At 39.7% G+C, this 72089-nt stretch overlaps 2 protein-coding genes and 1 non-coding gene across 3 annotated transcripts; all 3 read left to right on the top strand.

Annotated features, from left to right (window-relative positions):
• Positions 1 to 29705: 29705 nt before the first annotated feature.
• On the top strand, positions 29706 to 44733 carry NT5C1B (5'-nucleotidase, cytosolic IB). Its single transcript, XM_060116920.1, is given in 11 exon segments — positions 29706 to 29735; positions 31495 to 31587; positions 31915 to 32058; positions 32060 to 32140; positions 32699 to 32836; positions 34127 to 34606; positions 34908 to 35075; positions 36194 to 36323; positions 38752 to 38874; positions 39275 to 39459; positions 44401 to 44733. Coding segments are annotated over 11 exon segments (1905 nt in total).
• LOC132502250 (U6 spliceosomal RNA) lies at positions 35731 to 35837 on the top strand. Its single transcript, XR_009534444.1, has one exon. It is a non-coding gene; the product is annotated as a U6 spliceosomal RNA (small nuclear RNA).
• A 2940-nt stretch (positions 44734 to 47673) lies between the features above and the next one.
• RDH14 (retinol dehydrogenase 14) lies at positions 47674 to 53008 on the top strand. The gene is made up of 2 exons (XM_060117621.1): positions 47674 to 48164; positions 51482 to 53008. Exons 1-2 carry the CDS (start codon positions 47772 to 47774, stop codon positions 52097 to 52099), a joined length of 1011 nt encoding a protein of 336 aa, XP_059973604.1. The 5' UTR covers positions 47674 to 47771; the 3' UTR covers positions 52100 to 53008.
• The last annotated feature ends 19081 nt before the right edge of the window (positions 53009 to 72089 follow it).

Here is a 72089-nt window from a genome sequence, read left to right as displayed (position 1 = left end):
GTGAGTGGGGACAGTCCAAATGTGGGTGGTCAGAGAAGGCTGCTCTGATTGGTGACAACTGAGCAGAGACCTGAAGTAAGTGTGAGAATGAGTCAGCAGCACTATCCCTGGGCAAAGGGAAAGACACCAGAGCCCCGGGGTATCTGGTAGATACAAGTGATCTGTGTGGCTGGAGAGCTGGAGGAAGGAGACTAGGGAGAGTGACAGAAAAGAGGTCAAAATCTAGTCAAGGCAGATCAGACCTACGTGGTATTACGCTAAATGAAGTAAGTCAGAGAATGACAAAAAACGTGTGATTTTACTTATATGTGAAATCCATAAAACAAAACAAATGAACATTCGTAACAAAACAGAAACAAACTCATTGATACAGAAAAGAATCTGGTGGTCTCCAGAAGGGATAAGTGTGGTGAGATGAGTGAAATAGTTGAGGGGAATTAAGAGGCACAAACCTCCAGTTACAAAATAACTGAGTCACAGGGATGAAGTGTACAGCATGGGGAATATAGTCAATAATACTGTAATAACTTTGCATGGTAACAGATGGTAACTAGACTTACCGTGGTAATCACTGTGTAATGTATAGAAATATCCAATCAGTATTTTGTGCAGCAGGAACTAATACAGTGTTGAGGGTCAATTATATTTCAATAAAAACAAATAGGGGGCTTCCCTGGTGGCGCAGTGGTTGAGAGTCCGCCTGCTGATGCAGGGGACGCGTGTTCGTGCCCCGGTCCGGGAAGATCCCACATGCCGCAGAGCGGCTGGGCCCGTGAGCCATGGCCGCTTAGCCTGCGCGTCCGCCCGCGTATATATATATATATATATATATATATATATATATATATATATATATAAATCTTATTTCCATGAAGTATAATTCAGGTATCAATGAAGCCTATTCTGTGACTGGCATTAAGGAAATCTCCTAGAAAAACCCTAGTATACATTGATTGTTATTGCCTAAAATAGATTATCATTAATATTGATAGTCTATTTATATTTAAGCAATTCTGCATTCAAATGTTAATCCTGCTGAGGGTCTGATCGCTGTCTCATTGTGTAGTCATAAGAACTGAAAGAGATAATAATTTTGTACATCATAGAGGAAATCTCACTCTGCAAGCAGAACACCTGAATTCAAATCCCACCTCTGTGACCTCCTTGCTTCATATTCTTAGGTAAGCTTCACATTCTTTCTCCTTTAGTTGTGTTATCTGTAGAAAGGGAATACTAATAATAGCACTGGGTGACTTGGAAGGTTTAATAAGCCTGGATCATAGTAGGCATTACATACATGTCTGGTATCATTAATTTTTATAATAATATATGATTGTATATTGAATTCTAAAAGTAGTATTTTATAAAAATTAAAAATAATGTAGTCATTTATTTTCAAATTGAAACTAATTCCATTTTACCTACTTCTAAATTTCCTAACCCCAAAACTAAATACAATCATCATCTTCTCTAGGAGACTGTTTCTCTACCCATAAATGAATAGTTTGAATGAATAAAATCTAAGTACTCTTAAGTCAACAATTTTATAATTTCAGTGACCAATCAAGATATCCCTATCCCCTTTATTCATATGATTTGGGGGATTGAGGGAGTCTGTGGAGAGTTTAGGCTATTCCTGTATGTCCACGTGCCCCATGTATCTTTGAGGAGGAGAATAAGGGAAGGGCTGAGTTTTGTGGTCTTAAAAGATCCAGCACAGTTTGAAAATGAGACAGTTTACAAAATTTGAGATCCCATGGTTACCCTTGTTCCTACAGATTTTCAAACTCATAGAAAGCTCAATAGCAGATTATGTTATAAAAATACAGTTTGAAAGTTAATTTTAATCCATTTTCTATTTCTTCCTTACATAGTGACCCCAGTAGATGTTGGATCAAGGACACAGACAATCTCTTCTGCTAAGACTTTTTGAACCTGTGCAGGAGACATTGAGGGCACCTCTCAAAAGTCTAGCACTGACAACCTTACTCTGTTCCCAGAGTCCCAGAACTGAGGCATAGTCAGAATTCACCTTAAAGCTAATGAATACCACTGCCTACTTGAAATTTTGTAAAATAATAATATAAATGACCCTCAACAGATTAGCATTTAGTAGTATGTTTGGCCTCAGAATCTTGTTGAGACACACAATTTATAAGTGAGAATTTATAAATTCATTGTCTTTTGTTGATTACCAACCGTGTTTTCAACACTGAAGAAAACATAGTTACAGAAAACAGAGAACAAGTAGACAATATTTCTGCATATGTAACTCAACAAGCAGTCATCAAGCTCCTACTCATTATCATGCACTGAAAGACACAGCACTCATTTCCACAGGTGATTAGAGAAAGGTTATCTGCATTATCTTGCTTTTTTTGTTTTCTTTTGATTTGCCTATATTGCCCACTAGAATAAAACCACCACAAGATCAAAGGCCATGCTTAATCCATAACAGGCAGGAGTAGGAGTGATAAAGTTATGAAGTAATAAATTTGTATCAGAACACAAGAAAACCTATTTGTTTATGAATTCTTTTTGGCTGTTTTCACTCCGCAACAACTGAGTTTAGTAGTTGCAATGAACACCATATAGCCCACAGATAGTAAGTAAAATACTTACTGTCTGGCCCTTTGCAAACAGTTTTTCAATCTTATGCCTAGCAAGAGATAGGTGCTTAAGAACTTTGTTGGATGGATGAATGAATGACTTTATTTAATCTTCATGACATCTCAATTCCATATAATTTTTAAGTTGTAGAGCTTAGATCTGAACTGAGTTTAACAACTCCAAATCCATGCCCATTCCACTCTACCATATTTCTTTTCTAAAATAACTCCCATAAGTTTAACACTTTACCATTTATAAGATGTTGTTATTCTATTCTTACTTGGACTTACTGACAACTTTCTAAGAGGTTTTGTTTGTTTGTTTATTTATTTGGATGAGAGGAGTTTTTAAGTTTTGCCATTGTCATCCCCAATTTTTAGCTGAGGAAAAAAGGCTCTGAAAGGCATAGTACTTTTTGTCCAGCATCACTCAGCTGGAGTCTGGACAGAGAAGTGGTCTGGACTGGCCCCCCAGGGCTGCCCTTTGCCTTTACCATGTTTAGAACCCTGTTTATCTTCATTTATCATCTGTGCTCCTGAAGGGTGTGAATTTTTATCTTATTTATATTTATATCCTCAATGCCTAACATAGTTTGTGACTCATGGTAGACATCCCATAAATGGTTGGTGAATGAATGTAATTCATCTTCCTCCTTCACAGAAGATATCTGAATCATGCAACATTAACTTGTGCAAGATTGATGTAAGGGCAATCAGTATAAGGCTCAAAACCTGGCTGTATTCTAGTTCAGATTCCAACCTACACAGACTCTTATCCTTAATTCCACGCTTATTATTTATGTAAGACAAGGCACATATCTAAGTAGATTATTTTCTGGTCCCAAAATACTCAAATCTTATATAGATCTCCCTAGTAATGTCAAATGATTTCCCTTTGAGTTTCACATGCAACTTCTACTTCCTTTCTAAAAACTACCCAGTAATAGATCTACATTGTTCTTAAATTATGTCACACCTTCCCTGAAGAAGCATGAGACATTCTTTAAAAATTAAGATGATATTAATGGATAAAATGTTTGTATAATTTTCCTTTTTTGACACCTACCATAGAGCTTGCAGGAAACATGATTAATAGCATAAAAATTACTTCTATCTTTGGCTAACTGGTATCCAGTAATGAATCAACTCATCACAACTAAAGATAATGTGTACTCTTAGCATGTTCAAATTTCTTAAAGATGACATGATTGCAAGTGGCAATATTCCAAATCATGCAATATTTACACAGCAATGAAAACAGTTAAGACACAACAGGCAAGTAGGGACAGCACTGCTCTGGACAGAAAAACAGACATGAGAAATGTGTGCTCAAAGATGAACAGATATATGGGTCCTTCATAAGAGCCTAAGACATCAAATCTTCTATAGCAGTGACTGATTTAGAGCCCTTTCCTATTTCTGCGATGCAGCTATCAAATGATATTTCCACTCAGTTTTGGATTATAGGATAAAAGCTCAAGTGAGAAATAGCTGCTCTGGACATTGGCCAAGTTTCACTGAATGCATTTCTCTTTCTCTCTCCCTCCCTCCTTTCCTGCATCCTCCTCTTCCCCCCTCCTCCTCTTCTCCTCTACCTTCTTCTTCCTCTCTCTCTCTTTCATTATCTCTACCTCTATCTCTCTTCTACTTTCTCTCCATCTGTCTGCCTCTTTAGATTTTTCCTGAACTTGTAGCTTTCATGATTCAAGGATGAAAAATTGTATTATTAGCATATATTCAGGGATTCCTTTAAAATACTGTCAAGCATAGCAGTAATAAATAGTCAAATCCATGCCCATGTCTACATAACCATTATTATATTTGAACAATGCATTGTTGCAGTGTCTAATCAATTTAGACTCTAGGAACTGGTTCCAAGGTTCCACATCGAATTAATTTACAAAATTTGCACTGACTCAACTTCCTCTTCCTGCTAGATTCCATTATCACTGGACTAAAGTAATCAAACTACTATTTTGTAATAATAATCCTAATTTCTTACCAACACAGTTAATATAAGTAAACAGAAAGGGAACATTTGCAAACAGATGTCAGGAGGCTGTTATTTGTATAAAATCTAGCCCAGAAGATACTGGATTTTCTTTGGTATAAGATGAACTGTGGAATTTATTATTTTAAAAACGCTTCCAGGGCTTCCCTGGTGGCGCAGTGGTTGAGAGTCCGCCTGCCGATGCAGGGGACACGGGTTCGTGCCCCGATCCCGGAAGATCCCACATGCCGCGGAGCGGCTGGGCCCGCGAGCCATGGCCGCGGAGCCTGTGTGTCCGGAGCCTGTGCTCTACAACGGGAGAGGCCACAGCAGTGAGAGGCCCGCGTACAGCAAAAAAATAAAAATAAAAATAAATAAAAACGCTTCCAACTTGAAATAGCATAGCCTACATTTCTAGGATGCCAGGTATCAATTGCCTTGAATTCAATAAAAATGGATTATTTAATATTTCTCCCACAGTTTGATGATTTAAGAAATAATTAATAAGAGAAAAAATGTACTTCTGCATTTTATTATTCAAGCAAAAGATAGAAAAATAAGAGAGCATTTCTTTTAATGGTGTTTATCATTCCACAAAACCAGCTCATTCAGCCATACTCTTTCTTAAAAACAATGGACACTCTTGCATATATATTCTCCTATCTCCATTAGTCAGAGTTTCACAGTTGACCCCTTTCAAACAGGAATTGTATCTAGTTTTAGGTTTATTTAAACATTTAGAGAATTGCTATTACTGACATCTATCTCTTCCTGGAAGTCTCCAGTGTCCATAACTAACTGTATAATGTATTTACTCATATTTACTTACCCAAAGGCAAGGGAAATATAAATGGCTTTTTCATGACAGTAAGCAGCTCTTCTCAGTAAAAGCTCATGCACTAGAACTTTATGGACTTGTTCACTACTAAGCACCATGTCGGTGCTTCAGGAGAATTCCCTAAATCAGTCAGTGGTGTGAGCAGCCTGTGGTCAAGGGACATCTTGGCTAACTATTTGGTCCTGACATTTATTGATTTTCACTAGAAATCAGGCATATTTGGTTCCACTGGCAATTCACCCATGGATGGTGCAGTTGTAGTGGTAACTGAAGTTGTGCCCGTTGACTCTGTGGGCATGTTGTTCTCATTAAGTGTTACCATTTATGAAATGATGACTCCACTAAGCACCTCACATGTACTATCTCACTTAATCCTTCCAACCACTAGAAAATTATAATCATTATCCCCATTTTACTGATAAGGAAACAGAGTTTTAAGCTTCAAGGTCAAATACCTAATAAGTAACAGAGCTGCATCTTAAATCCACGTCTATTGAATTCTACAGTCTAAATTTCCCCCTCGTTCTTTACTGTAAATAAGATTTACTACATAAACAATTATTAACACAGAAATAAAAATAAATTGGATATAACAGTTTCTTTTCATAATATAATTAAAATAGTTTTCCCTCTAACCCCATCCTTCATCTTGAATTTATTAGAATTCTGCAGCAAAAACACTGCGCCTGGAATCAGATGAAATAAGTTCTGGCTTTGAAATTACCACCAACTTAGTGTGTGATTTGGGGAAACCCATTTAACCTCTTTGGGGTTCAGTGTTGAGATCTACAAAATAACGGAATTGGATTATATCATCTTTAAGGTCACTTACTATTTTGAGTTTCTATAGCTGTCCATTGGTTGTTAAAGCCTTGTCTTTGTGAAAAGATACACTTTATCTCAACTGCAATGACCATGTTTTTTCTAATTAATGGGATCTTAAGAAGTGAGTTTCATCCTAAAAAATTGTTACTGCTGAGAAAATTAACCATCTGAACAGTCCAGCTATAAAGATGTGAAACTCTAGATGCTGTGCTCAATGCTTTCACAAATGCCATATCAACTCTGAGATATGTCACTTTATTCTTATTTTACAGAAAAAGAAAACTGAGGCCCTGAAAGGTAATGTTTCTTGTCTCAGGTTATGTAATTAGTAAGGGTTACAACAGTGACTCAGACCCAGATCCCTCTCTGGAATCACAGACTGACAGGAGTTAAAGGGGTTTTGGAGGTCACACAGCCTAATGTTCTGTCTAAAATTAAGTTAACATTGGGCTGCTGATTCCTGTGAAGTAATTTAGCTGATTCCTGTGAAGTAATTTAGGATCTTTTTAACTCGACATAGGTTTGAAAGGTACACTAAGTCTCCCATGGTTTGGATGAAAAGAGAGAAGGGAATAAAACACACTAGAAGTTAAAAAAAGAAAGAAAAGAAAAGAAAACAGGTAAGATCCACCACAGTGAAGGAAAACCCAAGTTTAACAGTTTAACACAGTGATTAGGAGCTCAAGCCTTGAAAACTGACAGGCCTGGGTTCAATCCTGACACTGACACGTAATGGATATATGACAAGGCAAGGTACTTGAAACTCAATAAGCCTCAGTCTCCACATCCATGAATTAGGAATACAGTATCTACCTCATCATGGTACTATAAAGATGAAATGGGATAATCCATGTTAAACTGCTTAGCACAGTACCAGACACATATATTAAAGTGGGCTATTATTCTTATTTCTCAATGAACTATAGGGAAGAACATAAAACTACAGCCATTACTTAACTCTGATCTTCAAAGCTCCCAGCCTTTCTTCCCCACCCCCACTGCCATTGTAAAGAACTTGCATTTCACTAAAGACAAATTGTGTGCCTGGTTCAAAACCAGCCATTCTTGGTCTGAGTATCATTTGCCTTAACAACAAAATCTTTAAGAAAAGACCAGCAAATATACTAGGACCAAGCCCCTATTGTAGAGCTTCAGTATTCAATATAAATCTGGGCCTGACCAACGACATCATCACAGACCAGGTAGTAACCTATGCAACCTCTAATCAAAAATAAATATTTGGCAAGAACTGGAAATGTCAGAAAATCAGGAGGGAAGGAAGAGCATGAGGTAAGAAAAGTGCTTCAGCCTCAAATATGATCAAGATGGATGGTTAGCGATAGGGTTGTGCCAGAAACTAGTAGCATGGATGATTTGTCTTGGAAGAGCTTGTCTAAAACAATAATTCTTGTTTATGTGCAATTTTTACAGTACTTTCCTTGGAAAACAGGAAGGTTCTCAGCACAGTACCTCAAGTTCTTCCAAGGAACAATTATAATAAATACCTGTAAGGCTCCCACAAGTTTGGTGAGAAGGGGAACAATCAGAGAACAAGGACAAAGTGCGGCAAAGGGAGAATCACGGGAACAACAAACGCAGAGGTGTGGAGGCAGAACCAGGAAGAGAAACCAGTCCGGGGGTACTGACGTTTCCTCTCATTCCAGAAAGGGCCTGGTTATTTCCACATTCTCCCTTCCAACCTTCTCCCTGTCACCTTTCCTTTTATACCTCAAATTATAAGTGTCTGGAGGGTGGGGAACACCTGTCTAACCACAGAAACTCAGTAAACTCTTGTTCCATGAATGATTGAAATCTGAGCAATCTCTGAAGTGTAGAAGTACCTATATCTACAACTCTATAGTTTCTTCCTCCTTAAACTTCATAATTATCATGTTCTACACGTTAACATGGCTAAGGTTTATTGTTTTTTTTTTTTCCCCCTAGGGGTGTAAACAACTAAACAATGTGGTCATGAATCTTCTCCACTTGTGCAGGGTGGGAGGCTGTAGAACCAAGTTCTGTGCTGCTAATGGTCTCAGTGCCCTTGGGCTCAATATTTAATCCTTCTTATCATCACTACAAAGCAACCTGATTAAAGTTTGACAGGGAATACATGATCTTATGCCCCTTTCAGTCTAAAGATTCTGCTAAGCCCTTTGCATTATTTGGTTGACTATTTTTTACCTGTGAAATTTGCATAAAACTATACCTAAGACACTTTTTTAGAAAGTAATCCAGCCCAGAGTCTAAAATGAAAACAAATACTACAGGCAAGATGTTGCAAAAGAGTCACTAAACAAGGAGTTAAGACATCAGAGTTCTGGTTATGTCTCACCTTTAACTTGTCATGCGATGTTGGACACGCTATTCACCTTTTCTGGGCCTCTTTTTCCCCATTGATAGGTTGAAAGGGTTAGTATAGGATAACCTCAAAAAGTTATTCACAGCCCTAGCAGTGAAAAAAGTCTGGTAATAATTTAATATGGGACCAAATTTATACAATGAACAAATACTATATTCCTGAATATAAAAGCACAGAATGTGTGCTATTTAAAATGAACCACTACAAAAAAGATTTAATTTTTATAAGCTAGGCAAAGAGATGCCTAATGAAGTAACTTTACCAGGGAAGAAAACGAAAATGAATTTGGAGCTGAAGAAATAAATGAGGAAGGAAAAGATTTTGGTGACTTTCCAAAACTAAACCTAAGCCAAGTTGTTCAATGAAAATTTAGCAATATTTATTCAAGAAAAAACTACAGGATTTGAACAAGTTGTTCTAATTTTAATATCAAATGGAGGCTTAAAATGGAAATTAATGTACTCACTCCCACAAGATGAAGACATTTTAAAAATTATAATTTCAAGCAAAACAGTAGTAAGTAAATTACAGAAGTATTTTTGTTATTTATGACTAAGAAACTGGTAAGCATAATACATATATTAGAATTTCATATTACATATATTAGAATTAGAATTTTATATTTTCTTATAAAGCAATCTGAAAATATAACATATATTTGATTTCCCAAAAAACGAACCATTTAAGCATTTCTATAACGTTCTTAGTAAAATGCACATTAAATAGTGTTCTTGGATTGTCCTGAAAATCTAATCAACCTTCATGTAACACTGAATTCATGGGAAAACATTTTAGTTTCTAAATAAAACAGAACTTAAAGCAAATTATCTGCTTATGGCCCATTTTTAAGTTGAACGCTCTAAATATCAGAGAATAGTGGTATCCTATAAATCCACAGAAAGGATTCACCTAGGGCATAAAAAACTCCCTTATCCTGTGTAATTCCTTAGATTACCAGTCTCACACTTCCCCCTTCACCTACTGGCACACCAGGTACAACATAAAACAGGAAAGCCTGCACTTCCATTTTGTTCACTGTTTTAGTTCTAAGCCACTCTCTCGGTCCCTTTCTTGCAGCTGACTGCATACTGCCTTCCAACATCTGTCTACTAAACTTGCTGCCCATTTTCATCATCCTTACCTTACCTGCTGAATCCGTCACTTACCACCACTTTCCTAGCTTCAACCTTGGTTTCTTTCAACAACACTGCTCTCTTTATATGATTCCTCTGGCCACCTTGAACAAGCATCCATAAGAAGTCCACTTGGCCCCAAGACCTCCTGCTCCAGTGTACTCTACAAACAGGGCCACCATTAACTCTGCCCAGGCCATCAGAGGAAAACAAGACCAACATTTCTATAATATTCTAATAGGTGACTGAGCATATAGAAATAAGAGCTTATTCATTTGGAAGAATCAGAAATGACTGTTCACTTGATCAATAAATAATTATTAAGCACCTCTTATATATCAAGCACTGTGCCAGGCACTGGAATCCAATGGTAAATGAGATATATTCCATGACCATGGATACTTTAAAATCTAGTGGGGATAAACTTTTGACAAGTAATTTTAAGGGACATGAAAGTAACAAAGTAGAGGTGCTACTTTATTTTATTTTATAAAATATATTTTTATACATTTTAAATGTATAAAAATAAGGAGGCCTAGCTTATTCTGAGATGTCAAAGAAATCTGGGAGGAAGTCAGGAAAAGGTCCTTATAAATTATTCCATCTAAACCCTCAACTTACAAATAAAAGCATTTTGAGCTGGAAAGAGGAAAGGACCTGTTTGCCCCATGAATGAAAGACTAAAAGGGTTGTGGCTAACTATATACACTTATCTCTCTATCTTCCCACCTACTCTCCAAATGGAACTTTCCAAAACAAGTAACAGGTTAAAAAGACTGCATTACACAGACAGGTGCCCAGTAGGTAAGCAATTAACATTGTTATGGTAAACAAATCTTTAGCAACATTTAATTCAACTCACTGAAAATATTATAAGTAAAAATAGACAGTATGAGGTAAAACAATGTTATTATACACTGACAACACAAGTATTCCTTCTGGCAATTTCAATTCAACTCATCTTTAAGGCTCAACTGATATTTTATGTTCTCTAAGAAGCCTTTGTCAGGCCACAGGGAGCTCCTCAGAACTCCTGGCACATTGGACTATCTGCTCCACTCCTACTGCACTCATGATTATTATGTGCATTTCCATCTTTTCATTTGTGCATTCTTTCAAGCTTGAGTACAACAGAAACTACAAATCAAAGCATTGTGTATAACCTTTAGTACTAAACAGGAATCTAGGAATCATATGTATGGTAGGCAGAAATCTAAAATAGCCCTCTAAGATTCTCACCCTCTCGTATACACACCACGTTGGACAGAACCTTTGCATGTGATGGGAGAAGAGAATTTTTACAGATAATTAAGAACCTTAATCAGTTGACTTTGAATCAATCAAAAGGAAGATTGTACTGGATAGCCCTGACCTAACCAGATTAGCTCTTTAAAAAAGACTAGAAATTTCAGAGATTCTCATGCTGAGTTTGAAGGGGCCACCACAAATTCTACACCTGCAAGGAAATGAATTCTGCCAAAAATCATGAGCTTGGAAGAGAACTCTTAACCTCAGATGAGACTGCTGTTTCAACCAGCACCCTAACTGCAGCTTGTGAGGCTCTGAGCAGGGGACCCAGCTAAACTATGCCCACACTATTGAGTCATAAAAACCAAGATAATAAATGGGTGTTGTTTTAAGCCACTAAGTTTGTGGTACTTTGGTATGCAGCAATAGAAAACTAATGTAATTATCTGTGCTGATTGTGCTACTTGTACAAGAGGGTCTGGAAAGAGGGAAGCTGGTTCCTCCAAGCACAAAGTGACAAATAGCGAGTGTATCAGTCAGCCTGGGCTGCCGTAACAAAATACCACAAGCTGGGTGACTTAAACAATAGAAGTATATTTTCTCACTTTTCTGGAGGCTGGAAGTCCAAGATCAAGGTTCCAGTGGGGTTGTTTTCTGGTGAGGCCTCGCTCAGCTTGCAAACTGTTACCTACTCTCTTATGTCCTCGCATGGTCTTTCCTCCACACACATGAGGGGAGAGAGAGAAATAGAGATTGCACGTGCTCTGGTGTTTCTTCCTCTCCTTAGAAGGAAGCCAGTCCTATCAGATTAGGGTCCCATCTTTATGCTTCATCTAATCTTAATTACCCTTTTAAAGGCTCCTTCTCCAAATACAGTAATGGGGGAGGGAGTTAGGGCTTCAACAGATGAATTTTGGGGGAACACAGTTCAATCCATAACAAATAGGTAAAGCAGATGGCAGAGGCATAAATAGGTGACAGTGGAAAAAGAGGAAAAAGGATGCAGCCTGGAAAATCTATGAAGGAATAATTGCATGGGCCTGACGCTTACTTGGATATTGAAGATGACGGAGCAATACAAACTGAAGCAAAGTTTTCAGTCTTGGGGAGATCCACCAAAAGGGATGCAACCACAAAAAAGAAATTGTCATTCCTTAGAGGACCATTGTCCTTTTGTTTTGGAGGGAAGTATCAGGAAAAGAGGGATGGAAATAAGGCAAGGAATTTTGTTGAAATTAAGGAATCAACAAGTCATATAAACAGTTGTATCTACTAGAAAACAAGAAATACCGGCTAAAAAAGTAAATAATAGGTTCACATTTTAGCAAAAAGAATTATTAAAACGTAAATGGTTATAGAATTGTTACAATTGAGGTTGAAATTAGTGAAAAACTTATGGATTTTTTTCTATTTTTTAAAATATAACTATATTTTTGTTTCCTAATAATCAACCCATTTTATTCTGTTTGATACAGTTGAGTGTGGAAAAGTGATCAACTACAATTTTACTGAAACTTGAAGTATTTCATATAGCAGTTCTAAAGCATGTTTATAAGACATAAACCTCGTGAGGCAATCTGTGATTACAGAGTTCCGTGGTAATCAAAAAGGGTATAAACTCTAAGTCTCTACCAGAGATCTGTAATGCCCACTACTTATGAATGATTCTGAAATCAATAAGGATAGTCTAGAGCAGTGGCTCCCAAATTTGTTTGCACAGTAGCATCACTGAGGGGTATTTGTAAAAATGCAGATTATCAGGGCTCACCCTAGGCTTACTGAGTTAGATCTTGGAGCTGGGCCTGGATCCGTCTAAATGTAAATCATCCCCAGACAAATCTGTTGCATGACTAGAGTATTGGTCTAGAACAGCCTGGCAAGATACTTCATGGTAACCTTGTGCTTTATTCTTCTGTCATCATGATCGATTAAGTAATTTCTACCAGAGGCTGCTACTAGCCTCATTCAACAAAGGAGGAAACTAAAGTTTAAAAGAAGTGGCCCTTCCCATTTACTGGTATAAATGGTAGAGCGTAATCCAAGACTGTCCAACCACAGTATGTCCAGTGTGCCCTTTCGACTAGACTAAGCTTCCTTCCAGTGTCTAAGAAACCTCACATTTCATTCAGCAATGTCTGAATGCGTTCAGTGAATATTTTCTTAGTATTTACATATTCAGTTGCACTACGTAAAAAGATGAGAAAGCACAGCAGCCCCGGCAAACTAATACAGTGGGATAGAGGCAGAAGGAGGGGCCCCTGTCTTCCAGTTGGATGGCACCCTCCACCGGACAGCGTTCAGGACCACAGGCATGAGGGAAGAATGGGTTATCCTGAGTGTCAGGAGCCTGCAGAGTGCTGTGTCCTGAGGAGTCCTCTCTGAAGAAGTGGGTCGGTGCCCTGTGAGCAGCTCCCAGTGACACCTCCTTGTCCTCTGTCTTGCACTTTTTTGACTTGCATTCCAATCTGTTGCAAATGCATTGTAACCATCCCTCCTGCTGCCTTTTCAGATCTCATTCCTAGTAGGGGTAACCACTGACTACAGGAGGTGCCTGTTTTCTATGTCACCTACTGATCTCTTCTCTGTAAATTCATGCTTAATCACCTGCTACTCAGTGAAATGTTGAATTGTTCAAATAAACATTGCTGGGAGAACTAAGATCAACAGTTAGGGCCTGTGTGTGAGCAGTCACCTCTAAAAGGGAGTGGGGAGGCCCAGGCTCTGGCCCAAGATCTATGATTACTATACCTGAAAATCCACTGCTTTCCCACATCTGATACCTGGATGGGTTAGGTACTTCCTCTTTGGAAATTCATTTTCTCACAGTTTTGGAAGCTGATTGCCCAAGATCAAGGTGTTGGCAGTGTTGGTTCCTTCTGAGGCCTCTCTCCTTGGCTTTTGGATGGTCATCTTCTCCCTGTGTCTTCACATCGTCTTCCCTCTGTGTCTATGTTCCAATCTCTGCTTCTTATAAGGACACCAGTCATACTCAGTTAGGGCCCACCAATATGACCTCATTTTACATTAATTACCTCTTTAAAGGCCCTATCTCCAAATACAGGCCCTATTTCACATGCTGAGGTACTGGAGGTTAGGAATTTAACATATGAATGGAGCACAGGACACAATTCAGCCTAGCACCTGGTGAAATGAGCACTTTTGTCCTGTTACACCACATTTTTCTGTTCATGAGGAATCTCAGAATTCTAAGTGGGGAGAATCATCTCCCTGAAGTACGTTATCATCCCTTCGTAAGAGGTGAATGTTCTCTCAGATAACTAATGGGGCCTGGAAGGACAAGCTCCGAAGAAGGCAGAGACAGACTGATGAAGTTTAATAAAGCTCACACATCAGGGCCTGCTCTTGTAAGTTCTGCGAGCCATAGTGTTCTGGCAGGAAAGGAAAAGCAAGGCCACGACCAGGAAGGATTTCTAGATAAGCATTCCAGATAAATAGGCAAAGAGATTTCAAAAAAAAGACATCTGGATCTCCAAGCCACCAGTAATTTGTTGTGATTTTGTCTCACGTTCTTAATAAATGCTTTACTTTCACACCTAATTTTATATTAAAATTTTTGTGTTTTTTTCTCTTAAGCTTCAGACTCCCCCAGAAACTAGAGCTGCCCCGTGGAAGATCTGAAACATGAAATTCTTTCACACAGCTCAGACATTGAAATTGTCTCTGGAATTCCACAAGATTGACAGAGCTGACAGAACCCACACACTGCTACTGTCTACTCTTCATGAAAGTTAGCTATCTTTGAAGGATTCAGTCCTGGACTGCTACCCATGCTAAAAAATTCCACAGTAGAGAGAGAGAAAAAGGCTTTCATTGGCAAATAGTTAGAAAGTCTATATACTAATTCTAAAATCATCTTTAACAGAACTAAGAGGTTCCTTTTCCCAGCAACCTAATTCCCATCTCACCCAAAACCATGTCCCGGTAATCAGATCAAGGTGACACACTGAGGACCACACAATTCATGTTTACCAGAGTTTCTATGTCCCATACCAACTAATAATCCCAGCCACACAGCTACAACATGTCCCATGCCAGCTGCCAAGCTTAAAGGCCCAAAATTGCAAGACCTATGCAAAGAAAGTTGTAACGCCTTACGCCAGTGCTAGTGGTACTCAAAACCTCATTCTCCTCGTGTTATTTTCAGCTCTAAATTCCAGTCCCTCTAACTATGGCTCAGTTGTTTCTGGCCAATGAGCTTATATTTGGAGTTTTAATTTGTGATAGTAATACTTTTGTCCCCAGTTTGAGTTTGGGACTAGTTGAGAATTAGACATGGCTATCAGAGAGACCAAACATCAGATGTATTACTTAAAATAACTAGATAAGGGGATACGAATTAAATGAAAACTCACAGGGAACTTTCTAATATTTCCTCCAAACTTCAGTTTACCCAAAAGCAGAGTGGACGACTGGAGACATGCCCAGCTGGCCAGAGTTCCCTGGTAATCTGACCTCATGGTGAAGAGAAGACCCAGAGGTACCCTCTATGCAGCAGCCACATCTGAAAGAAAGTGAATCTAGGAGAAGGTGAACCAAACCGGTCACTTCGAAACTCACCCATTAGGTAAGTCATGCCTATCCCTGTGGAAAGGAATACATAGAGGTAGGAGGGCAAAAAACTCCAGGAGATGCCCCTCTGGCCCGAACACTGAAACATAAAGCTCAGGGAGCGTGGGTTTCCATCTAACAGCACTGGCCACAAATAGCTCAAGTCTTTAAAATGTTTTGATCTAAAGATCCAGTAAAGGCACTTCCAGAAATATGTCCAAAGAAAATACTCAGTGATACAAATAAGCAGTTATGTATCAATATCCTCATTTTAACAGTAGAGCAGGAAAAGAAATCAAGGCAATAAGGAAAAAGAATAGTATGTCTCTACTAAATGTTTGCTAAATGCTTTTAATGAAATCAAAAGGTATTCGTGTTATAACTGGGAATTTTAAAAAGGCAGCAAAATTTTATTACAACAAAATCCCAAAATGTTTTTTCTAAGTATTTCCACAAAAATCTAAAATAGATAAGAAACATTGCAGGTATATATTTTTTTCTTATTATGTATTTTCTAAATGTTCTACAAGGAGCATATATTATTAATAAAATCAGGATAAGATTATTTGTTTCAATCTTCCCAGCATATCCAATCCATGATTTACTATGTATACTAATTTCATAAAAAAAGAATTTTATATTTAGGTATCACTCTTCTCCTGAGTTAAACAAAAACAAACGTAAACCTGCATAGCGTATTACCATATAGGGAACAAATGAAAATTCCTATCTGTGTGGATATCCCCATTATTTCCACAACATAAAACAGAAAATACATATTTTATCCTATTGCTGTAATTTACCTAAAATATGGGGACAAATATCTAATATACCTATTGATTTTAGTGAAACTAACCCATGATCAAATAAATTAGTTTCTGTGAATAACAGCAATATCATCTTTTAATTATTCATGACTAGGGTTGCCAGATAAAATATAGTATGTTCAAGAAAATTTGAATTTATGATAACAATTTTTTATTCTAAGTATGTCCTTTGCAATATTTGAGAGGGTCCATGCAATATTTGGAACATACTTATACTAAGAAGTCATTAACTGTTTAACTGAAATACCAATTTAATTGGCCACCTTGAATTTTTATTTGCTCAATCTGGCAACTCTATTTATGATATCATTTCAGAAAGCCACATTCTCTGCTCTGAATATTCATTACTCTAGCTCCAGCAGGGGCTAAACAATTGAATTAACTGGAAAACAATTCATCAAGCTAAAACCAGAGCTTTCTAATTCAGAGGGAAACACTCCCAAGGAGGACACTTGAAGAGACTCCAAGCTTGTGAATCTTGCTGTGTACGCCACTCGATAATTGCCTTTGCACACCTCTCTCTCTCCCCATCCCTGCTGAATGGTCCCAGAAGAAACAAGAGCAGCAGGGAATCCAAGTGCCCTCGTTTCCAAACGAATTCTAAGTGAAATATGTGGGAGCCCAGCAATCCTTCCCTGACTCTCAGAGCCACCCAGCCACACGGCTGAAGGGCACGACAGCTGCGGGAGGGACAGTGGGGCTGCACCAGCAGTGGGTCCTCTCTGACGCCCCAAAAGCAGGAAGCCAGGGATCGCCACTGGAATACCTGTTACCACGGGAAGAAACAAGGAAGAAGTTGTCTGGCTTCTTTCTTCTTATCCCAAAGATGCTTATCTCACATTGTGATCACAGAAAGATGAAGGTTGGGCAAGGACAAGAAGGACACTTGGACAACTGGTGTTGTCTTATCCTGCAGCTATTATCCAATGGCTATTATTCCATTGTTGTATGAACAATAAAGATACAGACCAAAAGACGCAGGATTCAAACCCCCTGGTTCGGGGTTTCCCTAGTGGTGCAGTGGTTAAGAATCCGCCTGCCAATGCAGGGGACTCCGGCTCGAGCCCTGGGCCAGGAAGATCCCACATGCTGCGGAGCAACTAAGCCCGTGCGCCACAACTACTGAGCCTGCACTGTAGAGCCCACGAGCCACAACTACTGAGCCCGCGTGCCACAACTACTGAAGCCCACGAGCCTAGAGCCCGTGCTCTGCAACAAGAGAAGCCACTGCAATGAGAAGCCTGCGCATCGCAACGAAGAGTAGCCCCCGCTCGCCGCAACTAAAGAAAGCCGGCGCAGCAATGAAGACCCAACGCAGCCAAAAATAAATAAATAAAATAAATAAATTTTTTGAAAAAAAAAACCCAGCTCACATTTAGGTGAGACCTCATCCTTCAGAAGATTTTGGTAGCCAGATGGCTCTCTGGATCCTTCATTAAGTACTGAGCTCAAGCCTCAAAAGATACCTACTCACTGTTTGGTGCAGTTGTTTAAAAGGAAGATCAGCAACAATACTGAAGTCTGAAAACCAGATCGGTGGGAATAAGAAGGAATCCAGCAGAGGGCCTCAAGAGAGGACATGTTCACTGTCTGACCTTTTAACCAGATGCCCCACCATGCCAAAAGGGACTCGCAAGGGCAGGTCCAGGTTCCTCCCTGAATAACCTCCCCTCCCCACCCCCAATTCATCAAGACACGCCCATCCCAGCAAAGAGGTTTTTATAACCTAGTAGAGAAGGTGACAAGTAGATAGCATCAGGGTTAACGCCTGTTGTTCAATCACAAAAATGGCCCTAAGACTCAAGCTGATGAATTATACATTTATCACCCTGCAATCATACATTTACTCACCCTGCAACTGTCCTACTCACCTGCCATGGTCCTACACACACAAAGTGAGGATAAGCATCATTGTCCAACAGTTTGAAATCTATACTATTAGCCCAATGCTGACTGGATACAAACCGAGAAACAGAAATGATGCCTTTTGTATTCTAATTTTTGCAACTTAAATATCATTTGCTTTCAAAACTATTCCAGTATTTATTTTTTGTTTGCATTTTGCTGAAAAGCCAATGCCTTCCTGGTGTGCGGTTAGCATATTTTCTTTTAGCCCCACCCTTTGCAACACTAAATACTTTAGTTCTATATCACTTGCCTTAAGAGCCTGTGGAACCCTGCTTCTAGTCCTCTCCATCCAGTATAGCTTCTCAATTGAATTTTTCTTACCTGTCTAGGCTGATTGTCTCCACATGTCCTGTGGCTGGAAGTTTCCATTCAGCCAGTCCTGTAGTATACACAAAGAAGCAGACACCTGAAAGAAATGACTCCTAGTCATTAGGAATAAGTTCTATTCCCATTTTTCCAATCTCTTTTTTTAACTGATACTGGTAATGAAAGGCATCTGAAAATATTCCCAAAATTGAAATGCACTGTCTTCATCAACGAAATATTTCTGATAACTGTTTGCAAAGCAAGTCTGCTGTTAGAGAACCTAAAAGTCTGGGCCCTCCATTGACACAGGCATCCAACAGTGTGCTCCTTCCTCGCTGAATCCATGGGAGTGCGAAGTGGGAAAGGATTTTTAATTCATTTTGGCTACCACTCTGTCTTATGAGAGGACAGCATCTAAACTAAGATGACTCTGTCAGGCTACTTTCCCCTCACAGAAATAAAAACTGGGTTTATCTCCTGGGTATCTTCATCAGGAGAGTAAAACTCAATTGTTGTGCATCAAAAAGGACCACCCCCCCCCACTTTGATACAATGTTGGGATGGGGAGTTGTCAAGAGGCAGAAAGTCTGGTTGAGTGCCAAGGCTTCTGTCTGCTAGAAGTACTGTTAAGGAACAGTGCCTACGGCCTGGTGTCAGTGCCAGCTTCCTCATCTATAACATAGGAATGAAACCCTGCCTCCTAGGCCTACTGTAGGAAATGAATGAGATAATTTGAGCAAAAATATTCTACAACATGGATGGACCTAGAGATTGTCACAATGAGTGAAGTAAGTCAGACAGAGAAAGACAAATATCATTTGATATCCCTTACACGTGGAATCTAAAAAACGGTACAAATGAACTTACCTACAAAACAGAAATAGAGTTACAAATGTAGAAAATAAACTTCTGGTTACCAGGGGTAAGTGGGGGGGAGGGATAAATTGGAAGATTGGGATTGACATATACACACTACTATATATAAAACAGATAACTAATAAGGACCTACCATATAGCCAAGGAAACTCTATCCGATACTCTGTAATGGCCTGTATGGGAAAAGAATCTTAAAAAGAGTGGATATATGTATACGTATAACTGATTCACTTTGTTGTACACCTGAAACTAACACAACATGGTAAACCAACTATACTCCAATAAAAATTTTTAAAAATTCTACAAATTGTAACGACCCTGACAAAAGCAAGTTCATAGCATGTGAGTTGTAGCTACAGAGGAGAATGTCTCTAGGGGATTCCTCTCAAAGCACAGCAGAAATCATGATTTGAAAATAATGCTTTTATTTTAATATATGTGGTGGGGTTTTTTTGTTTGTTTTTGTTTTTGTGGTTCTCACTGCTGCCCGCACCCCCGCCCCTTCGCGGAGCACAGGCTCCGGACGCGCAGGCCCAGTGGCCACGGCTCACGGGCCCAGCCGCTCCGCGGCACGCGGGATCCTCCCGGACCGGGGCACGAACCCGTATCGCCTGCATCGGCAGGTGGACTCTCAACCACTGCGCCACCAGGGAAGCCCCAATATATGTGTTTTAAACAATGTATATCTGCACCAAACAGATATGTAACCCTGGGGAAAAAAAATAGCATGCTGGTATTTTCAGTTTGTTTATTTTAGACCACTTACAGAAGAGCACAGTTTTTCTCTCTCTCTAAAAGCCTTTCCTAATCAATAATGTGTTTAACCTCAACTTTAAGGAGGTATTTAAATTAGCACATGATTCTCAAGTTCTTTCTTCCCAGAGCAGTCCCACAGAGTAACTTTCTAAATATTGCTTTTGTCTGGGCCAAATCATCTTGCAATGCCAGAAATACATTACTGCAAAGTTGCATTATAAGACAGTGCCATCATAACAAAATGGTGAAAACCAGAGCAGTTTTTATTAATAACAGCAGAACCTAATTTCATGGGTTTTAATTTACCATTTTTATATTTTACAATGACATTATCCAGATATAAATTGTTATGATGAGAAGCTATTCACTAGGGACAGAAAAAAAAGTTAGAACTCTGCTTTTAAAATAAGACTTTGCATATATCAGTGAAGGACACACTAATAAAGATTGGTCTGGAACATTTCTCTTTATGACGATTGACTTATCAGCAATAGTTACTGCAGCAGAATTGGAAATTACATAATTGCCAGAAACTGTAGATATTTGACTTGGCAAGAACCCTAGGTTTATCTGATTTATTTTTGTAAGAATTGGGCCCCGTGGATATTTAGAAATGTTTAATGAAAGAACAGTAGAATATAAATGAAACAAGCAAAAATCCTCTTTTCAAAGGCTGAATTTAACTCCATCATCACTGTTGTGATAACACAAATAAACCAAAGACAAACCTTTGGTGATGGCGTTGGGGAAAATTAAAACATTATGAGCTACTAACATCTGGACATTTTCTCCCTCTTCAAAATCATTCTCGTCCATTCTCTGCCTACTATTTATCAGTGGGCACTGCATAATGTGACACCGAGCCTCAGAACATATGCACAGTAAAGAGAGAACAAAACCCGAAGGGCCATATTCATGTACGTTTTGACCTCTGTCTGCACTCAAGGAGGAGGCCATCCATTGTTGAGAAAAACAGAGAGACAGAGAGAGAGAAAGAGACAAGAGTTTTACTAACCCCAGATTCTGTTCTCCTGCCTTTGGACCTCCAATGCCTGGTATAATCCTTGTTACAAAGCTGATTCTCAATAAGTGTTTTGTTGTTGAACTGAAGCAAATGAGAAAGATAGACTAAGAGAAAATAAAATAAAAGAAAGCAGCTAGACATGGTAAGAAGAGACAGCCTGCAAAGACCTGGTTTCTATTCTTGGTTGCATCATCAACTGGCTTTATGATCTTAGGTTAAGTCCTTTCTTCTTTCTAGACCTTGGTTTCCTCATCTGTAAAATGAGTCCATTTTTCTTGATGGTATCTGAAATATCATCCACTCCATTAGCCCCTAGTTTAGAAGGTTCCTATCGGAAGTGATGAGGGTGGGAACTAGACAATGATGGTGAGGATGGTACAGATTCAAGAGATGTTATGATGTTGACGCTGAAGAACTCAGTGCCCAGATGAATGGCAGGATGGCAGAGCTAGGAGAGGCTTTGCATAACTCTCGTGTTCCTGCGTAGGTAACAAGGCTCACAGGGGGTAAGAAACATAGGACAGGGAAAAGATTTTGGATGGAGTGGATAAGTCCAATTTTGGGCATGTCAAGTTTTAGATGTCTGTGGGTCATCAGGCAACACCGATACCTATGTTTTCTTAGAATAGTCTCTGTTGAGCTATTGAGTAGACTAATTAATTACTGAGAACATTTTGGCTGAAAGTTGGAAAAACGCAAATGGGTACAATCTCATTCAAGGCCAGGATTAATGGAGATAGGATTGGGAGTCATTTTCAGGTCACAGAAATCACCTCTTCAAGCCCTAGTCTGTCCTCTGATATAGAAAGTCTTTCCAATTGGGGACACAGTGTCTTGTATTCTTTTTAATTAATCCAGGAAACATTTATTTCAGCTACTGTATGAGGCACTGGAGATGCAGAGATGATTAATTCATAGGCCCTGTCCCCCAAGGTTTCCACAGACTAAGGGAGAGGAAAAATACGAGAACAAGAAAGTATACATCAGTGTGCTTAGTGCTTAGGATAGAGGCTGCAGAGGATGCTGTGGAAGGGACCACCGTACAACAATGGACATGTGACGGGAGCACATGGCTGGTTTTGAAGGATACTAAGGAGGTCAAGCCACAAGATGCTAATGAGTAACAGGATGTGACAAGGAGGAAGATGCAGGGTCTAGGATAAATCCAGGATTTTACCTGAGCTACAGGGAGGATAGTAGTGCCATCCACAGAAATGGGAACATAGGAGTGGAAGCAAGCTTTGTTATCTTCCTGGGGAGCAGAAAGTGGGCTGCCGAGGAGTCTAAGCAGAAAAGGCTATCAATCTTGAAGTCAAACTTCAAAAGACTGAAAAATGCCATGAAAGCCAATCTGGCCCATATGCATCCCCAGAAATACAGAATCCAAGCTGGACTAGACTTGGAGTCTGCGTTGTGCCGCACTGAGGGACATTCATTGCTGAACCACATTTTACAACAATACTGGGGGGGAGGAACCTCTAGAAACAAGCTGCTTGTTCCTCAAATAGCAAACACACATATTTTCTCACCACCAACAGGGCTGTTGCCAGGAAATCACACAGACCCCAAATAAAAAACAGGCCAAAGGAAAACAAAGAGAAAAGACTCCTAGTCTCCTGTTCATGGGGCACTGAAGTTCAGGGCAAGGCCCTCCTTAGGTGGTCACAGGGTCCAGATAAAATCCTCCCCAGAGTCCCTGAAATTTGTTTTTGCAGGTGAATCGGGAGGCAGGGGACCTGGGATAAGGATGGTTACTGAGTGCCTGTTCTGTGCCAGGCATTGTGCTTCATCCTTCACATTTCTTGTTTCCCTTCTCTCTATGAGGTCAGTATTATTATCATTCCTATCTGACAAATGAGGAAACGGGCTGTGAGGTTAAGCAACTTGCAGAGACCCATAGGAAGTGGCAGCGCTGATGCTCAAAGCCAAGCCTGCAGACCACGTTGCTTTTCTCCACAATATACTGTCTGTCCAAAGACAGCTGCCTGAGAGCTCCTGATGCGTGGAAGTGAAGCTCCTACCACCGCCACCTCCACACAGGAAACCACTTAGTGACAAGGCAGGGGCAACATAATGAGCATGAACATAGGTGGATGCCTCAACCCTCTCTCTCTCTTTTTTTTTTCTTTTTTTAAAACAACCTAATAGAGAAAGCCCCCCGAGTCCTCACAGCCCCTCTCAGATCACGGGTCCTCCGAGCAAGCTGATAACTGCCAGCAGGTCCCAGGCTAGGAGGTATTTCCCTGCTTCGTTCTATTCAGGCTTGGCTCTGGAAAGCGGAAGCATCACAGCATCATACAGAACTAGACAGCTTAAAGGCAGCCTCTGTGAAATCCAGGACATGTCCTCCTTAACACACCGTAGCTCCAGGTGCAGCCACTTATATGCCATGAACATGAGGGTACATACTGAAGTCCTACTTAGCACTTGCTCATCTGGCCGGCCTGCAACAGGAAACTGAATAATTTCTTTTTCTTTGGATGAGGCATAGCAAGCTGATTAACGATGTGAGGGAGAGTGGGCTAAGGAGGGGAGTTCTACAAATGTTTCTTTTAGGTGAGCCATAGCAGGCGTGGGGAAAGAAAGGTGTGCATTGTAAGGGGTGGCAGGCCGAGTTTGGCTAATTAGGGTGTGGTTAATGCTGGTGAGTGTCGAACATTCCTGCTAATGGCTGTTACTAATGGGAGAAACGGGATCATTTGTTAACTTTACTTACGAAAGTAAGTGTTGAAGGCAGGATGGAGAAAAAAAGGTGAACACGGACCATTTTGGCTAAGCCAAATGAGAAGTGGAAAAAACTCCTCATGATTTTCTTAAAAAGATCAAGACTCCGATTTCACACTGGCACCAAGTTCCCTTGCCTTTATGAGAAAATGGTCACCAATTTCTACTTGGCCTGCCTGATTTTTAAGCCCTTTGGCCATCTTCCAATTGACTTTTTCTCCCTGTTCAAACATGCAGACTTTTTTTTAAACGGAAGTTGTCTTGGAGGCATGTGTTATTAAGAACTTACTGTGAACTGTGCTACGTGCTTTTACTTGCATGATTTCATTCAAGTTTTACAACAAAATTGTGAGACGTATATAAACATTTAATTCCTATTTTACAGATGAGAAGATTGAAGCTTAGGATGCTAACCTACACAGCAATTAAGTAACACTTTTATTTTTGAAGGACTTATAGTTTAAAGAGCATCTTTAACTTTATGACTCCCCTCAGGATAACTTTTTAAGAATATTTTCTAAAGTACAAGCGTTTCACATTTTTTTACTCTTTCCCAATCCATCAATCACATCCCATCACATTGGGCCACAGACAGGGTTCTCTGGCTCCCTAAATCCCTGGTATCTCCTGAGTCATGTGGATAATCGAGATGGACAGACTCCAGAAACATGACCTTCAAAAACAACTTATTCTTCACTGGTGAATTCTGAATAGCATACTCTCCTCTCTGGAAAACCTTCCCAGAACTTGTACTTTGCAGCCTTGACCTATGTAAGCAGAACGCTGACATAACTGCCATCTGGGCAGGGCCTGCTATATGCACATTGGCCTCCAGTCAATATTTTGGACAAGGAATTTCCACTTACCCGCTTTTGGCAAGAGAACTGTGCATACACACCATAAACAGGATTGGTATGAGAAGCTACTCCTTAATCAGGCTCTGAGACTTACAGAGACACAGTCTCGTTGGATAGGGCTCATATTTAGAAACTATGAAGACTTGTCTGATATTCAATTAACTGCATAGGGTTTCAGACTGACCTACTGTTAAGCTGGGGATAGAAGAATGGGCCACTGGAGAAGCTCCCTGAAGCGGAAGTGTGATTAAACAAACAAACAATCGTTGTAAGCTTCAGAGGCAGGTAGGACTGAGTTAGAAACTTGATTCTATCAACTGCCAATTTTGTGACTTTGGACAAGTTGCCTCACTCAGTTTGGTAGTTAAAAAGTAGTAAATAGTCTGAAATATGAAAAGTGTCCTATGATTAAAATCATGAGCTCTCATTGTCCATATTTTTTCATTCATAAAGATTTCAAACCATCCCTATGCATTTCAAAAGGGAAAAAGCAGTCACTGCAAGCCTTTGAGGGCCTAGGCTCTAGAACTCACACAATGTTACTTCCCAGCACCACAATAAATAAAGCAAGTCACAGGCAGGCCTGGATTCAAGGGGTGGGAAATCTCTACTTCCTGATGAGAGTGGCTACAAAATACTGTGTATGACCCCGTCAGCCACAGAACCAGGAACTCTGGGCCAAGCACATTACAAGCATTACATATATATTCCTCCCTAAAAGACTCAAACTAGGTATCATAACACCCACCTTATAGAGATGAAAAACAAGGTGCAGAGATGTTAAGGGACTTACCGAGATTAACTACGTGTTAGTAGCAGGGCTGGCTTTTAAATGCAGGTTTATTTGACTCAAAAGCCAACACTGATACCTGATATATTTTGAAGGCCAATCATGAGAGATGCCATTTCTACAGAAAGGAGCTAAGAAGGATAAATCACTTTATCCCCACATTTATTTTCAGTACTATTCCAAAAGAAACACTGTGGGTACATAAACACTCTATGCAGGGGTCAAGGTGCTCCCAGGTCTGTTCCACACCTGCCCAACAGTCACAGACTCTCAGAGGGCTACAGGCATATGTCCACCACTCCTCCAAAAATATCCAAACACATGAATCTAAGAGACTTAAGAATAAGCTCAGACACCTCTCCATCTATTAACTTTCCCAGCCGATGCTCTCAAAAAATAGGAAATGTATTTAAATCAAGTGTCCAGAGAAACCCCAGTTAGCCAGTATTCCTTGAGGTACATGGTGGTGGTCAATAAATTCCAAGCCTGGGTTTTACTCATTTAGCTCTGTGTTTTGAAAGCTCACTAAGGTAAAGTCAGTTAAATGAGTGTGGTAGGCAAAATTCTAAGATCATGTCCCCACAAAAGACTCTTACCCTTAAATGATTCCCTCCCTTGTGAATATAGTGGGATATCACCCCCATGAGTAGGTTTTGTACACGGCAAAAGGGATTCTGTAGCTGTAATTTAGCTTACTCATCAGCTGACTCCAGGTTAATTTAAAAGATTTTTCCAAGTGGGCATAACCTAATCATGTGATTTCTTCCAGAACAAAGCATTGCCTCTGTCTGTTAACAAAAGAGAATGGCAGAGATTCAAAGCAGGAGAGGAATTCAACACAAGGGAGGTTCTCCGTTAATGAGAGGGAGGTCCTGGGGCAAGAATGGCCTCTAGGAGCTGAGAGTAAACCTTGGCCAACATCCAGCAACTTGGACCTCAGTCCTACAGTCACAAGAAACTGGATTGCGCCAACAGCACGAATGGACTTGGAAGCAGATTCCTCCCCAGAGCTTCCAAGTAAGAGCCCATCCTGATTTACACCTGGGTTTCAGCCTTAGGAGATCGTGAGCAGAGAACTCAGTTAAGCCCACCTAGACTTCTAGCCTGAGGAACTATGATATAATAAATACACTTGTTTTAAACTGCTAAATGAATGGTGACCTGTTACAAAGAGGTAGAAAACGAACACAGCAAGCCAACTCAAGTGACAGATGGGGACAAAAGGAAATCCTGACTCTTTCTCCTTTTCCATAACCCATTCTGTTGTCTCAGGAAAGCTGAAGCTGTGTTGACTAATATGAGGCCCAACATGCCCCAAACTATCCATTCTATGACATGGACGGTGTCCACTGCTAACAGTATTAAATTTTCCAAAATAGTCTTGATTGGAAATATCATTAGACCACATATTCTCATTTCAGTCTGACAGTCTAGTTATGCCATAATAGCATGTCTACTTGGTAAGGCATCGATGATAACATCAAAGCAATGCTTTTTGCAAAATTCTTTGTTCATAATTCACTAAAACAAAATGATAATGAACATATCTATTATTGCTATGCACATTATTATACTACCTATAATCCTTACAGCCTTCCTGACAGATAGATGTTACTATTCCAATTTTGAGGGCAACAAAACTGAAATTTGAATGGAGTAAGCGGTCCAAATACATTGATTAGCAGAGGTAGAATTTGAGTGAATGAGGTATCATTTATTGAGGCGACAAACACTGAGCAGAAAGCAGGTTTTAGGATTGAAATCAAGAGTTCTGATTTGGGTATGCCAATTTGGAGATGCTACTGATCACCCAACTATGTTTTTTAATGTACTAATCATTATGGACAGAAAAATTTTGTACTAAGGAACTTGTACTTTAGCTAACGAAAGGAGATACTCGAGAAAATATTATTTATAATAGCAAAAACTTGGAGATCCCCCAAGCATTTAATAGTAGGGAAATACACAAATTGTAGTGTACACACTCTAGAACATTTTGGAGTCATTAAATTTACGATTACTCAAACCAAGTGGACTGGGAGTTACACCATCAGCTCCCCTAGTTTTCAGGCCTTCAGACTCAGAGTAAATTACACCATTGGCTTTCCTGGTTCTCCAGCTTGCAGACAGTATACTGTGGGACTTCTCAGCCTCCACGATCACATAAGCCAGTTCCCATAATAAATTTCCTCGTATATATCTCTATATATATCCTATTGGTTCTATTTCTCTGGAGCATGCTAACTAATACAGCTGACTACATATATGTGTAGTTTTCCATGCTCAATAACAGAGCTAAGAATCAGAATATAATAAAGGAAAGCAAATTAGAAAATCTGAAAGAAAAACAAATAATTTTTTATATCACCCTTAGCACTCAGAACAAAACAATATATTTACATATTGATACATAAAATAATTTAAAACACTCATTAGGCTCATATTCTATTCTGGGTGGTATGCTATGGGAAAAGAACAATAATCAAGGAACTTATTGAATATATGGATGCATAGAAGAGACATGGAAGGGACCAGAAGCAAAAGCAGATCTTAGGTATAGGCTAGAGGACTGGTCGAAAACCAAAGACTTTTCCAATCCCTCCTCTCTGCAAAATCCTCCTCCTGTGTTTTGCAGAACACAAGCTGAGACTCACAGCTTTTGTTCCTGACTGCTGTTCTAATGCCTGCGCCTTCTCCGCCTGCCCTCCCTGTTCTCTGTCTGTCCCACTAAGACTACGGAGTTTAGGAAATGGGAAGAATGACCACACTGACATTTGATTGGTTCCACATGGACATGAAGAAGAAATATTTCTAAACTTCTGTTCTGACAACTAGATTGTAGTGTCGATTAAATCAGTTAAAGATTTTTTCAATTTTAACTTTGTAGTATAGCTGTAGCACAATTATCAGTAAAAGTAATAACTAATATTTGTTAATCACTTATGAATGCCAATCACTGTCTTAAATGCTTTTATTTCAACCATCACAACTACCATCTGATGTTGATACCATCGTTATTTCCATCTTCTAAATGAGGAAATTGAGATTTAGGACAATTAAACAACTTGTCTGGGATCACAGTGAGACACGGGGCGGGGGTGAAGGATTCAAACCCAAGCAGTCTAACCTGGAGCATATGTATTTAACTATCTAGAAGATCCCTTGGAGATCTTTGATTAAAGCTGTCAAAACCTTCTGATATTCAAACTAAGTCGTCAACTCCCATGAAGAGAGGCCAGAAATCTGTCCCAGTCCATGATAGTTTGACAAAATTAGGCTGGCATGGCACATGTCTCTTACCTAAAATCAGAACCATAAGTGAAGAACATTACTGGACGTTATAAACCAGAGTCAGGGACTGGATTTTACATATTCTTCTCTGTGTGTATACAAGAGGGACAGATTGTGTTTAAGAACGTTTAAAGATGGGGCAAACACCAGGAAAAACAGTGCAAGTATCATTCTGCCACACTATGTTTAGCCACATTAAGTGCTTTGACTTAATAAATGGAAATGGCCTTTCCATCGTGAAAGAAACACCAAACACTAAAGCTAAACTCAAGTCTAAACTCTGTGTCTAGAACAAGATCTCAGCTGTTAAAAAGTCTCCAGATTTTCAGAAAGTTCTCCAAAATCTCTCAGGATAAACAATAATAAATGCTCGGGTCCACAAATGAGTTTGCCATTCATTTTGGCAGTACCAGAAAATGTACAGCCACAAATGGAATTGTTACAATGAGTAACTTACTAATGTTAAAGAGATTTAAAAAGAAGGAAGCAGTAATACTGATATTGCTACATATTAAACATTTGAACATTGTTTAGACATTGATTCCTAAAAATCCAGACAATGGTTATGAGTGGATGCACTCAAATAATACTATTTCTTTTTATTTTTTAAGTCACATATTCAGAAAGTCAGTTAGTTACTACGGAATCACATGTGATGTCATAAATTTGACATTCTAAATGCAGACCTAGACTGAGCAACAGAAACAACAGGAAATGGAGCTGGGGAGAGGAAAACCTGCATAACAACAAAAGAATTTCAATAGTTAAAGAAATGAGTCAAACATCTCTGAAACAGAAAAAGGTCAGTGAATTGAATGTCCCAGAATCTTGCCAAAGAACTGAGGAAATGTAGATATCAGTCCATCATTTGCCTCTGGAAATGCTCTGCAGCAATCAAATTTCAGATGATGAGCACACATAGAGGCAAAAGGAGAAGTAAAGGACATGAAGAGTGGAGAAAAAGGAGATTAAATCATGTGGTATAAGTCCATCCAATAAGTCAGCACTTACTGAGCAAATGCTCATATGTTAGTGGTAAGAGGCGAAAACACAGTTGCTATCTTTGAAGAATGCACAACCTAGTAGGAAAGAGAATACATAAACAAAGTACAATTCAGTACTCAGTAAAAGTATGTACAAAAGACACAGGCAACAGAGAGGAATGTTTAATACTGGGAACTTCTCCCACGTCGTGCTGAGCTTGGTTCTGAAGAACACTGAAGGGAAAAGGAGGTTATAAGATATAAGGGTGGTATATAGACAAATACAAGTCATTTGGCAAAAACAGAACATAGAGAGTAGAATGGAGGGCACACAAGTTGGAGGAAGACAGGATACATCGTGAGACTCCTGGTCTCTCTAACCAAGTGAATGAAGAGTGTATCCAGAAATGAAGCATAAGCAGATTTACATTTTAGAAATATCACCCTAAATAAATGGGGTAGATGGATCTAGAAGTTGAGAGGATTTAAGGCCATGAAATCTGGTCAAAAGCTACATTCTAAGAATGCAGACCCATAAGGATCTGAGGCCTGGAACAGGAATGGAGAAGAGGGACTAGGTTTAAAATAGCTTTTGGAGTAAGTGACAGGACTTCATGGTGTTGAGGGGATTGATGGAAACATTTTAGGATTAGTTTGAGGATTATACAGCTATGCCATTCTCTTCAGACACAGACTGAGTCATTCAACTAACATCAACTAGATTTTTCCTGGGTGCAAGGCACAGAGCATAAAGAGATTAACAGACTGCCCCTGAGCACTTTGGTCTATGCTAGAAGTTGAGCTCCTTAAACAGATAAATAACACTAATCTTGATTGCCTTACAGCTACTGAATTGGCAGGAAACAATAGAAACACTGCTCCAATACAACAGTATTTCCTGCAGTTGAAAATGAAAACAAATATTTGAATAGATGTCCACGAAATAAGCCATTTTCTTCTGCTCCCTACATGGTCTTCCCTATTAGTTTGTTCATAAGAGACCCCTTTTCACTCTTGATGCTACGAATAGTTAGAGAATATGAATAGAAGACATGCCTGTTGACTGATCTGTATAGGATTAAAGTCCTTGATTTAAAAAATCTATTATTGATGAGGCTCAGATCCACAGGAAATTGGTTTATGAATAAAACAATCAAGAGAAGTTTCAGTTCTACATGGCAAATGAAAAAGTTCCATAAGTAGCAATCTTCAGAGTAACAGAGAAAACAAGTTGTTCCGTGTGAGCAGCTTCACATTTAAATCCAAGTCCTGCTGACCCCTGGGAAATTCTCCCACAGCATTTCCCATGTTACCATTTTGTAAATGATAAATGCTTCATGTCTCAAATCTATAAGCCAACAAATTTCTATATTAAAAATCTGTTTGTATAGTTGTCTGATATGTGTTCTTTTTACTCATGCTTGTTAGAACAGAGGAAAAATAATATCTATAATTTATATTTTTGATAGTGGCAAAGAGACAAATTCTAGCTTTCATTTATCCTTTGATTCCCCAAACCCAAGGTTTCCAATGCCCCGAGATGAAAAATTAATAAACATTCTTTGTTTCCATATTAAGAATGAGACTGGACCGAGGTACTCAAAAGACAGCCTAGAAGCAGACAAATCTAGAAAGGGTTCTGAGAAATCAGGAGTTCGTCTGAGCACTCAGGTGAGCTGACCTCTCCAGAGTTGGTGAGAGAATTAAAGAGCAGACAGCATAATAAAAAAAGATTAGCGGGCAGGGGAGTTTGGGGGGAAAAGACTGAGCTATCAAGATTTGTATTAAGGGATACCTAACGTCCTTGTGGCGAGGTTAAGAAAATACTAGCAGAAGCTGGCCCCTGCCTACCCATCCAGCACACATCCCAATGTTCATGCAGAATAAATGGCGTAGAAACCTGTGCTCAGCCTGTGGGAGGAGACTGGCCTTTGTTCAAATCAGGGAGGGAAGGGGAGTCTGGCCATCGCATTGACCATCTTCTGCACCATCTTTCAGATGATCATACCGCGTCACTCGCTGAGATGCTGCCCCACGTGGGGTCACTCGTCGGGTAGACGCTGCCTTTGTGCAGCTGAGGGAAAAGTGCTTCTTGGCCCCTGCCGCACGATACGTATTTATATTCACGTGTGCCTGTTGTGGGGGGCAGGGCTGGCAGATCACCGTGATCAGGGTGAGCAGAGACCAAACCACTGACTTTGGAGGGGAGCCACAGGCAATCTGGGTGAGGGGAAGGATACGGGGATGGAAGCTTCCACTTGCCTCTCCATGGTCTCCTCCATCCTGTTCCTCCCAAAGGCAGTGCTAGAGGGCGCTATTCCCTCTTCTGCAGCTGCCTGGGAGCCCTCTGTTACCCTTGTTGAGGTACCAGCAGCCTTCATCTTTGTAATCTGGTCAAAAATGTTGGGTATGTCTTTTCAGCATCTGCTAACAAGCTTATCCTTAAGGACAGAAGTGGGGAAAAGGGAGGAAAAATGCTCAACTCTACTAAGTTCTGCATAAGAGGAGTCACAGGTGAAAAACTATGAGATATCAGACTTGTTTCTTGGTTTTGGATGCTCTTCCAGGTAGATTCCCACTTTACTGCTCCTCACAGAAGTTAGGATTGGGCCAGAGCTAGAATAATACACAAGGGCCAAGACTGAATTACTCGTCATAGAGGGCAGGGGCCTTCTCATTGATCACTGCTACATTTGGCTTGCCATGGCTGTTTCGTAAACATATGTGTGGGAGGACTCGGTGGTGGGGTATTACACTCCTGGGTCTCTTCCCTCCTTGAAAGGGATCACAAGAATTAACCTTGCTGAAGACAGACTCTCGAGGGTACCTAGTAAGAAATCAGTGGTCTCGAACTTCATGGAGCCCATCCACCAGAGCTCCATCAGTAGATGAGTCCAGAAGCAAGAACACAAGTCTTAAGGTAGAGATGGGAATGAAAGGGAAGAGTACATGCCATAATAATAATAATAATAATAACATAGATTGATGCTTTCCATGCGCCAGGCCCTGTTCCGTGTACTTTATACCTTTTAGCTAACTTAGCCCTCACAGACCCCCACCCCCATCAATCCCCAGAGTAAGAAAACCGAAACACAGAGTAACTTGCCTAAGATTTCACACTAGTAATGCTCATAGAGCTAGATTAAAACCTAGGATCTCTAGGTCTATAAACTGCACATTGAGTGATTAAACTCCATGATTTCTCCTTCCTTCCTTCACACATTCAAAAACTATTCATTGAGTACCCAAAACTCAGAAGAGGGGGTGAAAATGTCAACAAAGGAAATAAATTGTTGAAGAGTATTAGGTTGTGTGACGCTTTGAGCCCTTAACTAGGCCTAGTCACATAAGAAGAAAAAGTTTGCTGTGAGAATTAGTTTTTGGATGCAGAGTGTGACACAGGCCCAGACACTGGGAGAACCAAACCATCTGTCTCTGTGAGGACTGGCTCAATAACCTAACCAAGAACATGTCCTTTGAAACGTGTGAAATAATCACCAAAACTGGAATAATATATGGATGCTTAATAATCTATCTCATACCTTAGTGAAGGAGTCCTTTCTCTAGAATGACTAGAACCAGTTCCTAATTAAGAAGATGATTCTCTCCAATTGAGCTTGGGGGAGACACTTGATTCTCCAGCCTACTGACCTTCCCAGCACTCACTGCATTAATCACAGAGCAAATGTGCAGACGGATGCCCCTGAGGTGCTTTGCAGAGCCTTCTGGTGGGAACTTCTGGTCTAGCTGCTCATCAAGTGAACTGGAGGTCACAGATGGAGGCAGTGGCAAGCAAGGTCCCTTCCTCAAGCCTTCTGTCCTACCTGAAGGTCTCTGACTGAGCAGGTGTATGTGAAGAAAGTGATAGAACTTTGCAAACTATGTGCCAGCTACCTAGGGGCAAGGGAAAGGACCTCTACCCTATCTACTCCAAAAGAAAAAAAAAGTGTGAGGTGCTGGTGGCACAAGTGGGGGGAAATGAAAGCAGTCTGTCTCTGTGTCCATGTAACAGAAATGTCTTATATATGGAGCTTTGAAACGTCTGAGCCCCTTTAAGCCCTACTTAAAGGAGCTGAGATGAACCAGGATCCACCTGAGAGCTAGGAATGGAACACAGAGAAGGGGACAGCTCCTTGACTCCAGCTGGGCAGAGATGAGGATGGGGACCCTAGGCGGGCATCTAACTCAGAAGCCCACTTTCTTGCTCCAGCCCCCCAGTAGCTCCACGACCTCCCGGACTTCATCCACCTCCCCTAGCCGTCAAGAGCCGCCAAAGCCGCTGTCAGCGCAGCCCTCGCCACCCACACCAACCACACCGCTCGACTCACGTTCTTCCACGACCCCGGAGGTCCAGCTCCAGACCGGGTCCCGGAGCAGCACCAAGAAGGCTGAGAATTCCAACGCCTGGTCTCCTGGCCTGGGGCGGGAAACCCGAGAGTCTCCGTACAAACGAGAGTTGCGGGACTCGCGAGATTCCAGAGAAACGCACCAGCGGGAATATCCGCGCACGCCCCCTACTGAATGGAAATTCTATGCCGAGCGCAGGGTTCTCTACCCGTCACAGCTGGATCAAGACTGTATGCCTGACCTGGTCAGGCAGCGAGAGGAAGACGAGGACGAGGACGATGCCTACTGGGCATCCGTGAGAACACTGTACGAGAAGACACCGAGCTGCTCGCACCCCAGGCCGGTGAGCAGGGCCCGCCTCCCCTGGTACCCGGGTTGCCGCTCCTCGCAGCCCCGCGGCCGGACCTCTCTCAGCCTCCCTCCTGTCCATGGTATAGGGAAGTTCACCCAGCCCCCTGCCTCTCCTCCCTAAACCTACCCCTCTGCACAGTAGCCTCCAGGACCCAGCTCTTGGCTGTCTCCAGCATCCCAGTCCTCCAAGCCGGGACCCAACTGTTTCCTTCCCACCCTGCCCTGGGATGAGGCCCATTCCTGATCCCTCAGGTCTGTGTGACTCGTCCTCCTGTCGGTGCCCCTCTCTGCAGCCCAAACCCAAGCATGCCATCACCATCGCTGTGTCATCCCGTGCACTCTTCAACATGGTGGCCGGCAGGAAAATCTACAAGGAAGAGGGTCTGGAAAAGTACATGGAGTACCAGCTTTCCAATGAGAATGTCGTGCTGGCCCCAGGGCCGGCCTTCCGCTTTGTCAAGGTACTCTGCAAAGCTGTCTTTGGCCCTCCAGGACTCTGGATGGCAGGGAAGGACTCATGCTAATCCCTGGGATCTCATCCAGGTTTCCTTATAATTCCTAGTCCACCCTTGTCATTCTTGCCTTTTTTAAGTCTCCCCAGGTCAGTTTATATTTTCACAGAAGCTTCCACACTGTTGAGGGAGGGACTGCAGCCCTAGATTTGGAATGTTGAGCTTCCCTAAGTGGAGTCCAAATTCTGAGACCTGTAACAGAAACTTTTGTTCTCTCCATAGAAGGAGCAGTAACCAGACGCAATAATGTGCTTACGATTCCAAGCAGTAGAAATAAAACACCCCATTCAAATAAGATTAAATTCACTTTAGCGGCTCTTGCCCCAAACACAGCATATTAAGAAAGTCAAGATGCTCTTGGCACTTAGGGGCATGACTTTAATAAAGAAAGTAAGGTTCTTGGAACTTACACTGAAATGTATAGCACTTATAGCTCTGATCCCCTATATAACTTATACAAATATTACACAATAACATCATAACCAGGCAGAAACAAATGACACCTCCACATGTTGTAAGTAGAAAGTAGTTATGAGGCATAGTGGAAGCATGAGAGGAAACCACAAACCTATTCTAAAGACTCATGTTTTAAAAAATATACAAAATGCTCACTTTGGCAGCATATGTGCTACAATTGGAACAACACAGAGACCATTAGCATGGCCTCTGCACAAGGATAACATGAAAATTCTTGAAGCAGCCTATACTTTTCACAATCAAAAATAATCATCAGACAATCAAGAAAGGCAGGTTTTATGAATCAAAAACAAAAATAGACAAACCATGAAAGGGTTAGCCTGATCCTATCTATGTACCTCACAGAAATAATTCTAGTAAACCAAATGTTGTAACAATTTTCAACAAACATTACCCATCTTTCAGTAAACATTAATGCGAGGCTGAAAATACTGAAATGAATGGCATAACCCTGACTTAAAGGAGCCACAGTCTCTCAGTGAAGAGTCTTCAGGGCTTGGATTGGACACCTATGGGATCCTTTCTCTCCAGACCCCCAGTGCCCACTTTGCCTGGCCCTCTTTACACACATTTGTGTTTGTAACCTTCAGGCACTGCAGCATGTCAATGCTAGACTCCGTGAGCTGTATCCTGATGAACAGGACTTATTTGATATTGTTCTGATGACTAATAACCATGCCCAAGTGGGAGTGCGGCTTATAAACAGCGTCAATCACTATGGTAAGTAAAATAAATACCGTGTGGAAGAACAGCTCGCTGCTCTGGAAGAGAGAAGCCATGTTATTTTGCTCACTGTGGCCTAACTAATGCAGTGTCTGATAGTGACACCCCCTTCTGCGTGAGGAATGTTTATTTGCCTATGTCAGAACAAGAGAGGCCATGTTCATTTTTAACTTCAGCACAGAGTTGGGCCCAAAGCTCTGGACTTAACTTGTCAAGTGTGAATTTCAAAGTCTTAATCCCAGGTCCTGCAATATATTTCTCTGTTTTATGTTTTTCACTTCTGAACTTGACTTCAAGGAGCCGTCAACCGAGGGCTTTCTCTGTGTGATCAGACTTCTTGCTCACCACAGATGCATGTTAAAGGTTTAAAGGTTTTTACCTTTCCTTTCCACTCTGACTCTCCCCGGCTGCTCTCCCCACACAGCAAATTCATACTCATGCTAGCAAAACTGTCTTTATTCCTTTACAGGGAAAATTGGTTTGACACTAGTCTCTTCATAGCATTTCCATTAGTGTGTTGGTGACTTTAAGGGGAGGTCCTCATATTTCCTCTTATGAATTTACCTGACTTCTTATGTGGGGACGTTTAGCCCATTTTCTAAGTGACATATCCAGTCTTAAGCGTATGTCAAGTCAAAATAAGGTTTAAATTTGGCATATTTAACTTCTAGGCTCAAATAGGGCATATTTACAAATAATCACTATCTATTACAAGTTGTAAGTTTTATATTATATTATCCTAATTATAAGGCCAACATCTTACTGATACACAGTTGAAAATATGTTTACCTTTCAAAAACGCAGTCTTCATAGTATTATGCTATGAAAAGAGAGGATGTATATTAAAGCTTTAGCAAAGATGAGTGGTGTAATCACTCAATAAAGGACAGCTATTATTTTTACAAAACAGCCTTATTTGATTTAGTAGGTGATTTAAGTCCATCTATCCCTCACCACACTAAGCCCATTGAGCTTAGTAGCATGAGAAATTCTGCTCATTTACATACTAATCCTGTTAATGAACAGATAAAGCCCAATCTTGCGCAGCCTTGCTCATGGAATAACAACTTTTCACCTGAAGAGTTAGTTACCTTCTCTCGGTGCTGAAGGCAATTTGTATCTCCCTTTGCTATGGTCTTTTCTATATTACAATTATCTGTTTACATGCCTGGCTCCTTAGTGAATTGTGATCTCCTGGAGAAGAGGGCCGATGTTTTCATCATTTCTGAAGTCCCCAGTACAACCAAATAATTTCTGATCATTAAATTAATATTATTTAAGGATTTATAGAGTACACTTTTATGCCACTTATGCCCAATGTTGGTTTAAGTGAAAAAGTGAGAGTATTTTGTCCATACCACGGCAAACACTTCCACTTCAACTGTTGATAGATCCTATCCACTCTCTTGGTCCATGCAGATGATAAACAACTGACTAGCTGGCTCAACAACAACTGGCTCAAAATTCTGCTTTATATCATCTGCAGCTGCCCAGTTTTATCATATATCCAAAACCACTTTGAATGGGTACATAGCTTATATGCTTAATGTTATACCTTAATTATTCTCACATCATGGCAACTATGGTTTGCTTTTATAAATAATCCCATGCTGAGACCTTTCTACATAAATTTTTATCAGAGTTTCAGATTATTCCCTTAGGATAAACTCTTTAAAAAAGGAATCCTAGGTCAAAAGGTATAAGCTGCTAAAAAGCTATCAATACTTTTATCAATAAATATCAAATTACTTTCTAGACAGCTTGTACCAATTTATACTTTCATCCATAGTATATATAAGTGCTTATTTTACAAACCTCTCACCAACATCTAGTGGGTTTTTTTAACTGTTGTTGATTTGAAAGGCATTTAATGGTATATTAATGTTAGTCTGCTAATGACTGCATTTAAAATTTCAAGTCAAGAGAGACAGTTTCACACCTTTTGTTGTTGTTTTGGGGAAATATAAATGTTATCACTACTTGCTATTACTATTGTATTGTTACTAAAGAAATACTAAAATGGTACTTAAAAACAGAGCCACATCTTAACTGGCCCCATCAACAAGTGAGGATGCTGTAGCTAAAGGAAAAGTACACTGTTCTAGTCTAGACAAGAGTCAATGTGAAGCACTGGGCTTAGACAGTCTTTATGTCTCAGTTTCCTTTTCTGTAATGAGCATAATAATGCCTGCCATAACAGCTGTGTGAGAGTAAACTGGCATGGCCTATCTGGATATACTTCATAAACTATCATGCACCATTATATAAAATAGCTGAGACATTTTTCAATATTGGTACTACAAAGGTAGTTCTAAAACTTCAGTAGGCACTCATTTATTCCTAGGGTAACTTTCACTTGCATTTCCAGTAAGTATATACTGTCTTTAGTCTCTGACATAACAAAGTCTTTCTTGCCTGATAATAGGATTACTAATTGACCGGTTCTGTCTGATTGGTGGAAATAGCCCCATTGGCTAGTTGAAGGCATATCTTACCAACTTGGATCTTTCTGACGATTCTGAAAAAGTACAAGAAGCAATACAAGAAGGTATTACTTGGTTTCCTCTCTCTACTTAATAAAGAGGTCTGCACTAGTGTTTCATTCTATTGGCCTTCACGTAGGATTATGTGGTTTACGTCCTTGTTGGCTTTTCTGCTAAGGTGTTTCCACAAGTGGCAGCCCTTAAGTTTGTCTTTTAGAGCTTTCACCTTCATGGAGGTGGACATCTTCAGTGATTATCCTACACCCATTGTACACTTTCCCATCCCTTATAGAAATGGAGGCAGTACAAAGATGACTGTTTTGAGATGTGTGGTTGTGAAGAAGAGTTGTGTCATCAGGTAATAGCGAGAGAGGAAATTCGAGGTCTGGGAAGAATTTTTTTTTTAATAGACACTAAAACGTATGGTCCTAAGAAGAGTATTAATTAATTCCAACGGTCTTCCAGGGATCGCCTCTGCAACAATATTTGATGGAGCCAAAGACATGGCTTACTGTGACACACAGCTCCGTGTGGCCTTTGATGGGGATGCCGTCCTCTTTTCTGACGACTCTGACCATATTACCAAGCAGCATGGGCTGGACAAATTCTGTCAACATGAAGCACTGTTTGAGAATAAGCCTCTTGCTCAGGTAGGTTCAATGAGCTCTAATTAATTTTGATCTACTTATTTTCCAACATACTAATATAAATATTTCTTCACTGTGATTACTTTTAAATTTTTGTAGGCAGGCCACTCCTCACTTCTTATCCTTTGTAGTTTTCTCCCCTTGTTTCATGAACTCCTCATTTTAAAGCATCTGCTGCCAACTTTTTTTTTAATTTTCGTGTTCTTTTATCTATCCTTTTGGAAATGTTTCTATGATCTTTTCATGAGAAAGAGTTCATCTCCTCCAAATTATGAGTAACAGAGGTAATACGGCTTACCAATTAGCCACTTCTACATAATAGTTCTCAAAATAGTAAGGTTATTTCCAATAGGTCAGTAAACATTTGTTGAACCTCTCTGTCCGTACCCTTAAACTCCATAAAGGTAGCCCTTATTTGAGAAAAATCTGCAAAACTGAGAGTTTAAATTAAATCAAATAATGAGCTCCAAGCAAGTACAAAGTATGAACAATTAAAATTTTAGGTTTTTTGGAATCAGTCCATGAACCAAAGTGTTAAAGTCATGGTCTAAAATGAACAAAACCTGCAACTTCTGAACCAAAGGAGATTTGAACATCAAAGTATTCTCCAAAATGAATATGAAATGATGGATCATTCAGTTTTAATCTATCAATCTTACCTAGGCCTTTCTTTTAAATTGGGCTTTATTTTTTCTTAGCTCTTCTTGAACTTAAGATCTTAAATATGGTTAGTTTTATTACATTTATAAAAGTAGGAAGAGACTAATTGAAAGATGAAAGTTTTACTAAGTCACCTCACATTACAGCAAGTGATATTTAAATTCTGAGTGTTTTTGTGTGTTTATGTTTAACTTCACAGTCCCTTCCTAAATAGCTTCTTTAGAAGTCTTGAGCTCATGTCAAAAAGTTGTTCAGTGTTAACAAAGTTTACTATTGAGAGGAAAATCCTTTGTTATATTTTACGTAAGTCTGCTCTGCTGAAATTTAGAGCCCATTGTACATTAGCCTTTAAGCATTATTAAAATGTTCAAGATCTCTAAAAAAGAGCACTTAAAAAGAAAAAAAAACTTCAAAACAAGAATTATTTCAAGATAATCTTAAAATACCATTTTTTTTTCATCTCAGGGAAAGAATCCAAATTTCTTTTAGATTCTGTACTTACCAGTTCTTTTCTCCATATTTTAAATCATTTTTCCCATTAAACAACTGAAATTGTGAAATTCAACACTAGTTATTGCAGGAATACCCAATGAATTTTTACTAAGCATACTTGTTTTCATAATGTGGTCCTTCTGACAGTGGAAAAATATGCTATTTTTCACATAGAAAGGGTAGCTTTCCTATAAAGACCAGGCTTTGCCAGATGTTTCCACTGATGAGAAGGAAGTTATGAGATATGATTCCTAACCAAGGCTTTCAACAGTGTTGGTCATGGGGCTTATGGTTTCGTCATGACAATATCCCAATTGTCTCCAATGGAGGAGATCTGAGAGTCACCAGCAAATGGGACAGCTGGACAGGATTAATTTAGCCACTCTCATTGTAGCTTATAAAGCCTCCAATGTGGTACCATGACAAGTAATGGATGTCTCCTGATTTGATCTCTATCTCATTTCACCATTCTGGGATAGTGATCTCCGTGTGTGTGTGTGTGTATGTGTGTGTGTGTGTGTGTGTGTGTGTGTGTGTTTTAATCAGAATTGTTGAGGTATACTTTATATGTAGTATAATTCATCTTTTTTAGTGCACGGTTCTGAGAGTTTTGACAAACATATGTGTACAGTCATGAAACCAAAATCAAACTCAAAATACTCACAAAATTCCCTGTGCTTCTTTGCAGTCATCCTAGCCCCTATCCTCAGGATCTGTCAAACACATTGACAGCCCCATAGGATGCAATCTTTTGAATCTGACTTATTTTACTTAGAATGATGCATTTGAGATTCATCTTTGTCATTCCCTGTATCAGTAGTACATTCCTTTTTACTGCTGAGTAGTAGTCTGTTCTATGGATGTACCACATTTTTTCATACATTTACCTATTGGAGGATATTTAGGTCATTTCCAGTTTTTGGCATTCATAAATAAAACTACTTTAAGCATTTGCATACAGGGTTCTGTGTAAACACAAAAAATCTCATTTCTCATGGGTAAATACCTCGGAGTAGGATTGCTAGGTCACAGGATAAATATACGTTTAACTTTATAGATAGCGCCAAACTATTTCCCAAAGTGGTCACACCACTTTGCATTTCCAATGAAAGATTTTTTGCTCTGCATCCTTGCCAGTATTTGGTAATGTCAGTTGTTTTTCATTTGTTTGTTTGTTTTGAGCTGTTCTGGTGGTTACATAATTGTATCTCATTGTGGCTTTAATTTGCATTACCCTAACGACAGATAATACTGAACATTTTATGAAGCGCTTATTTGCCATCATATGTATTCTTTGGCAAAAATATCTGTTCAAATCTCTTGCTCATGTGAATTGGGTTGTTTTTTATTTCATTATTGAGATTTGAAAGTTCTTTGTATTACAATTCTGGATACAAGTCCTTTATCATATATTTGTTAATTCTATAATACAGAAATTAATTCCTTTCAATTATATAATTTTTGCTTCATGTATTTCTAATTTCTGTTGTTTGGTGCCCAAATATTTAAGATTATTATATCTTCTTGGCAAATTAATCACTTTTCATTATGCAATGCCCTCTCTCTGATATTCATACAGACATTCTAGCTTTTTTTTCTTTTTTGGACTGATGTTTGTATGGTACAACTTTTCTATGTTTTTACTTTTAACCATTTATGTTTTTTTGTTTTTTGTTTTTTGTTTTGCGGTACACGGGCCTCTCACTGTTGTGGCCTCTCCCACTGCGGAGCACAGGCTCCGGACGTGCAGGCTCAGCGGCCATGGCTCACAGGCCCAGCCGCTCCGCTGCATGTGGGATCCTCCCTAGAAACAGTTGCCAAAGTATAGGTAAAAACTGTGACTAAACATTTACTTAAAAGAAAGTTGGGTCATAAAGTGGAAATCCCCAAAATCAGGGAAGAGATGATAAAATGTTAAATGGTAGAACTCTGGAAATGAGCAAATAGAAAAATAATATTTTAGAGAGAAAAATGACAGAAATAGGTCCTAGGTAAAGAAAATCCAACATATGCAAAATTAGAATACCTGAAGAAAACACTGAAATTATGTTATGGGGGGAGGAGGATAGGGTTGTGTGTGATAAATATAAAGATGCAACCATATCAAAATATAAGGCAAGAAAACATCCTGAATTACCAGAATATTTTAATGGATACATTAAACTACTAAAGGTTAAAAACTAAAGGCCACATTATACTATAGGGAAATAGAAGAGAATAATCATTACTGAGACATGCCCTAGTAATATTATTTGACTTCAAAAATAAAGAAATAATTCTTTGGGCACCCTGCACTGCACACACAAGTGGGGAAAAGAAAATCAGGCTGTCCTGAGTCTTCTCCACAGCAGCACTCAGTAGCAAAACACAGTGGAGCCCTACTTATAAGATCATGTTGAGAGGAAATATAAATCACAGATTCTATATCCAGTCAAAAGCTCATTCAAGTAAAAAGGAAACAGATCAACAGTTAAGAACATAGTATATTCTCAGGGATTATTATTTCCATAAGATATTCTTGAGAAAACTAATACAAGAGGACACATTTTGGCCAATATGTAGGTGACTACAAACACACAACGGCACAAATGGGCATAGAATATATTTAACCATAGATCTAAAACTAAAACAACTGCAGGGATTAGAGTGACAGAAAAGAAAGCACATATTATATGCCCTAACAATGTAGAAATTATTTAACTATTAAAAACTGGAAAAATATGGAGGAAAAAGTTATAAGGAAGAGTAGGTGTACTGATATCTTCAGTTACAATAGCTGATCAAAGGATAAAATGTAAAGCTGAGAGACAGAAATATAAGAATATTTAATAATTCAAATGCAAACACTGAGAAAGATGAAACAGTTAAAATCAAATGATTGAAGAAAAAATAGAGGATAAGAGAAGGATGAAGAAGTACCCTAATTTCATTATTTTTCATTATAAAAAATAATAGATCCTGGATTTAAAAAAATAGAGGACTGAGGATACTATAAAAAGTTATAAAGGTAACCAACAGAAGGAAACAATACAAACCTTCCTAAATGTTAGAAGAAACACACATACACACATGTTCAAATAAAAAAGACACTCAGTGAACAATCTTTTGAAACCTTTAAACGTGAAAAATGAAATACAAATTGTAATACAGAACCATTATCACATACATTTGTGATATCGATAAATAGAAATGGCCTCAAACTCAGCTTTTGTTTTAAAAATTAAGACTTTCAGATTGTATCACTTAGCAAAATCCAATTCTATGTTCTATACTAGAGGTACAGCTAAAAGTAAGTGTTCAGAAAGGTTGAAGATAAAAGTGTGAAGATATATAAAGTAATTGTAAATATAGAGAAGACTGGATTCAAGCCAAGAAGGAACTGAACAAGATAAAAAAGTACACTTTATAATGTTAAAATGTGCAATTCACAAAAAGTAAATCAAAAGAGTAGTGCTTTTGCTGATTAACTGAGCTTTCAAAGTATCCCCTTTTGCCATGGATAGTTTACGTCTGTTGCCCCGGTTCAACTTTTTATGGAAGCTTCTTTCACTCTTAAAATATCTGTGTTTAGATGATAAATTATATGGCCATCCTATGTTTTACTCTAGGAATGCAAGGATGGTTCCATACAAGGAAATATAATCACATAAATGCAAGGAGTTTCAGCATCGTGTCACTGGTCTATACTGCATGTTTCATGCAGTATTATAAGTTCTTATAAACATCTGCCTTTTTAGCGTTCACTTCCTTTGGCTCACTGGATGACAGCTGTGAGATATGTTCCTTTTACAGGGTCCCTTGAAAGGCTTTCTGGGAGATTTAGGCAGGCTGCAAAAGAAGTTTTATGCCAAAGATGAACGGTTATGTTGCCCTATCAGGACCTACCTGGTTACAGCTAGGAGTGCAGCCAGTTCAGGCGCCCGCGTGCTGAAAACCCTTCGCCGCTGGGGTCTAGAGACAGACGAAGCTCTTTTCCTTGCTGGAGCCCCCAAAGGTCCTATCTTGGTGAGGATAAGGCCCCACATCTTCTTTGATGACCACATGTTCCACATTGAAGGGGCACAGAAATTTGGCACCACCACAGCTCATGTACCTTATGGAATTAATCAAAAAGAGAACAATTAGGGATGGGAAGGGGAAATAAAGCAGTGAGTCTGGTATTACGGAAGCCACATCGTGTGGATCTCTAGGGCAATGAGGTATTTCAGTAGATTAGACCTCAGAACTTTGTTCATTTGGAAAGGTTTTCTCTTGAGTTTTTAAAACCATTTTGAGCTCTCAAGTTACCTTCAAGCTACTTCTCTTGGAGCTGTCAATGCGGTTGATGACATTGCAACTACCTCTCTTTGTAAGTCATAATGATGACTCTTTAGAATGTTTAGAACTTGAATCCTTGAATGCTTAAAGGACTATGTCAGAAGCCTACTTAGTTTTACAAAGCATTGCTCATTTATGGATGTTGGTAGCTAGAATGAATCATTACCCATCATCATTATAGAACAGTGGGTCTTCACAAGTGGAAAGAGAAGGGTTAAGTACACTCTTGAAAACTGGAGCTTTTTAGTCTGTTGCCTCTGTGAACAGTCTTTTAATCAATGCAAAAATGAAAATACCACTCTACCTGCATGAGTATACCAATTTTGACATTGCTTATTCAGAAATAAAGCAGTTATTCATACAGGTTACTTTCATCTAAGATGAGCTCCAGATAGAACCTCCTGGAAGGGTTCTTTGAAGCTTATTTCCTGGGTTCATTGCCTCTGGACTACAAGGCTTCATATTTGAAGTCTCTGGCTTTGGGCCCAGCAGGTAGGTCCAATGTTTACATGGGGAAACAAAGCCTTGGCTACCGCTTCAAAATGTGACATTGCTGTCATTCTGTTGTGATTTTTGTTTTGTTTTCAAAAAAAACATTGATTGGTTATTAACCATAATCTACTACATTAGGATCAACAAAGCTGGTTATTTTCAGATGTTACCTCATTTTCTCATCAAACCAAACTCTCGTGACATAATATCAATATGATTACCTTCCTTTTTGTTAATCAATGAAGAACCTAAAATTCAAAAAGATTAAGTAGCTTGTCCAAGGATGTGAAGGTAATAAACGGTAGGACTAAGATTCAAATTTAGATCTCACTTCAAAAGCTATATGTTGTCCATCTTCCCTTCCTCACACCCTGTCTTGCTCCTTCTCATCCCCTCTCCATCTCTACCCCACCCACATATACATATTCCACCCCGGTTCTAGTTAAAGCTTGCCACTGCTGACACACATCTTTTGATCTGCTTCCTAATTTGATGTAAGGCAGTCCAAAATACACCAGTCATGACACTTACTGAGTACCTACTGTTTTCTACGCATTCCCCAAGATAAAGGCCACAAGAGAGACTCAGACATAATCCCATCCTTTAACAATCCCTTAGAAGAAGTCAAATGTGCAAGCTCAAACAGCCAACACGAGAGGGCTGTGTTTGTCCACAGTGCCAAGTGAGGGTCACACACAAGGCTGAGGCAGAAATCTGTATGGGCTGGACGTGGTCAGGAAATGTAGAGAACGGAGGTGGGCTTTGCAGGACAGGAAAGATGTGGACGGAGAGAAAGGAAGAGAGGAAACGTGCTCCCGGCTCCGTGAGTGTGAGAGGCAGCTTCAAGTTACAGATAGGATGGAATAAAGGCCCCCCCTTCATGATTTCTGTTCCTGGTGCCTTGTCGAATCCTCAGTGACAGCGCTCGTCCCACCTCTGAGCTCCATTCTCAGCACTCCCACCTCTGAGCTCCATTCTCAGCACTCCCACCTCTGAGCTCCATTCTCAGCACTCACAAGAAACCTTCTGGCATTCGACCCCTTGGCTATTTGTACTATGCCTTTTTGTTGCATGTTACATCCTTCCCAAATACAAGGGAGTGGAGGAGAGTTTATCAAAATCATCTAGGGAGTTGATTTCAAACTACAGAAGTTGTGTGTCTCTTCTCCTGTCCTGAAGATTCTAGAATGGGGGCTGGGGCAGGAGAGGTCTCTGGACCAGACAGTAAGCACCCTGAGGGCAGAAATGGTGCCGTATTTCTTCGTGACTCTCACAGGGCACAGGGCCTGGCATATATTGGATGGGTGAGTAGATGAACGTATGACGGCTTAAGAGTAGCATGGTCTAAAGTCTGAAGTTTGCAGCTTGAAGATGGATCCCTGTGGCAGTAACCCCTGACATTTCTGAAGCATTTTACAGTGTAAAAAGCACTTTCCCTTCCTTGTTACATTTAATATTCTCCGGGAGGGAATGGGGGAGACACCTGTGAATGAGCCTGCTCAGAAGTCTATGTATACAGTAAGTCCACGCGTTTCCCAGTGTATCTCTACCACCGTCAAATAAGACCATTTGAGAATGCCTTTTTATATATGGATCAAGGCCACAATGGTCTAACATTCTCAAACCGTGGTCCCCAGATCACCCGCATCAGAATCACCTGGGAACTTGTTAGAAATGTACATCTCAGGTTCCATTTTGGACTCTAATGAATTTGAAACTGGGCCCTGAAATTTCTTTTTTTACAGGTCCCGCAGTTGATTCCAATGCAACGCTAAAGTCTGAGAACCACTGGTCCATTCTATTTCTAACTGATTCATGTTGCTAAGTTCTTAGCGTCAGCTGTGGGAAAAAAAGAGCCTCTCCTCAGACTTCCGTTCGGCAGGGACCATTCTCCAGAGGATGAAGGTAAACTGAACTGAGGATTAACAAGTCCCAGGCGCCCTTAACGGAAAACACACTAAGCCAGCCCCGAAGTGTGGGATATGTAAAGCAGCCTATAAAGAGACTTGTAAATTCAAAGCACTCATTAGGCATTTCCACGGGGAAGGCCACCACCACTCTGGGATTTCCATGGGTAGGGACCTCAGGAACCTGAAAACCCGGGGCCGTGCTCACCCTTCTCTCAGGCTTGGAGCCGGCTCCACCGAGGAGCCACACAGAGCGCTCTCCTCTACTAGCCAATCAGGTGCCCTCGGAAGGGGGACTACAAGTCCCAGCATGCCCCCACGCCGCCGTCAGGGGACGACAGGCCGCGCCCCAGCGTTCTTTGCGTACAGGTGGCGAGCTCAAACCCGGGCGCGCGGCGACCCCGGAAGTCTCGCGCAGGGGCATGTGGGCCCTGGGCCCGGGCGGCCATGGCAGTGGCTACCGTGGCGGCGTTACTGGCCGCATTGGGTGGGGCCCTGTGGCTGGCGGCCCGGCGGTTCGTGGGGCCCAGCGTCCAGCGGCTGCACCGAGGCGGGGACTCCGGCCTCATGCACGGGAAGACAGTGCTGATCACGGGTGCGAACAGCGGCCTGGGCCGCGCCACAGCCGCCGAGCTGCTGCGCTTGGGGGCGCGAGTGATAATGGGCTGCCGGGACCGCACACGCGCCGAGGAGGCGGCGGGTCAGCTCCGCCGCGAGATCTGCCAGGCTGGGGGCCCCGAATTGGGGCCTGACTCCGGCGGGGCCGGCGAGCTCGTCGTCAAGGAGTTGGACCTCGCCTCGCTGCGCTCCGTGCGGTCCTTCTGTCAGGAGGTGCTCCAGGTATGGGGCTCTGGAAACCTGCCGCGGATCGGGGACTGGCTAGGGGCTTCGGCGGGCGAGGCGGGGCCTGGAGGGCCGGGGGCTGAGCCGGGGAGGGGACCGCCCACAGTCGAGGGGGTGTGACCTTGGGAATGATTCGGGCGGCTTGGGAATTGAAGGCTGGAAAAATTGGTAAGACAGTCTTCTGTCTTCCAAGAATGTTGAGAAAGAAAATGGGCCCAAGAGGAAAATAAGCGAGTTTCTGAACATTTCCTCTTGCCGTGTGAGGACAGCTCAGGAGGAGATCCGCCAGGTCCCTGGATTGTTTTTCCTGTGTCCAAAGTGAATGTGCACCAAGCCATCTCTCAAAGAGCCTGAGAGCACATAGGGGACGTTGCTAGACAAGGACCTTGGAGCAATTTATCCCCCCGCTAGGGTAGGAAGTTTAGCTTTCTGCCACCAGTGAACTCATGAGCAGTATTCTTAACCATACTCTGGCCTAACTTCCAAATAGACTGGAGCTTGGAATGCCAGTGGTCATGTGCTCTAAATGGGGACAGAAATAAAAATAATATAATACCTAGCACTTATTGAAAGTTTCCTGTGTGCCAGGAGCTGTTCCAAGCATTTCGGATATTTTTTTTTAACCTTTAATGAAATTAAAGTGACTTTGACTGCTCTTGTCATCCAGTCTTCACAGTAACCCTGTGAGGTAGGCATTGTTATCCCCATTTTACAGCGTAAGGCCACTAAGGCATAGGTAGGCTAAGCAATTTGCCCACGATCTGTCTCTAGAGCCCTTGCTTTTAACCCCTATACAGTACTTCTGCTGCCTGCCAGTGAGGTAGAGGATTTCTTTGTTTAGATAGTAGATATCATACTGAAATGGATGTCCTCTCATGAAATTGAGGTAGAAGCGTTCCCTGCAGAGGTGACTTGCAAGAGGGCATTCAGAAGAGACATGTTTAAAATTAGCTGGCATAGAAAAGGAGCCTATATGAAAAGGAGTCTCCTGAGTCTAGAGCAGAAGTTCCCAAACTTTCTAATCTTTTCATGATGCCCTTAAGCCAAACAAATATCTAACAGCTTATTCATTAAGTAACTAGATCCAAACAACTTAATAAGTATTTATGTAATAACTTAGTAACTGTTTGAAAAAAAATACACATAGCATAGATGAAAGAAAAAAAGATTTTTATTTCATTTTTCAATAACCATAATTATTATAACCATAAGTATACTAACGGGAAATATGCATCTCTTGTTCACTGTACCAGCTTGTCAAACTGGAATCAGACTGAACATCGCCACCCTCGTTTCTGTTCTATGTTGATTTTTAACATTGTACTTGCATTGTATTGCAGCAACTACTAAACACTCAGCTTTGCAAAGGTAGGACATCATGAAAAGGAATACAGCACAATAAAATGTTGAAGGTGTGAACCACTTGGAGCTTGGTCGTTTTTGAGATGTTGAGAAGAGTATCATCTTGTTTCCCTTGAAAATTTAAAATACTCCAAACCACCCTGAGAGTTTCCTTGTGACTCTCTAGGGCAACTCGATGCACAGTTGGGGAGCTGTTGCAGATCCAGAGAGTTTTGGTTTGTTTTGCCATCATGACCAGTATTTCATTATCAGGTTTAGAAATAAGTAATAGTGTACAAGAGATGTTGGGAGGATCAAAAGTGGATCTTCCTATTCATTAAACGTGTAGATGGGACTGGGTATACTTATTCCTTGATACCTATGGTTTCTCACTACTTTGGCCACTTGACACAACCAATTAAAAGTTAAGGAGATAAAGAGATAACTAAGTTGTCCCTGCTTCTAAGTATGTATTAAGTTCCTTCCTGGCTCTGAAGTTCAGTAGTTCAGTGACTATAACCAGAATTTTTTTTTAAAAAAAGGAAGTGTAAATTTCCCACAGGTTGGTATTCTTGGTATTTATGTCATTTATCTTCTAGAATTTAAAAAACAGTAAATGATACAGTCTTAAAATAACACAAGCCCAGCAAAGAATCATGGCTCAGAAATGATTAATACAGGAAACTCTTCCAAAGGATTACTGAAAAGAACACTCCTTTCTTTCCCCCACGGGTGAACTTTTGCCTTCTTTTTGAAGTTGACTATTGGAAAAGCAAAAGGTGCTGAGACAGACAGAATGAGAAATAGTTAATCCACTGACAGGGAGGCTTTGATAACAGTTGTGAAATTTAACACATTTATCTTTTCACTTACATTTGGCAAAAGGGCCAGTGATACTTGAAATTTGACCTCAAATTTATTTAATTGTGGGTCATCACTGTGTCTTTACACCTGGAACACGTTGTACATTTCTTTTTCTCTGCCCATCAAAAGAGACAGAGCCAGGAAGGGACAAGGGAAAACCAACTTACATGAAGTCAAGAATGAAAAGACTTCCCTTTGAGGACAGTCTACAGTTTAGGACTTGAATCTGGGAAGATGCAGGAGGATATGGTCAAAGTGCGAAATTCTGACTATAGATCTCTAAGCTGGGGGCTCCTCGAAGCTTGAAAGAGGTAGATTTCATATGGGGAAAAAAGAACTGTGAATTCTAGAGTCGTAAAGAGGTTAAAGGTGTTTGTTGGGCAGACCTCCTCTGTTAAGTCTCCTTTGCTGTTATTGTGAGACTTAGTATGTATGATTCATGGCTTTGTTTCTGATATGTTTCTACTACCTGTTTAATATGTTTCTTAACGTTTCGTTGATTTATTCATGATGTTCTCTCCAGTCTTAATTTGCATCCCTCACCCTCTCTACTGCTTGTCCCATTTTTAAGGAAACAACCTGGAGTTGCTCCATTCCCATGGTGGCATTTATTATTAGAAAACTACAGAATAAAACAAGCCTAACTTGCCCCTGGTGTTGACACTAGTAGCTCTGGGAATAAACAATGCTGACCTGTCTTCTGCTGCAGTTCCGCTCTCTAGCTCACATTGACTGTCTTAGCTATGGTTTGAAAATCCCAATTAGAAAAGCAGTCTAGCTTACTAATTAAGGATAGGGACACTGGTGTCAGATTTCAACTTCAGGTTTTTGTGTGCCACTTAGGAGCCCTGTGATTCTGGACAAATCACCTAACTCGGGCGCTCGGGTTTGCTTATAGAGTTGTTGAGGGTAGATGAGACAACATGAAAAGCACCAGGTCAGGCACACAAGTCTTTGTTGTCGTCGTCGTCTTTTCTCTCAATTGTTGAAAACTCATAGAGGCGTTTTTTAGAATTTTAGTAGTTTGCAGGAATTGTTTAAAATTTTATTTTAGGCACATTTAAGGCCTGTGTTCACAACTCTGCCATTCTCTTTTTTGCCATTTGAAGGAAGAGCCTAGACTGGATGTTCTGATCAACAATGCAGGCGTCTTCCAGTGCCCGTATATGAAGACCGAAGATGGGTTTGAGATGCAGTTTGGAGTGAACCATCTGGGGCACTTCCTACTCACCAATCTTCTCCTTGGACTCCTTAAAAGTTCCGCTCCCAGCAGGATTGTGGTAGTTACCTCCAAACTTTATAAATACGGAGACATCAACTTTGACGACTTGAACAGTGAACAAAACTATAATAAAAGCTTCTGTTATAGTCGGAGCAAACTGGCTAACATCCTTTTTACCAGAGAACTAGCCCGCCGCTTAGAAGGCACAAACGTCACCGTCAATGTGTTACACCCTGGCATGGTGCGGACCAACCTTGGGAGGCACATACACATCCCACTGTTAGTCAAACCACTTTTCAACTTGGTGTCATGGGCTTTTTTCAAAACTCCACTAGAAGGTGCCCAGACTTCGATTTATTTAGCCTCTTCCCCTGAGGTAGAAGGTGTGTCAGGAAAGTACTTTGGGGACTGTAAAGAGGAAGAACTATTGCCCAAAGCTATGGATGAATCTGTTGCAGGAAAACTCTGGGATGTCAGTGAAGTAATGGTTGGCATATTAAAATAGGAGCAAGGAGTGGAAGAGAGCTGTTTGTAAGACTGGATGTCAGCTCTGTCGTTTTGTTTCGTTTTGTTTCGTTTTTTGGCTACTCCACGTGGCTTGCGGGATCTTAGTTCCCCAACCAGGGATCTAACCCGGGCTCCCAGCAGTGGAAGCATGGAGTCCTAACCACTGGACCGCTAGGGATTTCCCTGGATGTCAGCTCTGTCTTTGATCAGGAATGGTGTGGCTTGGGCACTTGCTACTTGAAAATGCAATTTTGGTTTTACCATAGTACTGCTAAGAGGTACATAGAGGTTTTTTTGTTGTTTTTTTTTTTTTTTTTGCGGTACGCGGGCCTCTCACTGTTGTGGCCTTTCCCGCCGCGGAGCACAGGCTCCGGACGCGCAGGCCCAGCAGCCACGGCTCACGGGCCCAGCCGCTCCGCGGCATGTAGGATCCTCCCGGACCAGGGCACGAACCCGTGTCCCCTGCATCGGCAGGCGGACTCTCAACCACTGTGCCACCAGGGAAGCCCTAGAGATATTTTGAAGTTACTAAATTTCAGAAAAGATGTTTTAAATATATATAATAAGCATATCAATGATTATAATGAGTGATATGGTTATAATATATTTTAAAATTATAATTGAACAAGCATGGATTACAAATATTATAACCATATTATAATATTATAATATTATAGTATAAATATTATAATATTATAACCATAAGTATACTAACGGGAAATATGCATCAAAAGAATTCAGGGACTTTGAAATAGATACTTTGAGGAGTTTTTCAAATATCTGAGTTTTATGGTATGTTTAAAGTGTTAAATGTTTTAATGACAATACTGGCTTTTGTGGGGAAATAATATGCATGGTGTGAATGCACAATTCTTACTTGGAATAAATTTACTGATGCAAAGTCTTATTTGTGTATCCCTTTAGAAGTTTCTCTGAAATTAGTCCTTTATCATCTCATCAGCCTCTACTCATCTTGGTATGCCCAGTGCCTTTTCTTCCCGCATACCTTGCGCACTGCTCTAAGAAGTAATATTTCTAAAACCCAAGTCTGTGTCACAGTGTCATGTCCCTGCTTAAAAACTTGTGGTGGTTTCCAGTTGCCCATAACTGGGTTTCCAGCCTTTTTTCTTTCTTTTTTAAGCTGGAGAATGTTTTTCTTCAAGAGAAGTCTCATTCAGGCGTAGAAGCTGGATGGGTATAATAGATCATAGCAGTGCTGTGAGGATGGAGTCTTCCAAGGCTATTTCTGAAGGGACTTTGTGCAATTCAGTAGTTTATAAGCCATTTCCATTTAAACATTTTAGTATACTTTTGAGACTCCCGATGAACTGGCCACATGCTTACCTTGTACTCTTATACTCAGTGCTGTCCCGTAGAACTTTCTGCAATGATGGAAATAATTCTGTCTGCACTGTTCAATATGGTAGACTCTAGACACATGTGTTTATTGAGTACTTGAAATGTGACTGAGAACTGATTTTCTGATACTACTTAAGGTCAATTTAAATTTAAATAGGCCTAGTTACTAACGTCTTAGACAGTATATCTCTCTTCCTTTCATTGTATAACCCAGTCCTCAATATGGACCAATCACCCACTTGCCTCTGGGCCTTTCCTTATATTGTTCTTTCACTCTGGAATACCCTTCTCTTTTTTACTGGGAATACTACTTAGCCTTTAACATTGCCGTCAAGTGTGTTCCTTTCCTTAATATCTGTAGGAGGATCCAATTCTCACTCTTACTTTTTTTTCATTGATCTTGGCAGATTTACTAGGAAGTTAGTGTGCTAATTATTTGTTCGCAACTCTACCTAGACAGATGCAATAGGAATTATCCAAGGAAAGATTATATTCTTACTAGTTTTCCTTCCTCAAGAGTCAGGTATAGTACCTGACACAGTAAATACTAATGTGTGAGTAAATAATAAGTCAGTGGTGGTATACATAAAAATAATTGAGTAAGTAGGAATATTGTAGGCATCAATAGTAATTTTAACTATTTGTTTTAACCATCTCATAATACTGACAGAAGGAATTATGACTGTAAAGGATAGACAACTACACAGAATTTAATGGCCATTTTGGTCAGGATTAGTCCTTGATTAGGCATTATTTTTAAGACTGTAATATCTGGTTACCAGTATCAGTTCTTTCTACGAATGGCAGGATCTTGGCAAATGGTATAGAAGGTCTGTTTTCTGTTAGAGCATTGGGTTGTGAATATGAGAAACACTTAGTGTTTGTATCATCACAGGTGTGTCTTTGCAGGTGTAGTCATTATAGCTGTATCATATTCTTTGAAACTTATTTTTAAAAAATAATCCTACAGGGCCTCCCTGGTGGCGCAGTGGTTGAGAGTCCGCCTGCCGATGCAGGGGATACGGGTTCGTGCCCCGTTCTGGGAGGATCCCATATGCCGCGGAGCGGCTGGGCCCGTGAGCCATGGCCGCTGAGCCTGCGCGTCCGGAGCCTGTGCTCTGCAACGGGAGAGGCCACAACAGTGAGGGGCCCGCATACCGCAAAAAATAATAATAATAATAATAATAATCCTACAAAGAGACCTGCTGAATTTAGAAATACGAGCAGGAAATATATCAGAATGCAACCTGGAAAAATGGAAGCTAATAAATCTGTCCTACACCTCGACTTCATTAAAAAGGAGCCTTTTTTTTTTTTTTTTCATTTAATACCATCTTTTCTGGCTGCATTTTGATACCTGATGCTTTTCAGGGGATTTGGGCCTTTTGTGAGAGTTGAGCCTTTCAGAGTTCTTGTTTGTGGCACCATAATAAAATAGGATATATTAATTTATCATGATGGAAAACTAGAAACTAATCTGGAAACACTACCTATTAAGGTAAAACGAGCTGCCATTTGGAAGATGTCCTTCCCACTCGGTGTTTGGTGGAATCAAGGGCTAATCGCTGTAGTATAACTAGTTAGATTTTGAAGATTATTTAAACCCTTTGCTTCTCTCTCCTTTCCCCTTTCTGCTGACTTCTATTTCACTGGGCAAGGAAATAAGAAAAAGGCAATTCTGTTACTTTGATACTCTAGCCTTTAGCAAAATATTGTTAAGAAAGAAGCATGTAATGTGCCAGATAATGGAACAATTGAGTTGGAAACCCATTTTCATGTTGGCTACTGACTTAATCTTTTGAAATACTGACTTCTATTTCAAGCAGGTTTTTCTGAAAATGAGTGAGATTTCTGGGTCCTCTGCCTCAACTTCACTCAGAGTAACTATTTTATATAGTGGGGCTCTAAGTAGCATTTAATTGGGAAAGGGATCTCACTGCTTAAATATACCACCACATTGGGTTTGATGAACAACTCTACTGCTTAATTCTCTCTGTGACCTTGGCAAGTTACTTTAACCTCTCTGAGCTTCTGTTTTCTTGGCTCTATCATTGAGACATGAATGCTAACTTCAATGGATTGTTCAGTGAAGAGGCGACAGAGTAGAGCTTAACAAAATACCTGCCACATGTTCATTTCCTCTTCCCTATGTACCTTATCATTATACTATTATTAGTAATAGTAATTAGGTGAGTACACAATGGGGAAGAAAACCTCTAAACCAAGGGTCAGCAACCTTTTTTTAAAAAGGCTACATTATAAATACTTATGGTTATTAAGCCATATGCACATATTCTTTTTCTGTTACATATTCTTTTTTAACAATCTGTTAAAAATATGAAAAATTCTTGGATCACAAAGGCCATACTATTTACTTATGCAACACCCCAATGTATTCACTAATTTGTCTTTTTTTTTTTTAGATTCTTTTTGTTATGGACCATTTTTAAAGTCTTTATTGAATTTGTTATAATATTGCTTGTTTTATGTTTTGGGTTTTTGGTCACGAGGCATGTGGGCTCTGAGTTCCCCAATCAGGGATCGAACCCACACCCCCTGCATTGGAAGGTAGAGTCTTAACCACTGGACCACCAGGGAAGTCTCCACTCATTTGTCTTTAAGACACCATGTAAGTCACAGTTCTCATGTACACTGTTACTCCTATTAATAAGTCTCTTATTGTTTCTCCTAATCATTTCTAATCTCTTGTGACTATTTGCTGTGGACCCAGGAAGTGTAAAGAGTGTGTTCTTCAAATCTCTCTCCAGCTATAGATTCTGGTGTGAGGAATAGCAGTTATCTGCCTTCAGCTTCCTCTCTCACAAACCTGCTGCGCCTGGCCAGAGATCTAAGAGAACTTATATTTGAATATTTAATTGATTCCAAATGTGCTAAGGAACACTGCACAGAAGACATGTTACTAATCACTCTTCAGGAGCTTGGCCCCTACAGAAACAGCTTCAGATGTTTCCCAAACCTTCTCTGGACAATAGGGAGTTAAATTGGTTACGGGTTACCATGGAGGAAGGGAATCTGCTCCTAGAGGAAAGTTAAATGGAGCCGTCAGTTTTGCACAGACATGAGGAAGAGTTTTTGCTACACTAGATGTTTAATCAAAGTATAGTAGAAGCCCTCTTACTAGCCATCATCTAACAGACTGGCTGCAATAACTGATTCTCCATTCTCTTTGTAAAACATGGTGACTGATGCCCACAGCATGCGAATGCACTAGGCTGCCAGGCTCCCCACTAGCGTACCTCTGGCACTTCTGCCCCCACCTATTCTGTTATATACTTAGGAAGAGTGAGTTTCGTACCATTCATTTACTCATTTAATAAATATTTATTGAATGCCCAGTATGTGCCAGGCATTATTCCAGGCTCGCAGGACTTAGGCAACAAAGGAAACCAAACCAAACCTGCATGTGTATGTTAGCTGTGCTTGTTATTCATCATACTAGAAGTTACTAATCATAATGCAAACCAATGAAATGAATACAAAGAGAAAATGGATTTCTATGAAAAGTAAGCTGAGTGCTTTGTAAAAGCTAAATGAAGGTGAATCACTAGAAACACTGTTGAATAATGTTTCAAAACAACTGTCAAATACTAAAAATAAATATTATAAAAATCTAAAAGTTGTCTGTATTAAGTGCTTTGCAAGTGGCTTTAAATTTTGACTCCATTTTAAAGAAAGACTCAGAAAAACAAAAAGGACAAGTCCTTAGCTTTATATCAGAAGTTGGGAAATGAATGGACCTGTTATATGTTTTAAGTTCAAATAATAATGTTGTGGTGCATATGATTCATCTTTACAATTTCTTTCTTTAATCAACTTTTCATGTGACCCGCCAATTTCAAATAAGGGCTTCTACTGTATAAAGTAGAGCTATCACTGACATATCAGAAAAGTTTCAGTTTGGAGGAACTGGCAATAAATGTATCTGTGTAGTGAATCACATTCACCCAAAGACTTCTAATCTAAATTTGGGGATATGTTCTATTTTTTTAATGTCCCAATATATTATTATTTGATGTATTTTGTCCTGAATGTCTTTTGCAGCCTAAGACTTATTTTCATCAACTCTGTTTGCTTCAATGTCTCATTTAAAGCTCCTACTCATTGTGTTAAACAGATAAATTCTTGAACACTTAGCAGTTATTTTTCAGTATGTCATTTTATCATTAGAAGTTGCCATGTTACATATGATGTATTACAGCTTGATCTGTCCTAAGTTGCAGGTCTTAAAGTCTATTTTCACACTTCCTTTATAAATACGAACTTAAAATACTTGTACCTTTATTTATTTATTTATTTATTTATTTATTTATTTATTTTGTATACTCCATAGATCTGGATAGTTATCCAGTTATTACCAGAATAGCTCTAAATCCTAATGGCATCTTTTTTGCTACTATCTGAGCTGTAAGTTCAGCTAGTAAATAGAAGTTTCAGTTGTAAATATACTCAACAGATTTTCATCTGTGCAGACCTACACACAGTGTTGGCATTTTAGGTATATCTGGAAGTTATACACATGGTTTGAGGAAACGCTGAGCAGGAAGAAATGTATAATCATTATTAGTTTGTGAAAAAAGCAAAGCGAGTTTCTGCCACCAACCCATGAAAGCACAGGAAATGGCTTCGTGTAGTAGGTGTTCGAGACTAAGCATTCTGTTGACAGAAGTGGGTTCTACCCAGGGATTTTGTGTTAATGTAATCAAACACTTCAGAGCTGCAGCCTAGCAAGCTCAAGTCCACCCACCTCAGAGTTTATCTTTAGCTCATCTGGAAGAGTTTATTTTAAACATTGAACATTGTTTGCTGCTGTTGAAATGAAAGTGAGAGAGTTACAAGCTTTCTTCCACTGCCATCTGGCAGATTTACTGATGGATCAGGTTCTTTAATCCGTGCAGCCCCGTGTGTGGGAGCTATTGTCTCTGTGCTGATCATGCAGCTGGCTTGGCTGAACTTTCAAAAGCTCACACAAAGCTATCAAGAGCCATCCTATAGATAAATGAAGCTGGGGGAGTTACAAAAGTCACTGTATACTTTTCATTTTTCTCTGAGCCCACATTTTTTACTCTATAGTTCCCTGTGAACTGGAAAAGAGGATAACAATATTTGAATATTTTGAAAAAATAACTGAAGTTGCAAAAAAGTGACTATACTTAAATTAGAAAATTATGGCAAAGTGGAAAGGAAAGGAACAGCAGATTTGGGGGAGAGGTCTGTATCTCATTAAAGTAAATGTGGGATGCAAGAAGTCAAATGAAGGTGTTCTTTTCAATGGGGATTTACCTTTCTAGTTTTCCACACTATGTGTGACACGGGGACATTCAATGATACACACACATTACATAGTTAACCATTAGTTGTAGCCTCCATGGGTATGAAACTATACAGGATCTCACACAGGACATCACGCCAAGTATAGCTTACAGCTAACTCCAGGGCACAATTTTGATCATACCCACAAGTGCATACACAAGCATCAAGAGATTAAATACAAGTAGTGGGCTGTGTGCAAGATAAGATACCTTCAAATATAACGCATTAAGTTTGTAGGAACATAAGACAAATAGAACCAATAATATTTTGGATGTGGTCAATTGCCATTCAGTTTTCTTTGCTACCTACATCTGGAGCACCCTTTTTATCATGCATAGGCTGGAGAGTTTTAAAACAATAAACAAAAATCTACATTGCCTATGTTCTGGATGAAAACCAGTTTCCAACATGTAGATGCCCCTAGAGTGAGATTTTGAAGAGGGAATTGAAAAAGAAGACTTCTTCCTAGTGTTTCTATTTTCTGCTGGCAAGAAAGGTTGTGGGTACAGAGTGGTTTCTTTTTGTTTAGTTTGGTGGATTTTGTTTTGTTTTGTTTTCTTTTGTTTTTTGATAACAAGAGGCAATTAGGGTAGACCTGACAATTCTGTGTCCATCCACTTCTTAATGGGTGTTGAGAGGAGGTTACAATGGTGGTGGCCTCCTAATCCCAGTTTCCTGATCCCTGGCTCATAGCTGTGGTGCTGTGTGTTGTAACTCAGTATTTCCATTGCACCCTCCAGATTCCCACCTTCCTGATCGTGGCAAAGGCAGTCACTTCCCCTTGCAGGTCAGTTCTGTTGTATTTCTGGAGTCATTCCTGTGAATATAACCTATCCCACTTTTCCAGCCCTTCCCATTATTTTGTAGACACCTAGTTTACTATAATCTATCTCGTTCTCCTTAAAATACTGTATCTGGGATGGATTTTGTTTCCTATAAAGAAAACAGACCACCAGAATTACTGACCAGAGAGAAGAAACATAAATTTGTAAATAAAAATCACCTTGCAAATGAGCAAGTGAAGGCATATATAGAAGACATGAAGAAATTGAATATTACAGCTTGAAAGGGACGGGGCTGATGAAAGAGAGGCAGCCAACATGGCATGCCTTTGGTGAAATCAATAGTACGATGTTTGGGCCTTAGCTTAGCAGCCTCAGATATTTGAATTTGTCAGAATGTCAGATGATAATGAAAAACCACCAAAGGAACTGGAAATCTCTTTCCTTTGGGTAGCATTTTGTACCCAAGTGAGGAAATCTATTTGGGGAGCCAAATTATAATCAGAATCTTGATTTGTTTTTATAGAATCAGAGGAGAGGGAGCTAATTCTGAGGCTGAATATTTGGTGACATTAGCGGTGGTACCTGCATAAGCAGGAGATTTATGCTCTGGATGGACGTGGATCTTAATGTGGGCCTTGTAAGCATGTGTTCTGTTGTTGCTGACCATGCTGCCTTCCGAGTGACAGGTTTTTTTTTTTTTCCTTTTTTAAAATATCTGTTCATCATCTAAATATTGCTAGTCAGGCTCAGGAGACATTTTTGCCTCTAGTGTACCTCACAGAGAGGTAGAAAAGGGACCAAGTGAATTAGCCACATTCAAAGACACAGATAGGGGTAGAGGAATATATTATTCATAGTTGGAAAGACGGTCAGTTAAAAGAATAGCTGAGAATCATTCCTAATATGAGATATCAGGTGAACGGATTACTTTATCACAGCTGTTTTCCATTTAAGAAAAAAGTAATAAATACTGGGCTTCCTTTAGCAGGCAATTTGATTAAGATTGTAGAATGACTTGTAATGGATAATCCTGCATAAGTGTTTGGGATCGTGTGAACTGATTAAAAACACATTCATAACTGAAACCCTGGCTACCCTAGGAATAGTTATTTCTATTTATCTGCTACAAATCAAATCAGAGAAGTAAAGGTGAGAGGGGATTCAAAGGCTAGATGTGAGTTTTTAAGAACCAGACTATACTGCACTGAAGGCAGGGACATGTTTGAACATTCCCACTTCCTGCTAACATCTGGCACAGGGCTGTATTTTATCCATTATTCATAAGCTATTAGGTTGATTATTTAATTAGTTAATTAATGACCTAAAATCTAAGCAGTCTACCACACTATTGATAGCCAGGGTAGATGGAGCTGACTTAACCGGCCTGGAGGATGCTCTCTTCCTACACCTTAGAGAATGACTTCAACCTTGACAGGGAAAAGAAGGCCCTTCTGGCTTGTGAAAGTAATGCTGGATTTTCCTACATACTCTTATGCAAAACACGGAATGATCAGCGTGAAAGCCCTGAGTAAGTGTGTCATCATTTTTGACAACTGTAGTCAGTGGTAATTTGGAATTAATAGGAGAGAAGCTAGGATATCAACAAAGAAGGCTTACAGATGAAAAAGAATTAATCTTGCCACAACTTCCCCTGGAAGCTTCTATAGAGCTTAAATTATTGACTACTGCCTTCCAGTTTTTTTCTGCAGTCCTGTGTATTCTAGTAAACAATCTGCCTTCAGTTGATTAGATATGATCTTCCAGAGGCAACACAATTAATTCTGCCATAACCAGTATGTATTTACTCTGCCCCATAATCAATTTTCAAATAAGTATATATGTATAAAAAATTAAAGGGCTTATTTTTTTTAAAGAATGCCACATTTTTGCAAATTCCAAGACCATGGGTCATAAATAATAGCTACTATTTATGTGAGATATTTTACGTGTATTATCTTTGATCCTTGTAACAACACTGCAGGGTACTTCTATTCCTAAGCCTAATGACTTGCCTGAAGCCTGATGAGCTCATCATTTGAACCAAAATTTTTCAGATTTTAGAGCTTCTGACTCCTTCCATTGTACCAGTGTACACTTCTTTTAGTGAACTAAAATAATGTACACAGAAAAAGTTAAAATCTTCTCTAAAATAAAAAAGTAGATATTTAATCCTCATATTTATAATTATTATTATTCACAATTTTCCCTTTACTATATTCATTTTCTAGAGGAGATAATATTTGAAATAAGATTTTTTTCTGCCTCTTAGGTCAAGAATGTGTTGAAAAAATTTTTTCATTGACTACTATATTTAGTTTCTCTGTCAACACCAGTTAATTGAAAAGGTTTCTGCATAATATCTCCAAGTGTAAATTATTTATCAGGGTGGTTAAATAACCCAGTGCCCAGTCCAGAGTGTTGGTTTTCTGCCAGAGGGAAATATATCATCTTTCATGGGTTTTGAGAAATTGCACAAACAATGAAGATGTCTGACTTAAATCATAGTACAATGATCAAAAGAACCATATTACTGTACTTTATAGTAAATGCATCCATTTCTTTTGAAATACAACAGTTTTAACTCTCCAACATCTGTTGAGAATTCAGAGAGATTACACATATCCTACTAGTGAAAACCCACTAATTAAAGATTCCTAATACTTAAGATAGTTTTCCCACTATGTAACTGATAACACACATGATACATCAATATTATTTCATGTAAAATTTTCTAAATAAAATGGGAGGTGACAGAGAAAAGATTTTTAGTGTGTTTCTTTTTCAAAATAATTATTTCAGGGTACATTGGTTTCTGGAATTGGCAGGCTAGGTTATTTGGACCAATTTTTATTTAAGGACATCTAACAATTCTGATGAAAATAGAAAAAACTAAATTTTCTTAAAAACACCAAAATGCTGACAAGATGGGGAGAAACTCTTGATCAAGATCATGCAAACATGAAGGTAAGAATCCTAAAAGTTAAGCAAGAAGGCAAAATTACTTAGTCATAGAGAATATTTGTCTCCCTACAAGAAACAGCAAATATAAAATTTTTTTGGACTACTTAGAAACCTAGAAACTGAAGGAGGCTAGAAATGAAAGCCTGAACAAAATCTGGGATTGATAGGCACCCACACAAATTCACATTAAGCTGGGATTCTGAACGACTACACACTCAAGGTAAGGGTGAGCAAGAATTAATGTTATATTATATTCCCAACTATCCCATGTAACAGGGGAGTTGTCTTAAGGTTGAGAAGAAGAGGGAACATATAAAAGAAGAGAAAACCTATCCCTGGAAAGCTATAAACTAACCCCTGGCCCCCATGCATAAGTGAAAATTGCTTTCATCAGGACAATACAAGAAAACTCAAACCATCAATTTGGTCTAAAACTGTTAGGGACTGGTAATACCCTAGATGACCAGCAGGAAAAAAAAAATTCAAACCCTTTTTAGAGGAAGGTACCTACATAAAAGGGCTTGGACAACCTCCATAAATAATTTTTTCAAGGGAAATGATTAGCACTGAAGTTACAAGTGCAGGTACCATGAGTGAGAGCCATCAACACTGACGCCAAAATATCAGATATGGAAATTATCAGACTTGGATTATAGACCCACTATACTTACTGTGTATAAAGAAATAAAAATGAGTTTGAAAATTTCAGCAGGGAGCAAAAAAATATAAAAGCAACAAATTTTAGAACGATATGGGACTTGGACTTCCAGAGATGGAAATTACTATAACTGAAATTAAAAGCTCAGAGGGTGCATTTGGCTGCAGATTGAACATGACAGAAGAGGGAAGTAATGAGCCAAAGGGACAATAAGAAGAAACCATCCAGAATGCTGTGAAGAGAGATGCAAAAATGGAAATTTTAGGTGAGAAATTAATAAATGTGGTAGATAGAATAAAATATATAATATGTATTTTTGGAGTTATAGAAAGAAAACAAAGAGAGAATAGGGACAGAGGCAATATTTGAAGGGAAAATGACAGGGAATTTTCCAGAACTGATGAAAAACAATAATCCGCATCTCCAACAAGCCTAATTTTAAGCAGGAATATTAAAAAGGTAAACATTGAAAACATACATCCATGCAAAAAACTGCACAGATATTTATAGCAGCTTTATTCATAAGTGCAAAACTTGGAAACAACCAGTATGTACCTCAGTTAGGTAAACAAAAATAATTGTCTGTGGTATATCCAGACAATGGAATATTATTCATCAATTAAAAGAAATGAGCTATCAAGCCATGAGAACACAGGGAAGAATCTTAAATGCATATTGCTAAGTTAAATAAGCCAGTCTTAAAAGGCTACCTGTTGTATGATTCCAACTATATGACATTCTGGAAAAGGCAAAACTATGAAAGCAGTAGAGATTAGTGGTTAACAGGGTTAAGACAGAAGGCAGGGATGAATAAGGAGAGCACAGAGGATTTTTAGGGCAGTGAAACTATTCCGTATGATACTATAATGGTGGATATATGTCATTGTACATTTGTCAATATCCATAGAATGTACAATACTGAGTGAACCCTATATTTTAATTAAAAAAAAGCATTTGTAACTAGATACATCATAAAGAAACTGCAGAAAACAGAAGTCAAACAGAGGATATTAAAAGCTACAGTGAAATTGCCTGTAAAAGCAAGATTGATGGACAGCTGACTTACCACCAGAAGTAGTGTATGTAAGCCAGAAGACAGTAATACACTAAATGGAAATAACTACCAACCCAGAATTCTATACCCAATCAAAATATATATCCAGGATGGATGTAAAATAAAAATCTTAACAAACATACCAATACGGAGAGAACTGGCCACTATTGAACCACATCAAAGGGCGTCTTATTTTTTTTCCTATGTATTGCTTCACTTTATTTTTGCAATTGATTTTAATACCATAATTAGAGTTAATACCTAACACTAAGTTAAAATATAGCTATATAAATGGTGGCTGCTCATATATTTTTTTTAGAATATTTCATATTATATATATATACACATATATTTCATTGAAGAATAGTTGATTTACAATGTGTTAGTTTCTGGTGTACAGCAAAGTGATTCAGTTATATATATATATTCTTTTTCCTATTCTTTTCCATTATGGTTTATTGCAGGATATTGAACATCGTTCCCTGTGCTATACAATAGGACCTTGCTGTTTATCCATGTTACATGTAATAGTTTGCATCTGTTAATCCCAAACTCCCAATCTAACCCTCCCCAAAGGGCATTTTAAATGATTCACTTCAGACACATGGAAAGTAATTCCAAACAGAAGTTCTGAGATATAGGAAAGAAGCAAGAACAAAGAAAAGATTGTGTAAGTATAAAGCTGATAATCATGTTAGAAAATAATAATTGTATAAACATTTATTATTTATGAATAATAAAGTATATAAAATAACAATGTAAGATAATAGACTTATACCTGATAATATTTAGATAGAAATCAGGAAGGGGTGAATTGAGTTAAACTGTTCTGAAGATTTTCTATTGGGCAGGGGTGAGATAAAGGTAAAGTTTGGTATTCAAACTTATTGTTAAGGATGAATGATGTAATATAGAGTAACCATTGAAATAATTTTTAAAAGGAGTAATCTCTAAACTAGTATAGCAGAAAAAACAGAATGATAAAAATAATGTTTCTAAAAGAAAATAAGAAATAAGGAAAAATGTAGAAAATGTGGAACAAATATAGGATATAAAATAACATGGTAGATGTAAAACAAAATGTGTAGTTATAATAAATAAAAGTGAATAAATACTTCTGTAAAAAAGACGGAGATTCTTATACTATTTTAAAAACCCAGTGTTATAGAAATATATCTTGAAAGTAAGTATGAAGATATTAAAAACAAAAGAAAGGAAAAATATGCATCAGGAACGGTCACCAAGTTAAAACTGGCATAACTCTGTTAAAACAAACTAACACTTAAGCTGAAAAGCACTATGTAGATAAAGAAGGTCACTTCGTGATGATAAATGTAAATTTTTAATTCACCAGGAAGATACAACAGTTTCTTTTTTAAATTTCATAAACCTAACTATGAAATTTAAAGTTATGGAGCCTCAAAACATACAAAGCCAAAAGCAAAAAAGCATGTCTACAAGGGGAATGGGCATATCCACTGTCATAGTGGGATTTTTTTTTAACACATCTATCTCAGTAATTGATTGACAAAGCTGGCCAGATGTCAGTGAGCTTGTCGAAGATTTGAACAGCAATTTGGTTAAGTGAGTTGATTTAATGGACAGATATGCAGCACTGTACCCAACAAAAGAAGAATATATCAACTCTCAAGGACAGGTAGAAGAATGTCAAAAAGTGATTTTATAGTGGGGTATGAAGCAAGTTTCAACATATCTCATGAATTTGAGAGTACATAGTGTTCCCTAATCACAACAGAGTTAAGATAAACCTCAGTAACTAAACATAGTTGGGAAACTCTTGTATGTTTGAGAATCAAGAAATACACTTCTAGATTAGTGATGGATCAAATAAGAAATCAAAATAGGAATTTTAAAATATTTTTAGAAAATGATAGTGGAATAATAGCCTTGAATGAACACATTAGAAATAGAGAATAATTGGAAATCAATCAGCTACGCATTCATTTTCAGAAGTTAAAAAAAGTACAGAAAAAATTAACTTGAGTAAATAAAAAAATAAACAAGTAAGGAATTTAAAATATAAGAGCAGATGCTAATGAAATAGAAAGCCAACATATAATAGAGAGGATCAGTAATATTCATTCTTTGAAAAGGTTTATAAAACTGGCCTACGCTTGTAAAGAAGGCACAAATAAACAAACAGTATCATTCACTTGGCTTAAGCTCACTATCTCTGTGTTCAGTTGTAAAGTAGAAAGAATAAAATAAAATAAAATAAGAAGAAAAAGAAAGGAACTAGTAAAAAAAAAGAAGACATACTAAAAATATTATTTCTAAGATTACACCAAACCAATAATGTCCAGTTAGGGATTATGTAGTTTATAATTAGCTGGGACCAATCTTTGCTTATAATACATCTATAAATGTATAATGTTTGTTCAAGTTAAATATATCTGACTTTCACACACATCTAAGAAGCATATCGTGTATGGACACATGCGTCTAACTTTGCCTTTTGATCTTCTCCACAATTTGTGAGGTGAGTATTCTTAGTCTCCTTCTAGAGGTGAGGAAGTTGAGGCTCAGAGACAAGAGGCAGCAGGTAATTAACAGAACGGCAGGTGGGCAGGCAGGTAGGCAGTCTCAGGCTTCTGTAACTTGTCATCCTTCAACGCCCCACAAGCATTTAGGCCCTTCTCTCAGCAGATTGCCATGAATCTCTGTGAACACGATCCACTAAATCCTGAAATGAGATCCACCTCCTTCCCAGTTATTTTTATTTTTTTAAAGGCTCTCAAAGATCCAGTTGAATGACTATCTACTGGTAGAATTTCAAAAACTATAAATTAAACTAGAAAGGTGGGTGGCTTCTCCTCAATCCCACCTTTCTATCCATGAACCCCAGTTACCAGGGGAAAAAAAATCTTCCTTGAAAGCACAAGTTTCCAGCCTCTTCTGAATAGTGGGAAACCTTTTTCAACTGATCATCATCTTAAAGGGCTCCCGGAACTGCATGATACCCCCAGAATTAAATAAATTACACATGCGGTTATGAGAAAGTTAAGTACTTCTGTATCCACATCATTAGTCATCGAAATTCTTGTCAGGAGTAAGAGCCCAGCTCCACAGGTCAGCCACTTTATGTTTCCTTAGCACTTCCACTGGTTTTTAAACCCCCACTTCTTGATTTATGACTGTACCGTGGCCTCAGCCTGGGCCTAATAATGCAGCATGTACCACCCCTGATCAGAGCGACACACATATTACCTTGCACCAATTTAAGTCATCCCATATGTGGGCTCTTGCCCTTTCTTTTGCTATCTGGAAGTTCATGAAAGCAGGAGGTGACCAGTGCTGCAAGCCAAGGACCATCACTTCAACGTGAAGACTTTCAGCAAATGATTCTTACTTCTCCACTAATTTCAGCCACTCAATATTCTTGAAGTTCTTTTGGCTGCTTCTAATTTTCCTTGAATTGGGCAACTTACTTCTACTGGGAATGCTTCCCCTTGTTTTTACCCTGCATGGGCAAGCGACTGTTTTTCACTTTCTTCATAACGTCACTACCCATGTGACCAGCCCAAGATCAAGTGCTGCTTCTACAGGAAGCCTTTCCCACCCTCACCTCCATTCAAGCCTTTAACATATTACTGCATATTACTGTAAGTAGTCTCTGTGTCTATGTCAGATCCACGCATGTCTCTATGCCTGGGACATATTAGGCATCCAGAGAAATTCTACTAACTGTTTTTGAGTATCTGTTATATTCCAATTACTGTGCTGGGAGCTGGGGATACACTGATTAATAAGACCATCAGGCTACTCCCAGTCTAACAGGTGTAGTTAAATATATGCATACAAATAGCTATAACACAAAAGTGTTGCGTCTATGATGAAGAGCTCAAAGGAATGGTGGAGGGTGGGAAGGCTTTGGGAGAGCATGTGGTTTGGGAAGCGTGGCCTGGGAAGGGTGGGTTCCCTAGGAAAGAAGAGAGAGAAGAGTGCTACAGGCACTGCAGTGGGAGAAGCACAGGCTGAGGCTCGGGGACGTGGTCCTGGTGGGGCAGGAGAGTGGAGAATAATGAATACACTGGATGGATGGATGAGACAACAGCCAGGAAAGGTATGAAGGGCAAGTTAATGTGACCTAGTCTTTTAGACAGTGGGATGTCCTTGGAGTTTTTTTAGCAGATGAATGGCAAGATTAGCCCTGTATTCCAGATAGATTGCAATCACAAGGACGAGGGTAATGTTAGAGTGGGGACAGTGGTGGGAAACAAGCCAGATGGGAAGCTGGTTTTCTAGTCCAGTCAAGAGCTCATCAAGTGATAGCTACTTTGGAAAAATTGACAGCTCTGGGAGATTTATTGGATGTGGGAAGAGAGCAAGAGAGTAGAGGCAAGGAAGACCTTGAGTAGGATTAAAATAATTAATCTGATTCTTTGCCATTTGAATGTAGGCATCCCCTTGGTGCACTCTCTCACCCAAAACAGGGCCAAAGGAACTCCAATAACCCCTGGTAGACTTAAGCAGCTCACAAGGGTCTTCTATACCCATCAGAGCAGGCCAAATAGGGACGTGGCCTTTGTGGACAAACGAAAGCTCTGTCTTGCCCTGGTGCAGGACAATGTTTTCCTTTCACTTACTCATTCTTTCTTTCTTTCATTCATCAAACTTTTTCAAAGCAGCTTCATGTGACCTCAAGAAATTTGGGGGAGGAAATAGGCAGGTAGATAGGTGTTTGTGCTGAATTTTGCCCCCCTAAATTCATATGTTGAAGCCCTAGCCCCATGCAATACTGTGGAATGTAACTGTATTTGGAGATAAGGCCTTTAAGGAGGTGATTAAAGTGAGATGAGGCTATATGGGTGTTCCCTAATCCAATATGATTGGAGTCCTTATAAGAAGAGGAGGTCAGAACACAGACAACATCCACAGAGGAAAAACCCTGTGGACACACAGTAAGAAGGAGCTGTCTACAAGCAAAGGAGAGAGGCCTCAGCAGAAACCAAGCCTGCTGACACCTTGATCTTGGACTTCTAGCCTGCAGAACCATGAGAAGGTAAATTCCTATTGTGTGAGCCACACCATCTGTGATATTTTCTGATGGCAGCCCTGGATGACTAACACAGCAGATAACTGCAATTTGTAGTGGTAAGAGTGTGATCAAGTCTAAACCTGGTACCATGGGGCACGAGGGGATGATCAATTCAGCCTGGGAGGATTAGAAGAGGAAAAACCTCCTCAAATGAGGTTTTGAAGGATGAGCAGGAGTTTTACAAACAAACGTGGAAGGATGGCATTTCAGACAGAGAATTCCTTCTTTCTGTCACCTCAATCCTTCTCTCCATATTAGTCCTCTGATCCATTCCTGAAATCTTGTTTGCCTCAGCTGACTCTCAGCCAGTCCTTATGAACAGAAAGAGCACAAGGCCCACTCTTTCTTGAGGCTGCTGGCTCTGCTCTGCCTACCCCTGCCTGACTTCGTCCTCAGGCAAACCGCCTTCATATTTTGCAAGATGGCTCCTGGCAACCTCCAGCACACATGGCCCAGCCAACCTGGGCCCCCCCAAGCCACCCCTCACTCACAGAACACTGATCGAATCTTATGGATTGGGCCTACTTGGAGCATATACCCATCTGGGCACCCCCATAGCCAGAGAAGTGGTATTTCTCAACTGGCCAGGCCAGGCCAGCTTGGGTGACAGTACCACCCCTCCGGTCAGTGCCACCTGAATCTCATGGACTGTCTTTCACACAGGAAGGAGGAGCTGTGTTGTTAGATGTAGAAGAAACATCTGGGAGGCAAAAGCAGCAGCTGCTCCTTGCAGTAGTGGTGTTATTCCTCTTTAGAGAAGGCAGACTCGGAGAGGCTAAGTGGCTTTTGAGCCTCATTATCATTCATTCATTCATTCAGTCATAATATCCTGAACACTTACTGTATGTTAAGCACTGTGCTAGGTCCTTGGAATCAATTCATGAACAATACAAGCAAAGACCCCCCACTAATGAAACTTGAATTCCACTGAGAGAGGACATGAGTAAAGAATAACATTAAGAAATCAAGTATATACTAAGAAGGTGATAAGGAAAAAAAACTGTAGCATATGTAGAATCCCTTTCAGGTACCTAGTGTTGCACAGGGGTGGAGGGAAATACAAAGTCATGATAATAATGGAAATGGCTAAGATTTGTTCAGTGAATATTAGGTCAGGCATTCTGCTAAAGGTGTGAAGGTATTAATCTCTGAGGTTGGTATTGCTGTCTTCACTTTACAAATGAGGAAATGGGCACAGAGAGGAGAGGCTGTGTGGCTTGTCCAAGATCACACACACCTGATCGGTCTACTTCAAGCTCTGTAACGTTCCACTGCTGGGCTTCAGTGGGCTTCAAGTTGATCTGGGGGTGGGGAAGGGGACATGAGAACACAGAATACAGCTCTAGACCATACCATATGCATCAGACACTGAAAATAGTGGGGGAAGTTTCCCAGAGTAAAGGAGAGTGCTTTGTGGATGGGGTCTGTGTGTAAAGCCTTCCTGGAGAAAGTCAGAACTGAGCTTGGCTGGAGTGTTCACCTGTTTGAAGAAGTCACCCCTGAGATTTGTAACTGCAAGATTGCTCCCTGGGTCGGATCTGTGGTCCAAAGGGCTTGAGGGAGATTTGAGGGAGACAAGACTCATTGTCAGCCTCAATATAGGATAATGCACAAGTTGCCTAACCTTGGCAATAAGTAGGATAACGCCCGCAATATTTAAGGAGTCCTTATCAAGTGTTACACAGCGTTCACAGCACTTTACTTGTATTATATAATGTCATCCTCACAGGCACCACCTGATAAGGTCATTTATTATATTTGTTATCTGTCGCTGTATAACAAATTACTCCAGATCTTCATGTCTTAAAATAACATGCGTTTATTTATTCTGTGGATTAAGCATCAAGGCCCAGCTTAGCTGGGTCCTCCAGCTCAGGGTCTCTCACAAGGCTGCCATCCATTCTCAGCCAGGGTCACATTATCTCATTCGGTTGAGCAGGGTCCACGTCAGGCTCGCTCAGTGGGTGTTAGTAGGAGTCAGTTCCTCGGTGGACATTGGCCAGAAGGCATCCTAAGTTCCTCGTCCTTTAGGCCCCTTGATATGTATCTGGCTCCTAAAGAGAGCAAGCAAGAAAGAGTGAGAGAGAGTCAGCAAAATGGAAGTCACAGACCTTTAAAGCCTAATCTCACATGCAGAAGGCCAACAGTCACATGAAAAAATGCTCAGCATCGCTAGTTAGTAGAGAAATACACATCAAAACTACAATGAGGTATCACCTCATACCGGTCAGAAAGGCCATCATCAAAAAGCCTATAAATAATAAATGCTGGAGAGGCTGTGGAGAAAAGGGAACCCTCCTACACTTTTGGCGGGAACGTAAATTGGTGCAGCCGCGATGGAGAACAGTATGATGTTTCCTTAAAAAACTAAAAATAGAGCTCCATATGATCCCAGAAATCCCACTCCTGGTCATATGTCTGGAGAAAACCATAATTCAAAAAGACACATGCACCCCAATGCTCACTGCAGTGCTATTTACAATAGCCAAGACATGGAAGCAACCTAAATGTCCATCGACAGACAAATGGATAAAGAAGATGTGGTACATATATATAGTGGAATATTACTCAGCCATAAGAAAGAATGAAATAATGCCCTTTGCAGCAAAATTGATGGACCTAGAGATTATCATACTAAGAGAAGTAAACCAGAGGAATACAAATATCGCATGATATAGCTTATATGTGGAATCTACAAAAAAAAAGATTATATAAGCTGTTTGTTTCTGCGGTGATGGCTTAAATTCTATTGGATATTGGGAACAATTGTTATACTATGCT

The sequence above is a fragment of the Mesoplodon densirostris genome, chromosome 14 (assembly GCF_025265405.1).
Source record: "Mesoplodon densirostris isolate mMesDen1 chromosome 14, mMesDen1 primary haplotype, whole genome shotgun sequence".
Classification (NCBI taxonomy): domain Eukaryota; kingdom Metazoa; phylum Chordata; class Mammalia; order Artiodactyla; family Ziphiidae; genus Mesoplodon; species Mesoplodon densirostris.
This window is presented reverse-complemented; position numbering and strand designations above follow the sequence as displayed.

Excerpts from the sequence above, each read along its gene's own strand:
- RDH14 (XM_060117621.1), top strand. The coding sequence starts at position 47,772 with ATGGCAGTGGCTACCGTGGCGGCGTTACTGGCCGCATTGGGTGGGGCC. Across the intron at positions 48,165-51,481 it reads TCTGTCAGGAGGTGCTCCAG|GAAGAGCCTAGACTGGATGT; the intron begins GTATGGGGCTCT and ends TGCCATTTGAAG.